This window comes from Thalia democratica, chromosome 4 (assembly GCF_965202585.1).
Source record: "Thalia democratica chromosome 4, ktThaDemo2.hap1.1, whole genome shotgun sequence".
NCBI classification, from domain to species: Eukaryota; Metazoa; Chordata; class Thaliacea; order Salpida; family Salpidae; genus Thalia; species Thalia democratica.
The window spans coordinates 17,368,959-17,424,677 of NC_139168.1; the positions used below are offsets into that span (position 1 = coordinate 17,368,959).

General features: G+C 26.4%; 2 protein-coding genes across 2 annotated transcripts; one reads left to right on the forward strand and one right to left on the reverse strand.

Annotated features, from left to right (window-relative positions):
• Nucleotides 1-6,033: 6,033 nt before the first annotated feature.
• On the forward strand, nucleotides 6,034-16,675 carry LOC145834967 (integrin beta-1-binding protein 1-like). Its single transcript, XM_082942498.1, has 8 exons — nucleotides 6,034-6,140; nucleotides 6,206-6,300; nucleotides 8,725-8,833; nucleotides 11,092-11,225; nucleotides 12,526-12,618; nucleotides 13,160-13,333; nucleotides 14,982-15,092; nucleotides 16,414-16,675. Exons 2-7 carry the CDS (start codon nucleotides 6,247-6,249, stop codon nucleotides 15,078-15,080), a joined length of 663 nt encoding a protein of 220 aa, XP_082798624.1. The 5' UTR covers nucleotides 6,034-6,140; nucleotides 6,206-6,246; the 3' UTR covers nucleotides 15,081-15,092; nucleotides 16,414-16,675.
• A 12,511-nt stretch (nucleotides 16,676-29,186) lies between these two features.
• On the reverse strand, nucleotides 29,187-32,433 carry LOC145834369 (immediate early response 3-interacting protein 1-like). The gene is made up of 2 exons (XM_082941783.1): nucleotides 32,329-32,433; nucleotides 29,187-29,894 (listed from the first exon to the last, which is right to left on the reverse strand). The coding sequence occupies exons 1-2, from the start codon at nucleotides 32,431-32,433 to the stop codon at nucleotides 29,757-29,759; spliced, it is 243 nt and encodes an 80-aa protein (XP_082797909.1). The 3' UTR covers nucleotides 29,187-29,756.
• Between the last annotated feature and the right edge of the window lie 23,286 nt (nucleotides 32,434-55,719).

Genomic DNA, 55,719 nt, shown 5'->3' on the forward strand with positions numbered 1-55,719 from the left:
CTATTGCAAGGTATTAAATTTTTCGAGAAAAAAGGTCTGAACTTTATAAAAATATCATAGTTACGAAAGTTTCTTACTTCAAAAATGACACATTTTACTTAAGTTTATACAATATAAGTTTTTTACAAAAATATTTATAATGATTTTACGTCTCAAATATTTTCCTTTTTTAAGTGTACAACTTTTTTTATTTAAAATTGTTATATAGTGTATACACTTTTTGTTGTACTGAAACACTTATTTACATGTCATAAATATATTTTTCTACTTTTAACAAAAGCTAGTTACTAATTTTTATTAGTACTTTGTTTCCAATTACTTATATGTAGAAGTTTTTCATAAACATTCTTGCTTCACAATGCAAGACAAAATTTTCACATTGTCAATACTAACAGGACATAGGTCTATACTTTAATTAATTAAATATAAATCAAAGTGTTAGAATCTGGACTACTTAATAAGATTTTGCGTTCTTTTTTACTAGTATTTTCGAATTGTTAAAAGTTCCAACCTTATTATTTAGAAATAATGTCCTAGACAGATATGAAATTTTCTGAAAAGTATAATGAAAAGCCATTATAGAAAATACTTTATTTATTGAACTTAAAAATTATGCTACCCTACAGAAAAAATTCTAGACACGCCCCTGATATATAATATTATACTTGTAATTGCGAATGCTTGTAAAAATAATTGTAAAACAAAAGAAATTTGTTATAAATTAAAAGTTTTTAAAGAATAGTTTTAAAGTTTAAAATATAGTTTCATCTACAACTTACTGTACATTAATTACAATCACATAAAAGTACGTTGAGTCTACAGTAAAATGTTTTTTATGCTTTTTACTTCTAACCAATGTTTCACTTAATGATAATATTTTTTCTTAATGTAGTTTAAAGCTTGCAATTAACAAACAAATAAGCCATATTATCAACCAGTTAGTAATATCGATACATGTTGTTCGTATCACTTTATTTAATTTCATAATAATTATGCTTTAAAGTTTATTTTACATTTTATTTAACCTGATTATAATTTTTTCATCTAATCTTATTCAATGTTCAGAGATTTTGGGTAAGGTGTATTTTTATTGAAAATTTTTAATAGTTAAAAAAAAAATTTTAATGAAAATTTTTTAAACTAAATTTAGTTATTAGTATAAAACATCTTTATAAGATTAACATTAAATCTAGACGTAACTTTTAGTTTGATTATATATATTCTTTTTGTTTGCACCCTTCCAAATTCATAGATTTCCGAATTTATTTGTTTTCTTTAAAATTTTTTTCCTTCAGCTTTATCTTTAAGATAGAATTTTTAAAGATTTATATAATAATGGTTTACATTTTAATTAAATTTTTGTTATAAAAAGTTATTGACTATAATCTAAAATTTAAATGAACAATGTTTAAACAAAATTCAATTCTGACATCTTAATTTTGATTAAGTAGATTATATTTTCTGGTAGTATTTATAAATTTAAACATATTATACACAGATGGAGTCCGTTGCTGACTCTTGTTCTAAAATTTTTGTTTTGAATGCTGATTTTTATTTTGCTGCATCCAGTCAAATAATAATTTAAAGTGCTTTTATGATTCAAAAATCTTTAAATTATTGAGAAATAACTTACTAACTTGAAAAAAGCTTTTTGCTTTTTAATTAAGTAAATTAATAATAGCTTAAATGTTTGATACAAACTTATTAACCAGGACAAGACATTAAACTGTATCCATGGTGTATTAATTGATAACTGAAATGTTTTTTCCTACACCAGGTCCTTTGAATAAACAATTTGAATGCTTATTTTTGTTGTTATATAAACATGATATTATGATATTTAGGTAAGTTCAAACAATAAATGATATTTAAAAACTTGAACCTTTCAAAACCTAGTGCTCAATACATCTACAGAAAAAATACCACAATTTTAATTAAATTAGCAAACTTAATAACCCTGTTTTAAATTACAGTATGTTTTAAAATTAAAACTAGAACCCCATATAAACACAAAAATCAAAATATTAAGATAAAATTCCGTATTAAAAAGTACAATTCAGATTGGAATAAAACTTGATATTGATTGATCAGCATATTTTAATAGTTTTAAAAGTAACTGGTATTTGTGGTACAGGAGTCTTAACAAACGCCTTAAAAACTCAGTTAAATGGTGCAAGTTTAAAATCCATTGGTTAAGCCATATACATTTAATATTGTATTGTTGGTTTTTCTTTAATTTTTTACACACTTTTTCTTAATTTTGATTTTGTAATCTTAATAAGTTTGCATAATCACATGCCACCAGGTATTTCTAATTTTTTAGAATATGTTTTGTTTAAGGGCATGTGTTGGGTCCAACATTTTTTTCAAAAGATATAGGTTGGCTCTTAATGAAAACTTTAAGTATAAACTACAAGTAAGTTTTTATAATTTTTGAGATATTGATGTTTTTGTAGAAAGTTTCCAACACAATTGTATGGACCACAGTTTTTTCCTAGTCAATTTTCATAGAAAATTAAAATTTCACTAAAAATCTATCTTGTCCTTCATTTTTCAAGCTAGAGACCTCAAATTTTCAGAAAACATGGGTTTTTAGTAAAAAAGACTTTTAATGTTGCAACTTTAAAAATGTTTAAAAGTATAAGTTTTAAATAAAAAAACAAAAAAGAAAAGCGTTTTTTGTGAGAAAATTTTTATTTTTAAAATAAAAAAATATCCTTCATTCTATAGCTACAAATATAAGTTATGGACTTACTGTAAAAATTTGAATAAGATTGATTAAAAAATGAAGGAGAAGATAGATTTTTAGTGATATAGTCTTTTTAGTTTGTGCCTTCTCTTAGGAACCTATTGAAGTCACCAACTTAGATAACTTATGTTTTAAAAGTTACGTTGAATTTGGTAAAAAGTGTCTGATAGCTCAGATTAAACTCTACAAAATAACATCACCTGTTGTAAAAATCAAGGTGGACTTCCCTATGCCTGTAATATAATTTTCTATAAGAAAAATATGATTTTTGAAACAAAAACATAACTCATCTGTTGTAGCAGTTATAAAACATCAGAAAGTTGTTGTAGTAGTTACAAAAGTAAGACTGAAATTTCACAACAAAATCAAATTAATTTAGTAGTTCACTAGGAATAAACTTTCAATTTGTAAGTACTTCTGTGGTTATTAGGATGCATCTGTTGCCCTGACCTTAAATTTTGTTAGTAAAATTTTATGACGTTGGGAAATCACTTAAATAGACAGCACAAAAAAAAAAGCTTCTAGCTTTAAGCCTGCTGAAGCAAATTACTTTTAGAAATTTTGCTTTAAATCAGTATATTTATAAGGGGAAAAAAGACTATTTCACTAAAAACTTGTTTTCTCCTAAGTTTTTTGAGATAATTACGTAAAACAGTTAGGAAATGTTCCTTGCCATATTTAGAAAATTCTGTATAAACAAAAAAAAAAATAAATTATACAAAAATAACAAAATAACTCAGTTTAATTTTTATTTTTTTAATAATTTTTTTAGACTCTGTTGTTTGTAATATTTAAAATTACATTTCCTGAAAATTTGGAACAAATTGCTTTAAAAATGAAAAAGAAGATAGAATTTAAGTGATTTTTTTTTTAATTTCAAGGAAGTTGCCCTTGAAAATTTTCAATTCCATGTGGTTGTATCGGAATTTTTTTACAAGACCTGTTAAATCTCAAAAGTTACCCTTAAAATTTTTGTTCTGTAGAAACTTTCTTATAGTATATACACTGAGCTTTTAAATGAAAGCCAATGTTATTTAAAAAAAATGTTGGATACCCCTATGTCCTTAATCATGTTTTTAGTGATTAACTGGTAATGATATTTATAAATGAACTATAAAAAACTGGTAATATTTTATAGTTTATTTTTTTTCCCTACTTATATTGCCTTAGTTTTCTAAGGTGATCTACTATTCTATATTAAGTTGTTTTTTAACTTATTACCTAAAATTAAGTTTTATAAGAATAAACTGTAATTTTTCAAAGAGTTAAGAACCTTAAATAATTTCTAAACAAAAAATTGAGACAGATTCATTCAAAAACATTTTTACTGAGCAAACAAGTAAAATATATTTCAGCTTACCCTTATCAACTACTTTTGTTAGCAACTAACTTTAAAATAAATGCTGAGTAAGTAAACAGTTATAAGTTTCATTTGAAATACTTAATTAACAAAAATTAAGCTAAATTAATTACAGATTTGCTTAAATTGTTTAATATCTGTTTTACTAAACGGTTATTTAATTATTTTTTTTTAGATAATTAAAAATTTCATTGGTAATCTGAACTATATTTCAACATATTTTAATTTAAAATGGAAGCCTATGTCATTTTAACCTGTTTTGTTTGTTTTATCTGTGTAAAAATAGTTGTAGTGCAAAATAATGTAATTTTTTTGTTTAAATAGTCTATTTTAAAATAAATTATACTTTACAGTTTACTGTGTTTTTACAAACTCAGTTTTTGTTAACTGTTTACAGTTTTAATAGTTTGCTATCCCTAAGCTAGCTTCCAACCTTTGCAATTTTATGTTTGATTAAAGTTTGTACTAACTTATTGTTTTAAACAGCACCTTATTTTAAGCAACACAAAATGACCACCAAAACTTACCATGACTTTAAGTTCACAGTGAACCAGGTTAAGCTGATGTCCCAGCTGTATGAAAGCGGCCTGACCGCCGATGAAGTTGTTGCTGGCTTCAAGCAGATCCAGGACGTTGGAGGCAAGTCTGGCCTTGCCAGTTCTCCACAAAGATCCACAAATGAAAACAGCCAAAATGGCTTTAGTTCTCCCCAGCCAAACAACACAAGCCAAAACAGTAACCATAGTTTTAATTCCCCTCAGAGTGGCTTCAACTCCCAGCAGGACTTCTCCTACCTCTTCAAGACCCCCACTAGCGTCAACTCAAGCAGCACCCCCTCAATGGTCTTCTCTCCCCCAAGCTACACACAACCCCAAGGAGTAACTGCCCAAGGTGAAGTCAAGAGCAGCAAGGCCAGAGGCAGGCCAAAGAAACCCATTAGCAACTTTGTGGTCAATGAAGAGGATCGTGTCACCTTTTCTCCTCAAGTTGTGGCGCTGATGGAAGAAGATACAGTTGAAGTGTGGGGCAAGATCACCTTGCTGATGAAAAGAAAGGGTTTGAAGATCAAGAAGATTGTTGAGCATAGCAATGGGGCGTTGAGCTACTCATACTTGGCCAACTGGCTCAAGAGGCCTCACATCAATGACAAGAAGAAAGTGGCGCTGGTGTACAAGTGGTACGTTGATGAGGTGGGAAAAGGGGAGGAGAATGTGCTTCTGGCAATTGAGAACGGTCACGATCAGGTGGAAGCTCCTCAGATTGTTATGAAGGATGAATGACTTATTGTTGGCAATTGTGAACAATGAAGACCATTTCCTGACTTTTTTAGCCAAATTTTTGTGCTGTTCTGAATTTTCAAGTTGTTTTGCTTTGTTTTGTTAATATCTTTGACATGTATTTAAGGATTGAGGTTATGGTTTATGATTCATTTTCATAAAAGTTTTTATTAAATAAAATTGAATTATATCTTTCTTTTTATTTTTTGAGGTTTAGAACTGGCAACATGATTTTTAACTCAAAAAACAAACTGTATATTTAAAATTTTAATTAATTTTCTAAAAATATATTGACTATTGTGTAATTAGTAATATGTGTTAATTTATAAAATTTCATCTAAAAGTTATAAACTAGTTTGTTCATTATATTGTTTTAATGTTGTATTAAAACAAAAAATTTAAGAATAAAGGATTATCAGATTCTCCAGTTAAAGCATAGTAACTAAAGTTTTTTATTTATTTTGACTATCTCTTGTTGTATCTTCTTGTAAAAATAGCATCAATCTTTTATATATGTAAACATTCCGCTTAAAACTATATTAATAGATGATTAAGAATAGTTAAATTAAAAAAAACAACTTTATAGGTAATCTTATTTCCTTTATTCATCAAAACTTCTTTATTTCGTTTAAAATCGTGTTCCTTTTAGAAGTTGAATTGATTTTACTTGTAGCTGCACACAAAGTCATGTTAAGAAAATTTTAGCATAACTATCATGTTTTTAAAAATAAGATTTGAAATTGAATGTTAAGAGGTAAATGCATTGTATAAAACTAAATTTACTATAAAAAAGTTTATAAGATCAACTTTTTTCTTTAGTTAAAATACTGTTAACATAGTCATTCTGCCACCCATAAGAAATGTACCATAGAATAAACAAAAGAACCTCGTCCTTCCAAAGTTTGCAAAGTAAAGTCAGTTTATTTTTGTGTATTTATTAAAGCAGTTGGTTAATAAAAAATTTTGTTTTATATCTATAAACAAGTCTTTATCAAACATATATAAGTTAAGATAATTAATTTAATTGTTATAAACAATGTAAGCATTTTGTTGGGTAAGTTTTTAAATTAATATTTTCACCTAAACATAATTCGTATTAAGTACTATTTAGTTAACAAGCTATGGCTACAAGGTTTTATTAATGAATATGTTTGCCATTTCTTGTTACTAATTAAATCTATTTAAAGGGTTTTATAAAAACCCAAGTAAATTTGAAAAGAATAAAAGAAATTTTTTTGTTAAAAACTCAGAATAGCAAAACGTTTTTTTTAAGTTAGATCTAGTCTTAAATAATAAATATTGATATATAAAAGATTTTTTGATGATAAAACTTCTTAATAGTGATATGAGTTTCTATGACTTATAGATACTTTATATATAATAATAAAAAAATAAAGTTTGTTACTTAATTTAACTTTTTCAAAGGGTTTTGATTAGAATATAGCTTAAGAAATTAAGCTCAAAAAATTTTTTTTTGCACTATTTTTATAATTTTTAAAGATAGTCTTTCTTCATTTCAAGTTCATTTTCTTCAATAAGCATTTGTATATACAACTGTGTTTTTACAAACCTAAAATTTAAGAACAAAAAAAGAAAACCTTGAAAAACCTGAAATTTAACGATTTTTACTTGTAAACAAATGAAATTTAAAATAGATACAAATAATCTATCATATAGAAAAGAAACCATAAAAAAAGGTTTTATTAAAAAACACATTTCCCCAGTATCTTTTGAATGTTGTTATACTTTTGAGAACAGTCATTCACCTTAGAGTTAATTTTATACTTAAAATAAACCAGAAAACTCATTTTTTAAAAAATTTACAAAATCTTAAAAAAAATATCAAAAAAAATTCGCAACAATGATACACACATGCGTAACTTATGTTTAAATTTTAATTAATAAGACTACTAAATTTATTAAATAATGCGGAAAAAAAATACAACATATTTTTTCATCAATCATACACAAATTGTATTATTGTAAAACAATAGAAATTTATGCAGGTTTTACGTAATAATTAGAAGTTTTAATTTGTGTCTATAAACCTTTGCTTATTTATTGAATACAAAACAAGTTTTAGTTTTTTTTTTGCATGTGACTTTTTCTAATTTAGAATTTTTCCTGTTTTCTTCATTATACAAAATAATATAACTATTTTTTCTTTATCACTATAAAACATTTTTTGTCCCAAGTTGTAACCTTGTAAAGAATGCTACAAATTTATTTAATTACTAAAGTAGGAGAATTTTTTTTTGTTTTCTAAGGATTGAGTTTTTCTAAAAATTCTTTGGAACTTTTTGTTGTTGTAAACGCTTATTGTACCTAGTGCGAGTTTTTTAAAATTATTACTGTTCAAGGTCTCTGAAATTTTGTAATTTTTGGTCATAAACTTTTGAGTAGTGATCTACCGGATCCAAGATCCGGACCTGCTGGATCTTAAATTAAAAAAAAAAACTGGAACCGGTCAGATCTTAGATAGTTGATCAGGTAGATCACTGCTTTTGAGTTGACAACTTTAACGAAAAAGAAAGTTAATTAAGTTGCACAATTTTTATTTAAATAATTTGCTTCTCTATATTGTTTAAAGTTTGTTTTAGAGATTATTTAAAAGAAATAAGTTTAAACTTTTGAAAATATCTAATAAAAATTGATTTTTACTCACACAAAATCTAATGTAATATGCAAACTTCCAGTTCTATGTAAAATATTTTTGTTTTTAAGTCAAACTGCTTTAGAAACTGAGAAACTTTGAAAATTTTTGTATAAGCACCAAATAAAATTTCTGCACAGATGTAGTTTTAATTTTAGCATGCACAAAGGTTGTATTAGTTTAATTATTAAATGTTGAATACTTAAATAGAGAAAATTAATTTAGGAAATAAGATAAGGGGATTTACATTTTTGCCAAAAATTTTGACTCACTATGTGCTTTTGGCTAAAAAAAATCTAATTCAGAAGAATTTATTTATAATTATAATTTACAAAAGTGCTTTTAACTGCTAGTAAGTAAATTCTGCTACCTTTTTACCTTTATTTCATTACACATTTTACCTCAAGTATATATATTTTTTAAGTTGATGTTTTCAAAAATACTGTGGCCACAATATTTTTTTTCAATAGATCTGGTCTGTTACTCATAACAACTGTTGCCAACCTTTGACTTAATCATTGCTCTAAGAAAGCTTTTATGTTTTTGCTATAGGTTTTGTCACCTAGTTTTTTTTTTTTTACCAATATTCTATTTGTATATACAAAGATCTCTTATATGTTAATGCAGTTGTGTATTTTTCATTCCAACCAAATATCATACAAATAAAACTCATTTGTATTTACAGTCGTTTGGATCCAGCGAGGAATTATCTAGCACGGGCACCTACTGCTACTCAACAACCGATAACAACACCACTTGCAAGTACAACAGCAGCTTCTCTTCTAAAAGTTCAGGTAACATAACGATTAGGCACAGTGCATCCTCTGTGATACGGTCATGTTGGGCAAGCTTTTATTAGATTATGGGCTGAATTATAAACAAAACACTTTTTTATTTTAATAGTCTACCCTTTATATAATGCTCATAATTATACAATGCATATAATTAAACACACACTAAAATTTTGTTAGTTTCATTTTTTTTTCAACGAACCAAACTGTTATAAAATAAAAACAATTAAACAGAACAAAAGTTCGATGAAGTTAAAATCAATTTAACAAAACAAATTACACCTTAAACAGTTTTATTTATATCAGTTTTGTTTTTTAGTTAAAAAATTTGGTTTAGCTGAATTAACTGAATCTACATCTAGATTGTAACAGGCTGGTTAATCAGGATGCACTGTAAAATTAAAATGACTAGGAGTTATAATAGGTGCATATATCATAATATTTCATAATATAAATAAAAATGAAAAGGTATATAATTAAATGTCACTTAACTTCTATCTCCAAATTCTAATAGAAAATTATTATTTTCAAAAAAATAAAAAAATTATCATCAAAAACAACTTTTTTTTGGTTAAAAAAATATGGCTTCAAAATTTGTAAATTCCTTACAACATATTTCTCTAATTGTTGCAAGGAACATTTCATGAAAATTTTAGGTATTTATCTCATAAAACGTTGGAAGAAAAATGTTATAAGTTATTTTTGTATATTCAGCATTTTAGTTTGCACCTCTCATAAGGAACTTAGTACTCTCCAACTGTAAGCTGGTATATCTCAAAACTTAGTTTGAATATTAAAAATCTTTAAAAGCAACCTATAGCTTAGTTGAAACTCTACAAGTTATGATTGATTTAAAAAACATTAATCACCCTGTATGTTATTACTTATATAAATAGGTAGTCAATTTAACAAAAACCTACTAATAGTTTTAACTAGTATGTATTAGTTTTTAACTTTAAGGGTTATTCATTTAGCTTTGATTATCAAGGTAATTAATAAAGCTGAAATAACAAGTGTTATCACTAATTAGCAAAACAAAACAGAGTATTACAAGTTTGTTAATTGTTTGGAATTAATACTAGTTTTTATAAAGTACTTCAAATCAACTAAGAATTATAATATATTGAATATTTCTTGCTCAGTTGGCTGGCAAGCGGTAATAGACAACTTTTGTCACTAGAAAATTAAATCTAGTTTTATACATTGTGAAATAAAACTAGGTTTCTTCTTTTTTAAACTTCTTTTAGTTTCTTTTTTCTTAAAGTATTTCAGAAGTTATGCAAGTTTAGATGATGCCTATTTTGTTAAATTTGTTTCAAAAGCTGTGTTTTATGTTTTATGCATTGAATGATTAAAATTTGTAACAATTACAAATCACCAGAAAAGCTTATAATAATCTATTTTATCTTGTTTTAAATGATTTAGTTCCCATCAAAATTAACATAAATTATTCGCAAACTCAAAATATTTAAACATATTTATAAAGTTTCTAAAAGTTATATATTTTACAAAAACGCATAGGTGTTTTTAGGGCAACTTTAGGGAATATTAAGGGTGATATGAATAAAAAAACAACTAGTAAATATCAGTTGATTTATTCCTCAGGCTAGAGCATATACAATAGAAAAGCTACAAAAAACAAGTTCTTAAGTTTTTGTTTTTTAAACAGGTTATCTTACTTTTAAATATAAGTTATATTAAATTTAAGAAAATGATAAAAATGGTTTAAATAATAATAAGTATTTCGGGCATTTTTCTCTTGTTTTTTGCAAGCCAATTTTGACTAAAATATTGGAGAATTGCGACTAGTTTTTAATATTTAATTTGATGGATTTAAATTTACATAATTTCTGAAAATAACTTGAAAAAAAAACTAGGTTGAAAACAAGAAACTAAGTTTCATCCAACTGTGCGTATAACACTTCTTTTGAATTTCTGTTCGCCAAACTTTTTTTTTAATAGTTATTTACTGCTCGAACCCCCTTTTCAACCTTTTCATTGTATATTTTTTTGTCCTGCAAAACTCCTTAGCTCTTCAACCCTATAATCTCAATAGAGTAGTCTATTTATCTTAATCTAGCTCAAGTAACACTCAATTATCAAAATATTTTCTCAAAGAACAATCTGCAAACTACAAATTCAAAATTTTTTTTTTTCAAAAATAAAATCGATTTCATTAAATAAGTTTCACAAATAACGTTATTAAAGAGTAACCTTAAAAGCTTGTTCAACGAATTCCAAGTTCAACGCAAATTTCACAGGCGAATCGGGCAACAAGTCGAAGAACTTGAAGTTCGAAGTTTCCTGCAAGCTGATTGGTCGAATCGATCACGTGGTCAGGGATGGCCATCAGGAGGGATCGCTGGACCTCATCAACGTCATCGACATCGCGCAAGTAAGTTTTATTAAAATAAACTTCGCAAAAGTGCTAAATGCTACTCGGGCTAGTTTAAAGCTTTACAGGTAGTTTGAGGAACCCAGGTTGGCTTTTTTGCTTAAATGACAGGTAATTCTGTTGTTATCCGTATAGTGCGAGTAATTTGATTGTGTTGTTTTTATATTTTACAAAGTCGTTTTGTTTCTGTCAGGTACTTTTTAATATTGTTTGAGTTAGTAAGACACTAAATAGAATTAATAAATGTACAAGTGGTTGTTGTATTCATCAACGTCATCGCGCAAGTAAACAGCCTTGTTTAATTTCGTTTATTATTTATACCTTATCAATGCGCAAGTCAGTAAAAAATTTTCATTTTAACTGCTTATTTATTATTTTGAATTTAATGATTATATCTCGTTAAAGTCATCGATGTTGCGCAAGTAAGTGCTCAAAATATTGAATGAAGTTTGTAAATGCGTCGGATGTATTGTTGAGTTGCGTGATAAATTGCGCAAATAAATGAATAGATTTCTACCAGGGCTGCCACACAATCAGTCCAACTCAGGCCAGTTTAAGGTTTTTGAAAAACTCGGCTTAATTCAGTTTTTTTTTTTTGCTTTAAAGGGTGGCAACCTTGTTATGTATTGGTGCTGTAAACAAGTTTAGATACATAAAATGTTTTGTTTAAAAGCTTGAAAATAATTTTGTTTCAGTAAGCTTTTAGTAAATGTGAGATATTTTATGTTGTTGATAATTTACTACAATTTTATGCAAGTTGCTCTGTTACACTATGGGTACGTCAAAGCAGAAATATCCGGCTTGAGTTTTTACCTTGCATAAAACGAAGCAAACAAAATTGAGAACTTTTGTTACCAATGTTTTTATTTTGCAATAAATTAGATTTTCAGTAGATACTTGTAATTATTAACCGCTTTTTTACAATTCTAATAATTTTTCTTTACTTTTAAACTAGAATTTTTTAAACTGTTTTTTTAAAGTTCAGTTTTTATTAAAATTTAACCTCTGCTATCATAATAACTTTTTACAGAAGTTTAATAAAGTTGTTTTGATTGTAGAAAAAATTGCATTTTTTCCTAAAGCAACCAACTATGGTTTTTTTTATAAAATTAAAATAATTTTAATAAATTGCTAAAAAAAATGTAATTATTTTATTATTATTGATAAGTTTAGTTTTTTGGTACACAAATGTATTAGGTAAGTTGATTTAACTGTAACTTTTTTTTGACTCTACTGTTATTAAATCTCAAACACATTCATCTATTTTAATTAATAATTTACACTCATTATGACGTAACAGTGCGAGGAGCGCTTACCACTGTCACCCGGTGGCGAAGAACTGAAACTTTTGATCGACAAAAATGGCGTCCGTCTGTTTGGCAACAGCAAGCAGGTACTATGTTGTTTACTAATATTTAGTATTTTGACTTCTAAAGTGATGTTTAAAATATGCATTTTTTTGTTTGCTTCAAGTTTTTTCTTGTAATCAAAGTTTTATAGTTTTTGCAACTGCGGCAACATTTGTTTCGTTTTAATTTAAACATTAATTTATCCTAGGTTTGAAAACAAAAATTTTTAATACAATTTTTAACATTTAACATTTTTGTTTAGAGTGCGTATACAATAGTCTATTTACAATAAATTTTCTGAAAATCAAAACCATGATTAATTCTTATAGATTAGTGGTCAATTTCAGCCAAGTTAATCCCCACTCATCTATGAGTTTTTATCAGTTGCACACAAGTCAACTATCAGATTACTTTTTTAATCGGCGAAGATGGTTTTTATTAAAAGAAGAAGCAAAAAGTGCTCTACTAAGAATTTCATTTTTTTAAAACACAAAATAAATACCGAAATATATTCAGAACTCCAAAAATAACAAACTAAAAAAACAAATATATAATAAATTTAAGTTTTATGTTAAATATTTCCAGGACCCATTATTGAGAGTTCCGTTGTACAAGATCGAGAGAATTGTCACTTATGATGACGTAATCATTAATGATGTCATAATAGCGCTGAAGGTGGTGCACGGTTGCCATGGCAATGATGACAACCTACCTGACTACAGCCATTATGACGTTCACGTCTTTGCTTCTGAAGACCACGTTAGTTTAAATTTAATTAATTTGTAATTTTATTAAAATAATCTAATTTTGTTATATATTTTTATTGTAGGCAATAATGTATAGTATGTTTGTTGTTATGTATAGTATAATTTTAATTATTAAACAGAACTACTTTTATACGTTAACATGTATTTTTCCTATTAATATATTGAATAAGATTTGCCCAAATTTTTTTACTTTAAGGACCTGGATACACAAAAAGACCTCTTGGTCATCGAGTTGCATACCCGACTTAACCCAAATTATAAGGAGCTAAAAAGGAAAAGAAAAAAAAATACAGTCAAATTTTAAACTCAAAAACGAAAAACTCTATGAAAAATGAGACTAATAAACTCTACAACATTAAATATTTTCCTAAAAATATATCCAAACAATTAAATGATTTTTTATATAATAGTATCTAACATTATACACATAAAATATATATTGAACTCTATGTTAAAAGGTAAAATTTCAAGTCAAGTAAATTAAAAGTGTTGTCACGTATAAAAAATTAATGTTATATTGTAACAGAGTCGCCAAAAAACCTTGAAACCTGGAATTTGAGGAATTAAAAATAAAAAAAACCTGGAAAAACCTGAAATTTTAACAATTATAGTTAAGTAGTAAAGTTTCGATGTGACAGAATAAATCTATCATATAATTAAAAATATTTTGTCAACATCAATTTTTTTTAAAACATTTCAAGAAGCTGTAAGATATCTATTCAATTTCTTTATACTATTTAACACAGTTTTTACCTTAAACTAAATTTTAAACTAAAACTAAATACTAAAACGTGTAATTTTAAAAACCTGGAAGAAGTTTTCAATACCTAAAGAAAATTTGCCAAAAACACTTGGCAACCCTATTCAATGTTTGGATTTTTTGATTAAAATGGTGTTTTATGAGTTTGTTGCACAAAATCTGGTTTTTCAGCTGTTTTGCAAGTAATAATTCTTTTATGAAAGTACAACTTTGTATTATTTTAAAAAATTATGGTATAAATAGTTAGCTGTAAAAGAGCAAGATTTTTAGATACACAAAAACTTGGGAACGAAGGGTCAATTTTGCACGAAGACAAAATTGCACGAGGGGACAAAATTGCACTAGAGTAAAAAATGTATATAAAAAAACACAAAAAGTTGAAGATAAATTAATAAAAAACCAAAAAGAAAAAGAAAAGTTATTGACCGAGGGCAAGGGGTAACAGTGATAGTAAAAATAAAATTTATACCATCAAAAATTATTATTGAAAAAATAAGAAAAACGTTTTAATAAAAATAAATTAACTAAAAAGAAAAAAAAGCTACCGACCGAGGGTAAAAGTTAACAGTGGTAGTAAGATAAATAAAAAACAAAATGAATACAAAAAGTTAAAATTAACAATAGAATAAAAAAAAAAATCTATTTTTGCAAAAGTATCTTCGTGCAATTTTCTCCGCTCGTGCAAATTTGACACCTACCCCAAAAACTTTTTCTTGAAAGACTGGCAATCTAGATCTTAAATTGTAAAAGCTTAAATCTTTTCTGTCTAACTATTATCTTTTTTATTTTAATTTTTAATTTGAAAACAGTACATCTATCGTTCTCCAAAGTTAATTGTTTTATTGTTATATCAAATAATGACATTGATAATTTTTCACAGGAAGGTTGCCAGAAAATAGGTCACAAGTTCACGAGGATAATCGACTCTGTGGTGTCTTCTAGCGGTAAAAATTCCCAATCGTCCATCAACACATCTTGAACTTTTTACGTGGTTTGTTTTTATTATTAAATCGTTTATAAAAACTAATTCATCTTTGCTTTGAAATAAGATCATTGAAAAACTTGTAAAAAAATAAATTTCTAATCATCTAAACCTCCCAAACCCTTATCTGGTTTGTTACAGGTTTTTACAAGTTTTTCATTGATATTTTTTCTATAAAAAGATTAATTATTTTTAAATATTAAAGTAGTCTTAAAATATGTTAGAACATATCTAATTAAATTTTTTTTGGCACTGAATGAAATAATTCTAAATTTGTTAATAATACCTCTTAAATTGTCTTTTAAGGTTTGCCATAGTTTTTTACAAGTTTTCCGTTGATTTATAATTTTTTGCAAAGAAATGTTATTTTACATATTGAAGATAGCGTTATTAGCTGATTTAAAAAAATAAAAATTGCTTTACTATTTGTAAGTTACTTTTAAATAAAAATTTTAGTAATTAAAGATAAGTTTAATCGCTATGATGTCATCAATTGATAAAAATAAACTTAAAATGTTCCAAGTGTGTCAAGACAATGGGGTCTAAGCATTCTTACTGTAGTTGACATTAGAAATAGGATGTTATATAAAACCTTAAAATATAAACTTTTGTATAGACTTTAAAAATGCAATTTATATTTTGAGTTAGTTTAAAACTTACAAAAGTTTTTTTTCATACAAAAAATTTTTTGTGTTAAAGTTTCACAAAAGTTAAAAAAAAACACTATATAGCTATATTCTCTTACTTTTTTAAAGCTTACGAAAGTTTAGAAACCTATCAAAATTTAACACACAAAATCTTTATTGATAAAATAAGAAAAATAGTTTTGTGACTAACCGACAACATTCCTCCTCAAAAAGTTAGAATAAGTAGATAGATAAATTAAGTTATAATTTATATGTTTTTTTAGTAAATATTTTGTGTACCTTAAAATTTGTTTTATATGTTATAGTTTTATATAAATTAGATAAATTAGAAAGTTTTCTAATTGTATAACGTTTGTTATTCTCCCACTTTTTTTTTTGAAAACCTGTTAGGCATTGACTACAAAAAAGAGATACAATATTTAAAAAAAATGTATATGAGAAATAACAATATATAATAAAATTAACGATATAAATACTTAAAATAGACAAAAATAATTTACTTTTATAATTTTATATAGATTTATAACTCATAACAATCATTTTTACATTAATTTTTCTAAATAAAATATATAAATTTTTATTTAGTTTACTGAATAAAAAAATGTAACATGCAGACATTTGATACCAAATTAGAATTTGTATTACGAGACGCAAAACTTAATAACTAAGAATTATCGCAACAGAGAATGGAGATTCGGTGTTTTAAGAGGAGAAAAATTGAAGACAAGTGCAATAGAACGATCCTGTAACTCGCTTACGATCAAATAATGTAGTGATGCAATTAATTTTTCAAACTTTTATATCGGAAAATAATGTTTTACTTTGTTTGTGGTATTTATGGATTATTTTTTGCATCAATTTTTTGCACTATTTAACAATGTGCCATAAATACCAATTTTTTAAGCTTGTTGTTTGTATTGTATTTTTTGTGCTTTGGGGTTTTAATTGAAATTATTATTAGGGTAAAGATAGATCATAAATCAAACAGTTTTCAGTTCAATATTCATAATTAATTAGTTATAAGCAGTAATTTACGAAAGTGTCAATAACTTGCTTAATAAAACAAATTCATTTCAATTTTTTGAGCACTTTTGACCTAAAATGAAAAACTACTTTTTTATTGATGAGAGCTGACTAATAATTGAAAACTTTTAAGCAAATTTGTACTTTTTAAGTAAAATGGTTGTAAATTTAAATGAGTTGCTATTGAGACAATTAAGTCGTATTATGACTTTATATAGATACATAAGTTTAATTAATACATGGAAAAGTTGAAGCCTTTATAATGCTTTACAAATCTCCCAAAAACTTCTAACAACATAAAGTCTAGTATAATTTAGAAAAATAAACATGTCTAGTTATTTTATATTGTTGAAATATTTGTGACATACATAGGAAATTATCTTTATTACACGCTAGATTAAATATTTTGCAAGAATAAATAACAATCCCAATAACGAAATAAAAAGGAAACTTAAATAGTAAAAATTTATTAGAGCAACAAGCTATAATAGCTTTTAATTTGTTATACGGAGATTGCGGTTATAAAATGCTTTCTTAAAGCATTTTGAATTCAACGTGTATTTTTTGTTTGAAAAATTTATAGGAGTGTTGTACCTAACATTTTAGTATTGATAAAAACGTTATGTTGTAATAAATTCCACTTCACTAAAATTTAATATCGTACCATAAAATATAAATCAATCAGCTCATGCTTTGATGACAAAAAAAAAATTCTGAATTGTTAAAATCACCCACTTTTAAAAACCTTGATCTTGAGCGATTAAAATTAAAACGAGAAACTCTAGTTACAAGTGAAGTTGAACAAAAAATAGATTGTATCATTAAGGTCAATAGTTTAATTCAAGCTTATTGATATTTCAAAACTAGAAATGTTTTAAATGCAATTGTTCATACCCAACTAACACTGAAAAGATTTACATTTTATCTAAAATAAATCTTTGTTGGACTTTTTTAGAGGTTGGCTAAAGCATACAAGTTTAGTTGTTTTTTTGTAATGATTTATTGTCGTGAATTTTATATTACAAACAGTTCTACCAACTTTTAATTTCATTAATCTACATTTTAAATTTTTCTGTTTTACAACCATAATTTTTTTGTTAAGTTTAATCTAGAACTCTAGTGTATTGAAATTTTAATTAGTTTAAGTTGATTGTGCTATATATTTTGTGTTCCTTTCTAAACTATGATTTTATAAAGTTATTCAAGAAAATTTACAGGATGTTTTGTTTATAAAGCTTCTACTACGTTTGCGAGTGAATTTTACACTTTAGATTTAAAATGGGAACTTTTCTAGTCATTGATTTAACAAAAAGAGTCTGTCGCACTTGTTAAAAAAAGTTAACGGGCAGCAATATTTTGAAAAATGATTTTAATGGTAAAATTTAAGAGCATAGTTTTTTGATACAATTGAGTGTGGAGTAAAATTCAAGGTTGAATACTTTTCAAGTATTAGTTATTAAAAGCTAAGTTTTTTGCTTTACACAAGAATTTCTTTAATCCGCAAAATACTTTGTGGGAAAAAAAAAACATTCTTTTGGTCGGACAAATGCAATTACAAAAATTGATTGTTTGTATAATTGGAATAGATGTCGTAAAATAAAGTATGAGGTTATTGTCTTTTTAATGAAATCTTTCTTTCCAAACTACTTAATTTGTTTCATACACAATTTGCACTTGTATTTGTTGTTTATAAGTGAATATAAGGATTTAAAAAGTTTAGTTTGATATACAAACTTTTTCTGCTTACATAAACTGGGCCTTAAACTGTGAATGCATAAGGCTTCTAGAATATGTAGCTGAAAAGAGTTTTACGCTATCATTAAAACTAAAAAGTTCACTTCTTAATAATTTTTCGCACACTCATTATTGTCTAACAAGTTTCGTCCAATCAAAATGAAATATTTTTGCAGGTTTCCCGAAAGACCATCAAACCAACTTTTTAATATTTAAGAAACATGCTGATCTATTCTTACCTGAAACTTTTGATATTTTCCTACCACGTAATCACTACCATAGTGACAACTAATTTTATGGATGATGTTACTTTTTTCCTAGGTGGGAGAAGCATATTTTGTTTGTAGTGTAGTGGAAAGCTTTTATAAGTAAAACTTGTAGAAAATATCTATATGAAATTAAGAATACAAAAAACATATTTTAGCACATAGGTAAAAAGTGAAGAAACTACACTTAAATTGTGTACTTATACCTACTGCATTTTCATTGATGTACATTATTTTCTAACATGAGAAGACAATTATTATCGTCTATTTAAATTTTTCTACTAAATCTTAGAAAAAAACTTTTTAACATAATTTTCCTTGTTAATTTATGATTTCAGAAAACTATGGTTACAAGCTCAAGTTTACAAGGTTTGATCATACCAATTCGATTATCAGACCACAAGCTTTCGGTAGACTGAGACCGGTTTTGTCCTAATTAGGACTCATCAGTCAGTCACAACCGAAAAACTTGCTCAGCCAGTCATAACTGTTGTGACTGACTGGATGAGTTCCAATAAGGACGAAACCAGTCTCATTCTACCGAAAGCTTGTGATCTGATCATCGAACTGGCATGACCAACTCTTTGTTAAACTTGAGCTTATCTCACGGCATATGAAAGTCCAGGTTTCGGTTCTGTAGACTTTAGCCAATGTTTTTGTTGACTTTGTTTACAATTTGCAGAATAATAGAGGTGTAGTATTGTTTATAACTTTTACGTTTCCATCTCAATTCGTTTTTTAATTAGTAGTTACTTTTTAAATAATTTAAATTTATTACAAAAGTTAAAAGCTTATACTAATTAAGAAATAACTAGAACTACTAACCAAGATGTTTTAAAAGATTATAAAAGATAAAGTCTAAAATGAATGCGAGTTAGACTTAGATATATAACAATTAAATTATTGGCTCTCAAAATAAGCTTCGTAAAACGGTTTGAAAGTTTAACTCTACGTACATTTAAGTGTAAGACAAGCAGGATTTTGTAATGAAACTATGTTGAATAACTTGAGATAAAAAAAAAGAAAAAAAAAGGTTTGAAGCATAGCTTTTTAGTTTGAGTATTTATTAAGTTAAACGAATAATTTTCGTACTACTTAAAATGTTAAGTATAAATGTTTTACTTTAGCAAAATCCATTTGGATATTTTAGAGGTACAAGGTAAATTTGTGTTAGTATCTGTCTGCTTCTCAATTGATCATTTAGTAAGTAACTTTTCTGCTATACCAAAAAAAATCTCGTTTCTATTAAAAAGTTTCTTTTTTAAATATTAGTTTTAAGTAAAAGTTTGTAAAAAAAAAATTAAAACGTTTAACTCAGGATATGTTTAAAGTCAAATTTAGTCGCATAAAGAAGTTAACGAGCAGCAAAACAATTTTTTAACAACACTTTATTAGATTTTTTAACTAGTTTCTGTAAGTTTAATTTAATTTTTTTCTACTTTTAATTGCAAGTTTTTAAACTTGAATGTTTTCCTTTTTAAATAATCATGATTTATTTTACAACACATTTAAAAAAATAAAAGCTACTATAGTTTTAAATACGAAACACATTGTAAGGGTGTATTAAATGAAGCATTTGTGACATACAACTTAAACAAGGCAAAACACTTATATAAGAAGAAAGCATACTATCGGTTTAAAATAATTAAGTTTATCCAAATATTCAAAAAGTAATTTGATAAAGGTTATACCAGTCAGATAGGAATAGACCAGAAAAAACCAATTTGTTTTTAGTAACTAGTTCAAGACACTCAATACAAATCTTAAAATCCAATGTGATTTTTTACAGACTTTTGTTTTACTTTTAATCCTATTTTAGCCCTGTTTAACAACTGTTATGTAAAACAAAAGTAAATAAGTCGTGTTTGTTGAAAAAATTGTCCAAAAATTGTTGAGGTAAAAAACTAATTATGTTTGTTAGTATACAGTTTACCTTGACTAAAAATTTGTTTTTGCTAGATAATTTCAACATAGTGTACAAAACACATTTTTTTGTGTTGATAGCTGTCAAACTAATGTTAATAAAAAAAACCACCTTATACTTATACAGGAGTTAGACTTTTTATTTTTCATGCCTTTTTTTATTCTAAACTTTTATGTTTTAGTTTTTTACGAGAGTAGTATTTAACTATTTAGAAAATAAAAAAATATACTACTTGTATTTTGAAATAGTTATACTAATCAAATAAAAAAATTAAAACTGGACACACATATGAACTTTTAAAAAGTAAAATTTACTATTTATTTATCATCAACCATTATAAATAAAAAAATCTAAACAGCTGGATTAAAAAAAGATATTTTTACCATTGTAAACTCGTGAAAATTATTCAATGTTTTACAATTTCTCATTAATCTTTAATATAGTTCTAGAACAAAATTTCACGTTATAAAATAAGTTTCGGAATTTTTAAGTACACTTTCATCTAACATTATATTTTTATAATTTTTTTGAGTTAAAAGTTCTCCAAAAATACAGAATTTATCTTTTACTGGACAATTTGTAAAAAATATTACTAACAACTATAGCATTTCGATCCTATCTATAAAAAAAGCATCAAAACCTAAAAAATAAAAAAAAATTTAACAAATTCTGTTTTCTTTAAGTATTTTGTACATAAAGTATTATTTTTTATAAAATAATGTTTTATTTCTAAAACAGTTGCTTAAAGTTTAAATAAAAAGTTTAGAGCGTCAAAATATTTAAAAAAATCAATTTATGTAGGATAATTAGACTATAGCTCATTTTAGTGTTTATGTTTATACTTGTTTTCTTTTCAGATTTTACATTGTTAATAAATTATTAAACTAATTTGACGAGGAGTTATTCTTCATGTAAAATCTTATTCAAATAGAATCTGAGAAAAGTAAAATGGTCATAGTAAAGTGCCCAATTCGTGGATGCGAGTTCCAGACGCCAGATCTATCCGGTGATGTTGTGAGTAGCCTTCTCAACCTCCACAAAGTGGAGCATCAGCAAAATTCTGAGTTATCCAATAATGGAGTAATGCCAAATGCACCTCAATTGATTAAACCAAGGGTTGACCGGGGGATCAGCCAAGAGACATGGCTTGCTTTCATTCGGAGGTGGGAGGCATTCAAGATTGGTTCGAATATAAGCAACCAAAACGCAAGCATACAGCTTTTTCAGTGTGCGCAGGACAAGCTTGGCGATCTTATGTTAGCAAGTGATCCTCGACTGATGGCCAAATCAGAAAGTTACGTTGCTAAACTGATGAAGTCGATTGCAGTCATAAAAGTTGCTATTGGTGTAAAGAGAGCAGAACTTATGAACCTACATCAGGACCATGATGAACCGTTTAGAACGTTTGCCACACGTGTACGAAGCAAAGCAGAAACCTGCAATTTCACTACAGTCAGTGAGTGTGACTGTGGGAAAAGCAATGTGACGAGCTACACAGAAGAAGCAATAAAAGACGTGATGCTCGCTGGCGTTGGGGATGATGACATAAGAAGAGAAGTTCTCAGTACTGAAGATATCTTATCCAGGTCATCATTTGATATAATTTCCTTTATTGAAAGTAAAGAAATGGGACGCCATGCAACTGAGAATTCGCGGACCATATCTGCAGTCTCTTCCTTTCAACGTCAGAAGAAGGGACGTGTCAATATAGGAGATAAGTCCCAACATGTTCCGTGCCAGAACTGTAAAAGACTTTTCTATCCTTTCAACGAAAAAGGTAACCAAAATAAAAAACCTTTCAGATATTGTCTATCTTGTTGGCGTAGTCGTTCAAAAAGGGTTAATGCTGTTCAAATCCAAGCTGATCATCCTGATTTTATGCAACAAGATACCCAAATAATGTCACTACACGCAAGTAAAAGAATCATGTTGAATAACACCATATTCAGCAAGAAGTCCTTGCGTAAAGCCAAGGCAACGACTGATCATCCTCGTGCATCAGTCAAGATTGCTAGACATGGCACAAACAAGTTTGCATGGGTAAGTGCTTTAGCTGATACTGGAGCACAGTCGAACCTTTGGGGGTGGAAAAACTTTCAGGAGGCTGGTTTTTGTAAAAAGGATTTAATGCCTGTATCCATCACAATTCGGGCTGCCAATAAAATTCCTATTAACATTCTAGGGGCTTTTAAAGCGACTTTCAGCGGAATGTCTCCAAAGAAGGAGGTTATCAGATGTGATGGAACTGTTTATGTAAGCGATTCAGTGACCGGATTCTTTCTCTCCTATGAAACCATGGTTGACCTCCTGATTATTAATAAGGATTTTCCCACCATTGGATCTCAACTGCCTCATCAGCATTCTGAAGTTGCTGTAAGTTCAAATGAAAATAATCCGAATAGACTGGACTCGCATAAAGATGTGACCTGTGATTGCCCGCCAAGGAGTAGAGTGCCAGACCGACCAAACAAACTTCCGTTTGAGGCAACAAATACAAACGTGAGCAAAATGCGTGATTGGCTCTTACAAAGGTACACAGCTTCAACGTTTAATGTATGTCCACATAAATTACTCCAGCAAATGAGTGGGCCTCCACTTGAGATACATTTGGAGAATGATGCTAAACCACGTGCTTGTCATACACCAACTCACGTGCCAATTCATTGGCAGAAACAGGTTGAAGCAGATCTCATTCGAGATGTGAGGTTGGGTGTCTTAGAACGTGTCCCATTTGGTGAGCCTGTAAGCTGGTGTCACCGCATGGTGGTCACCAGGAAACAGGATGGGTCACCTAGAAGGACAGTAGATCTCTCACCACTTAACAAGTATTGCAAGCGGGAGACGTGCGCTACAGATACTCCGTTTAAACTAGCGCGCAGAATTCCGAAGGGAACGTTCAAGACTGTAACAGATGCATGGAACGGGAGTCATGGAGTTCCGCTGAGAGAAAGTGATAAACACCTCACTACATTTATCACTCCGTTTGGCAGGTTCCGATATACTAGAGCACCTCAAGGCTTTGTATCATCTGGTGATGGTTACAATCGACGATTTGCAGCTATTTTATCTGATTTTGAAAGAAAGGAGAGGTGTGTTGATGACACCATATTTTTTGATTCAGAATTAGAGTGTCACTGGTGGCGAACAATAGATTTTCTGTCAAAAGTTGGCAATGCAGGCATCATTCTAAATCCAAAGAAGTTCCAGTTTTGTCAAAAGTCCGTTGATTTTGCTGGATTTAGAATTTCTGATGAACGTATAGAACCTCTGCCCAAATATCTGGATTCCATTCGCAATTTCCCAACCCCAAAGTCTGCCACAGATATACGTAGCTGGTTTGGTCTGATAAATCAAGTCGCAAATTATGCCAAACTTCGTAAAGTCATGGCACCGTTTAGAGATTTTCTCAGTCCAAAATGTAAGTTTATGTGGACAGAAAAAATAAACCAATCATTTAATGAATCAAAAGAGATAATCATTGACGCAATAAAGAGCGGTGTTCAAATTTTTGATCTTGGGAAACTGACTTGTCTTAGACCAGACTGGTCAAAGCAAGGATTGGGCTACTTCCTTATGCAGAAACACTGCAAATGCAATAGCCGGTTACCAGATTGCTGCACCACCGGCTGGAAAGTGACGCTTGCAGGTTCAAGGTTTCTGAATGGGGCAGAAAAGAATTATGCTGCCATAGAAGGGGAGTCGCTTGCTATTGCTTGGTCATTAGAACAGACAAAGTATTTCACTAAGGGCTGCAAAGATCTTGTGGTTGTTACGGATCATAAACCACTGGTAAAGATTTTTGGTGATCGCACCTTAAACGAAATTCACAACACGCGCATTTTTAGGCTCAAACAACGTACTTTGCCATGGCTTTTTCAAGTGCATTACATGCCAGGTAAAACTAATCTAGCGGCAGATGCTACATCGCGTTATCCAAGCTCGGTTAATGAAGTTAATTCACATGATAATGATTTGACTAACGAATCACTTCTAATTTCTTCATTGAGTAATGAAGTATGCCATTCAATGGCAATCACTTGGGAGGAAATTGTAGAAGATACACTAAATGACAAAGTTCTTTCAAGAGTATCCAGGTGTATTGAGGAAGGTCGAAGCTTGAAACATGATGAATCTTTGTCAGCGTATTTTAGATACGATGATGCATTGTATTTAAGTGATGGGGCTATACTTTACAAGGACAGAGTAGTAATCCCCGTCAGTTTACGATATCTGGTCCTCAACACATTACACTCGGCGCACCAAGGAGTCACATCAATGCATAGTCGTGCCCAACAGATTGTCTTCTGGCCTGGTATTACACAAGACATTGAAGCAATTCGGGCCAATTGTCAAAGCTGCAACCGCAATTCACCTTCTCAACCATCATTGCCACAAGAAGCGTCTGATCCTCCTACAAACCCTTTTGAAAAAATATTCGCAGATTTTTTCCAGTTTGCCGGAAACAATTTTTTAGTAGTCGGTGACAGGTTGTCGGGTTGGTCGGAAATATTTTCCACACCCAGCGGAACCTCTCAGGCAGGTTCGCGTGGGTTGATTAAGTGCCTCCGAGTTTTGTTTTCCAGGTTTGGAGTACCCGAGGAAATATCGAGTGATGGTGGACCGGAATTTACGTCCAGTGCAACAAAGGAATTCCTTAAAACCTGGGATGTCACGCATAGAATATCTTCAGCTTACTATCCAAGATCAAACGGCAGAGAGGAGGTAGCCGTCAAACAGGTAAAAAGGTTGCTAAGATCAAATGTTTACGCTTCAGGAAGTCTGGACAATGACAAGTTTTTAAGTGCGTTGCTCCATCTGAGAAATACTCCTGATAGCAATTGTCAAGTGTCTCCAGCCGGGATCATATATGGACGTCAGCTGCGAGATAGTTTCTCATTCTTGAACAAACTTGACAAATTCTCCAATCCTAATGTGCGACCCATGTGGAGAAAAGCATGGAAGCTTAAAGAAGAGGCGCTCCGTACAAGATTTGTTAAGAATTCTGAAGTACTTAACCAAAGAGCCAGGGATTTGCGGCCTCTCTATGTTGGCAGTAGGTGTTTACTACAGAACCAGAGTGGCACTCATCCACGTAAATGGGACAGAAGCGGAGTGATAATGGAGGTGCTTCCACATGATCAGTATGTAGTCAGAGTTGATGGTTCACGGAGACTTACTCGGAGGAACAGAAAATTTTTAAGGATGTACAACCCAGCCTCAACAAGCATTGAAGCAAAAACTTCCCATGGTTGGAGCAGTAATCTACCAAGCTCACATGAGTGCAATGTTGGTCCTCAACGTCCTGATTCTTCTGTAAAGATTAAAGAGGATTCCAACAGTGCCAATAAAGGTAAAACCAGTGAGGTTGAAGCGAATCATGAAGAGATTGAGGAAGAGTACATTCCTGCTCCTATAGTTCACAAAAAAAATAAGGTGCCGCTTGCTTTGCGTAGGTTGAAAGACTTCAATGCGCCAGGGAGGCTTGAAAGTGGAGTACTCCAAAGTAGAAATCACCGTAAGTGAAGTCTGTTTGTTCCTGTTTATACAAAAGTTTGTGCTGAGTGTTCAATTGATGCTGATAGTGATGATTGCTGAGCCAGGAAGGATTCAGCGTTGAATAGCATGAATTTGTATTGTTTTGGATTTATTTAGTGCGTTTTATTGCAGTTTTGATTTTCTTCAAATAAATCCCTTGTTTAAAGATTTTTTATTTAAGTCAATTGAGTTTTTTTTTTTATTGCATAAAATTTAGTTTCATCTTAGTAAAATATTTTTGTTACTTGTTTAAATCCCCTCTTGACGAGCTATGTCATTGCCTTAAACTTGTTATTATATTTAATGAGCTGGAGGGGATGTAGGATAATTAGACTATAGCTCATTTTAGTGTTTATGTTTATACTTGTTTTCTTTTCAGATTTTACATTGTTAATAAATTATTAAACTAAATTGACGAGGAGTTATTCTTCAATTTATATGTTTTTCTTTCGGATTAAACAAGTGGATTGATCACATAAAATGTGAACTAATTTCTTAAATATCTTTGAAACAGTATCTACTAACTAAAATTCATTTAGTACTCAAAGTATAAATAATACTTCTATTGAAACTTTATTTAAAAATGTCTTATTTAACAAAATGTTCTGCCCACCCTCGGCTATTCAGCTAAGAACTAAACCCTACATTAAGAAAATTTGTCTAAGTAACTTGAGATCTGTTTTTACTTAATTGAGGCAGCCTAAAAGTATAACGTTAGCACTTTACTCAAAATTCAATTAGTGAAATCAAGGAAAGATGTCTGAAGAACTTAGCAGTTGTGCTTTTCATTCGAGCAACAAACTTCAATATATGAAAAGTATTTGAATAAAATACTGCTGTTTTGCAACGACGGCGGGTATTCGACATTTTTCCAGAAGAAATACAACTATACTAACATAAAAGTTACACATTAAATTGTTTAACTTTTTCAATTTGATATTTTTTAGTGGAACTTTGAATTCAAAAAAAAAAAAATAGTTCATTATAATTAAATTTATAAACAAAATTGTCTTGGTAAAGTTATAAATTCTTGTAGGAAGGTTTATCTATGAAGGAGTGTTGATAATATCAAGCTTTGTATATATGGACCTCTGGAAATTCTAAAGAAAATAATCATGATTTAATAAAAAATATATAAAACACTTTAAAAAATACTTACTAAAATTTTGATAGTAAAAATGAAATGATAACTTACAATAACAATAAAATATAGGTTTTAAAATTTTAAACTTATTCTTAGCATGGTACACTTTTAGATATTCCAATTACAACATTTCTCTAGAGACATTATAAAATTACAGACTAGACAAAAAACTAAATTTACTAGTATTACTCAAATAGTATAACTTTTTTGTATTACGGGATACTACTAACACTCTTGGATACTTATGTTTAAATTATTTAGGAAAAATAGGAATACAGTAACACATTTATATAGAATTTAAACAAGTTTTCTTTCAAACATTCAACGTTTGATATTATAAGTTAATTTTTACTAAACTAATTAAAATCTATCGTAATGCGTAAAGTTTAAATCAAATACTGAACTATATTACATAATGAAATCAAACATTGACAAACAAATTATCTTTTAAGAACTGCATTCTAATTACAGTAACCTCTCGCTTATTATCGCATATTTTGTTCACAGAAAAACTGCGTAAAGATACGAGAGGTACCAAATATACTTACTATAATGGGTGTTTTTTGGTATTGCTTCTAATTAAAAGCAGACTGGGAACTTTCCCAATTTGTTTACTTCATTTATAAATATTAAAACAAAACATAAAACTATACATATATTAAAAAAAGGATTTAAATAAAAAAATAATACTTGTAAAAAAGTTTATGGTATGTTTACTAAAAATCAATTGAGATTTGTGTTAAGACTCAGCTCTATATTTATCAAGTATCACTGCTAGTTTTTGCTAGGAAGTTTCATTAGATTTCTTTTTTAGATGTTTATTTATATATAAGACAAGAGTGCTGTATTATTTATTTGTGTTTTAAACTCTCATTATTTACACAGTCATATTTTTTCAAGAATATTAATCTAATCTTTTATTATTAACAAAATTACTGATATAATGAGGTATAAGTATGTAAATGTTCAACAGTTAGTCAAGGAACATTAGTTTACAAAGTCTATAGATATAGACAGGTGAGTTAGCATTTAATAAAATATTTTAAATTAAAAATGTACAATAAACATAATTTGTGAAATATTGGAAAAAATAAATTTGAACTTTAAGAATTCTAAAATGCGTAACTAAGTGTGCGTAACGTCACGTGTGCGTAAAGATGAGAGAGGTTACTGTAGTGTTAAAATTTGGAAAATAAGGAACAATTGGTTTGGTACCAAAAAAAAAACTGCTATGTTAAACAACTTACATTATTATTTAGTTTGGTGGTATTCATGAGTTAAAAATCTTACTCATTTAAGCATTAAATTAACTTAATTTGAAATATATTTAAGCTGTATTTTGAATAAAATATTTTAAAAATTTCATCATTCTTTTTTAAACGTACAAAACTTTATAAAGAAAAACTTTATTATCATATCATCATTAAGCTTTGATGACGTGTTCAAAATTTTCATACTTTATGTAGTTTTTCATAAACTAAATTATTCTAAATGCGTAAGCTAAACAAAGATGCTATTTTTTTATGTACAATCTATAACTTATTTTATTTCAGAAAAATACATACTAATAAAATACAGTTTAACAACAGTATTTAATTGATATTAAAAAAATTAGAGAATTGAAAAATTTAATTGATACTAAAAAAGCTTGAAACTTAGTTTTAATTTACTCAGTCAAAACTATTTAGGAAGTTTAAAACATCTACAAAAGCATAACTATAATTTAAACTTAATATGTTGTTAAAAAATAATCTAATTAAATTAAACAAACTTGTAAATCATTAAATTACTCTATTTTATTTAAATACGGAGAATAGTTACAACAAATTTAATTTGAAAAGTTAAACTGATGAAAACGATCATTTAAAAAAACATAGTTCAACCTTAGCAAGTTAAAGGCAAAGAAACTTTTAAAGAGAAAATAAAGTATATTTATAACTTAAACTTTTAGATAGTACAATGAAACTTTATAAAAAAGTTAAAGTTGTATGGTAAATAATCAATAAACAAGTTGAAATTTAAACTGAATATAATCTAGGTTTTAAACAAATTTACATATAAAAAATATTTTTACAGCTTGAAAAAAAGAGATTTATATAATTTAAAAAATCCTTTATAGGATTGTAATGAATAGTTAATTTAACTTAGATTCAACAAATCTTAGTTTTAAACACCACAGCTTGACAATTAAAAAAAATAAAATTAATACTCTCAAATAGACACATGTCAAAAACATTTTAAGTAGTAAAATACTGGTAACTACTGGACAACAGTTGAAAATACTAAATTGAAATTTTTTGATATCTTTCAAGTTATTCACCAAAAAAAATAAAACTTATTTTTACCAGATAGAAAATACTAAATTGGATTCAAAAAGTAAAACTGATTACTTGACAACCATCATCCGAACAACACGAGACAGATAACAACAAAAATGTTGACGAATATCAACGGAACTCTCATCAGGGTCCTCACAGACTTGATCAGGTTTATCGTTTGCTGTTTCATCCCAGGTGCTTCCCCGAATCCCCCCATGCCCTGTTAAAAATAAATTCATTAGGCCTTTTTGAACGTTGAAAAATTTTATGACATGTCCTGTGTTACGATGAAATGTTATAACTTTGAACGACTTGAAATGTCTTAAATTAAAATTTTATTATTCAAAATCACTGATACTGAATGTAATATTTTAAAAGTTAGACACTACGTTTGTTTGGTTGATTTCAAATTGTTCATGAATTGGCATAAACTCAGAGCTTGATCTAAAACTTTTATTGACTCTAAGTACAAGTGTTCATTGTGGTTATGTCTTTGAAGCATTGTGTTTTGTTCAGGAAAGATTTAGTAAAAATGCATAAAAAAAATGTTGTAAGTACAAAAACATACAAGAGAAGTTTCTTTTGAGAAAAAGAGTTTGTAAACCACTTAAACAAAATAAATCCCAAGTTGGTGTCTAGTCTTAAGTTGAAATTCAAAAAGAATTATCCCAGAAAATTGTACCTTTATAATATGTATATATCAATTTAACCAGCTTAAAGCTTATACCTACTGTTGGTTTGGACATAAGCTTATGTTTTTATTTAAACACTATCAAACTTTAAAGAAAAATTTGGATAAGCCGTTTTTAATGTATGAAAGTTTTTAGTATATAAACAAAAGCTTTTGACTATTTGTTTTGTCTAATGTCCCATCCAACAGTAGTTTTAAGAATTCATTTTATTGAATTTGAAGACTTAAACTGATTTTTTATACCAGTAACAAACTAAGAATTCCAAAAAAATATTTTTTAAATAAAAGTCAAACATTTTATAGTTTTTACAAACTAAAATTTTAGTAAGTTTTCATAGAACTATTTTTCTAAATTAAGAAATCTTTAGGGCTTTTTGTTAGAAAACTAAACATTAAGATATATTAGTTTTTATTATTTGGGTAATAGTCCTGAAAACTTAAGATCCAGAGAAAGAAAATTTAAAAAGAAAACATTTTTCCGAAAATTATAAATAGTTGAGAAAATTGGCAGTTTAGAAAAAGAAATTTTTGCAAAACTTACTTGACTTTTAAACTGAATATACGTTGAATACTATTTAATTTAAATGATTTTATAAGAAGTAACTATGAGTTTTTATTTCAGCTGCTAATGCTATTTTTTAATGTGAAAGTTTACTTTATAAATCTTATGCTGAAACAAGAAACTATTTTAATTAGCACGAGTATAAATATTAAGAATGAACAAACAAATAAAAATAAATCTTATAAACAATTAGCATAAGCAACAATTAATTCATGATATTTAAAAAATTATGATTCATTAGTAGCATTTGGATTTTCCAATTCTTGTTTTGAAAAGCATTATTCAATCAACTTAATTTGTTTCAATAGAATATTTATATACTACTTACATGAATTATAATTCATATAATGACAGCTTTACTCTTTGTTTTAAAATGAATAAAATGAATTTACATAATTAGATAACTTTACTATAAAAAACATTACTTTTAAGCACTATAAACTTTGATATGAAACATATAATATCATATTAAAAATTAATAAATCAAATTTCAAAATAAATAAAAGAATAAACTTGTTAAACAATAAATATGTTTAAGTAAACAACAACACATTTTTATACTTACTACTATCATATAACTGTAGCTAATTATTTATAAATAGAAAATATAATAATTTTAGTGGCAACTGACTGGTAAGGGTTTTAAAAGTACAAGTTTTCTTGTTCTTTTTAGTTGAAAGTCTAACTTAAGTTAAAAATTGTATTCAGTAATGTAAAGTTATTAATAAGATATTATGATGCTTCTTATAAATGTGTTATATAATTTTAAAAAACGTTACATAACAGTTCATAACAGTTATTTCTTATCTAATCAAAATTACATTTACATGTCAAGACTGCTTAAGCTTCCAGATTTAAAAAGTTTTTGCTCAAATTCCTGGTATTTTCAAGTTTTAATGTAAGTATATTATGTAAGTTTATGTTTTTCTAAAATAAAGGAATTGTTTATTGATGGTTTTAGTTGCTTCAACAACTTTTTGAGCTTTAAGAACAACAAGAGAAGAAAAACTAAACACCATTTTTTTTTGATACATTTGAGCCACAACTTCATAAAACTATCCTGAGGTAATAGCAACCTTATTAAATAATTAAATTAAGCAAAATAAATGTACACACAAATTATTACAAATGTAGAATCACTTTCACAAGAGAATTACTTGCATTTAAAAACAAAGAAAACTCAAAGTTTAAATGTGCTTATTGATACAACTAAAAAACTTTAAAAGTACAAAAACTATATTAAACGAAATTGAAATTTATATAAAATTAAAAACTACAACCTGATCTGATGCCTAAAAAAAGTCAAAGCTTTAATACTAGTATAACTTGAACATTAGTATAAGTTTTCAAATGCAAAAATAATACAAAAACAAATTTTGGATGAAAGTAAAAATTATCGACCTGGTCTGCTCCCCATCCCCACTTTTGCAGGAACCTTTCCTCATGGAGTATTGCGAGTGAGTTTGTGAACAAAATGACGGCTTCAATCAGTCCATAGAGTCCCATGTTTAACTTTATTGCTATATGTTGTTTTTATGTGATTTAAAAAAATATTGTTGAGTTGGTTTTGATTAAGCTTTTTGTAGTTTTTGTATTAATTAACAGCATCAATTCAAAACTATGAAATATTCTTATATACTAGTATATTGAAACTTTTAGTAAACATATTTACAATAATAACTCATTGCATGACTAAATATAAATAGTTGTTAAAAGTTTTGTATTTTAATCATAGCTTTTTTTTGTTAAAATAAGTGTAAAAACTTAAAATAATTACAATAATTAAAACTTTTCTAGTCATTAGTCATTGCTAAAAACTTTTTAAAATTTTCTGTGTTAAGATATATTAGCCCTGTTTACAATAAATTACTAATAAATTATTGTAAGAGAAAGCACAAAATTTAAAACTCGAAAATGGACATTGATTTAAATTGTTGAAAAAAAAAAACTTAATAGGTAATAATGAATGCATTTAAAGCAAAGAAACTTATAATTGAATTGTGTTTTAATTATATTGCTTGATTCCAGTTTAAATACTTAGTTAGCTTTTGAACTTAAGTTAAATAATCACAAATTAACTTTCTGCCCTGTTTAACTTTTTGTGAATGTCGGCAACAGTTTTAAACTCACATTAGCCTTCGAGACTAATCAACATAACAAGTGCAATATTTACTTCCAAAAGTAATAAGTATAATGTTAAGTTAAATTTTGAAATAAGTAATGTTTGGAACAAGACAGTACAATATTATACTTTAAAATACATTAAAACAAAATTTTCAATAGATATATTCTTCAAAAATATGAAATTGAATTAAATTTTAAAACTATTGGGTAATAAGTGCAAATAAGATAAAAATAATCATTTTTAAAAATTAGTTACTAAAAACAGTATGTCCCTCACTTTCTGTCAGCTTAGACTGACAATGAATCAATTTACTTATTTAAGAGCATAGAAGAAGTCTGACATTTTTTTTACAAAAATTAATATTGGCTCTTATACAAAAGCTTTGAGTACAAACTACAAATCAGTTTTTATAGAATATAAAAACTTCGATTAGTTTTAGAGATATAGACGTTTTTGTAAAAAGTTACCAATACATATGTATGAACTTCAAATTTTGCAGGGTCAATTTTCTCAGAAGTTTAAAAACTTACTAAAAATCTATCTCCTCTTTTATTTTTTAGCTAGAGACCTCAAATTTTCAGAAAAACTCCCTTTTATAGTTTAAAAGACTTTTCACGGTGGGTTTTTATAAATATTGATTGAAAAGTGAAACTTTTGATAAAAGAAAATAGTTGTTTTTTTTAATAACTATTTTTTTTAATTAAAAAAAATTCTGCATAAAATCAATTTAAATATTAGTAATGGACTTACCGTAATTAATCTGAAGAAGATTGTTTAGAAAATGAGGCAGGAGATAGATTTTTAGTAAAGAGCATTTTTTTTGAATTTTTAGTTTTTGCCTTCCATTAGAAAATTACTGAGGTCATTAACTTTGATCGCTTATATCTCTAAAGTTATTTTGAATTGTGTTTAGCAGTCAAAGTGTATGAAAGCTCATATTAAACTCTAAAAAAAAAAGATCAACTTGTAAAAATCAAAGTGGACCCTTCCATACCCTTTATTTGATGTAATTATAACAGATCTTATTTAAACAAAGTTAAAGATTAGTCAAGGCTATAGAGGGGTCAAACATTTTTTTTACAAAAATTAACATTAGCTTATTCAAAAGGGCTTTTTTTTATTAAAAATGCATATATTATTTATTTTTCATATGTATTTTAAGATAAAATTTCTACTTTTAAGCAAGAAATAAAGTAAACTCTTATGTTTTAATATGGTTTTATGAAAAATAACTTGTTCAAGTGTTTTTTAAGAACTTTGCATGAAATACATATATTTATATAAAAATTTGAAAACTTTCCCAGGATATATTTCAGCTCGTATTTCTCTGTTCAGACAATTTTTTTATTACTAGGAAGTTTAGTAAGACTAATATATGGTTCTTATTTGATGAGTTGCATCTTCACAGCTCAATTATAAAATTATTTAGAAGACAACTTTATTAATGAAGAGTTGTAATAAGTGCTTTTATTTTGCTGTTGAGCCAGAAAAAAGGTTTTTGTAAGCCTATGAACATTTTCATACAAATATACAAATCAAGCAGACTTTTTTGAATAGAAGAAAAATATTTCACCTCTGTTATTCAGTTATTTATCTCAAGTTTTAATTCTTATAAGTTGGTTAATTTTTTAAGAGATTATTTACTACAGTAAATAATTTTTTTTTTCAGTTGATTCATATTTCAGAACAGTAAGTTTTTACAATTTTATTAGATAAAAAAATAATAGACCTAGTACTAAGTTTGTACATACTTTATTTAACTATTTAGTACTTACTGTATATGACTCAACAGAGAATTTTGATCTCATAACATTCAAGTATTACAGATGTCATACATTAGGAGCCTTACACTACTGTGTCAGATTTTAGTGCAAAATGATATAAGTAAACTTCACATGATGCTAATTTAATCACAACATATATTATTTGTTTTGTTTGAATAAACAAATCAATCAATATACAGATTTATTAATGACATGACTAACATATCAAAATAAATTTTTGTCGTAAATCTAAGAGCTAACAACAGTTTTTGTTTATTTTTATTTGAGCTTTTGTAAAAACTATAAAAAAAAATGTTCTATGATTATTAACTTCTTCTACATATTTGGGAAAGGTCAGTGAAACTTATTGCGATCTGTTTGGGCTAAGATTTCTAGGCTAAGATTATGAAAAATCGAGCATTTAACGTTCCGCATGAGTAATTTCACTACTAAAATAGGCTAATATTTTGCAAATTATATCATGGTATACGCCTGTGTCATTTTCATACTTTTCCATATTAAACTTTCTTTAAAACTAATAAAACACATATCAATACGTTCCCTAGGCTTCGTAGTTATTGAATAACTTGTTTATTTTTAATAAAAATACTTTTAATATATATTTTTAAGACCTCAAAGTTCGACTTGTTTTGTTCAAAAAATTTTTCTTTTTTCAAGTACACGCACGTGTCATTTTCATACTTTTCCATATTAAACTTTCTTTAAAACTAATAAAACACATATCAATACGTTCCCTAGGCTTCGTAGTTATTGAATAACTTGTTTATTTTTAATAAAAATACTTTTAGTATACATTTTTAAGACCTCAAAGTTCGACTTGTTTTGTTCAAAAAATTTTTCTTTTTTCAAGTACACGCACGTGTCATTTTCATACTTTTCCATATTAAACTTTCTTTAAAACTAATAAAACACATATCAATACGTTCCCTAGGCTTCGTAGTTATTGAATAACTTGTTTATTTTTAATAAAAATACTTTTAGTATACATTTTTAAGACCTCAAAGTTCGACTTGTTTTGTTCAAAAAATTTTTCTTTTTTCAAGTACACGCACGTGTCATTTTCATACTTTTCCATATTAAACTTTCTTTAAAACTAATAAAACACATATCAATACGTTCCCTAGGCTTCGTAGTTATTGAATAACTTGTTTATTTTTAATAAAAATACTTTTAGTATACATTTTTAAGACCTCAAAGTTCGACTTGTTTTGTTCAAAAAATTTTTCTTTTTTCAAGTACACGCACGTGTCATTTTCATACTTTTCCATATTAAACTTTCTTTAAAACTAATAAAACACATATCAATACGTTCCCTAGGCTTCGTAGTTATTGCATAACTTGTTTATTTTTAGCAAAAACCTTTTAATATAGATTTTTAAGACCTCAAAGTTTGGTTATTTAAAGTTCACCTTATATAATACATTTCTGTTCTTGAAACTTCTGTTTAAAATAAAAATTTAGTAACACTACAACTTTTCGCGCGGTTTTATCTAGACTTAAGATAAAGTTTAGTATCTACTGAAACTTCTAGTGAACTATTGAAAATTTCATGATGGTAAAACGAAAAAGTAATGCATGTCTTTTTGAAGACACAAAAAAGCTTGTAAATATTATGCATAGTAAAAATTTCAAATTTTTCTTTGCAACTAAACAGAGGGAAGCCTGTAAGGAGGTAGTCATGAGTTACAAAAACTGTAAGGCAGCAAGTGTAAAGTTTAAAGATATACAGTTGATTAGATCAGCCTGGTTAAATAACAAACATGGCATTCAAGATATGTATGAGACGGTTTTAAAAGGTTTTTTAATTGTTTACTTATTTTTTAAATGGTTTACCTTAAGTTGTATTGTACAGTTTATGTTCTAAATAGTATTAGTTAAGTAAAAATATTTTTAACTACATTTTTATGTCGTTTTATTATACATTTATTTAAGTTTTGTTGTAATGTTTAAAGATAAGTTTATTATGCTCTTTTTATAGTTGTAGTTGTTAGAGGTTTTAAATGTTTAAAAGAGCTAAAATACCATCTAGCTCAGCCTCTCATATTGTAAATAGTAAAGATGAAAGTAATGTTAGTAGTAAAAGAAAATTGGTTGATGATAAAGCTATGTGTTCAAAAGTTAAAAGGCCTAATTTAGATAGCTCTGATGATGAGTTTGTGAAAAGCCGAAAAAAAGTGTTAAATGGTTCTGCCCAATGTGCCTAGTTTAATAATACATTTATGTTCTATTTTTGTGTTTACATTGAATGTATGTGAATTATGTTTTGACTTATTCAATAAAAATTGCTCTTAACAATGTACGTCATACAAGCTTTTTATTACAAGCTTACTTTAAATTTTATTTATTAATATTTACTAATATTATTTAATATTTACAAGCTTTTTTGTGTCTTCAAAAAGACATGCATTACTTTTTCGTTTTACCATCATGAAATTTTCAATAGTTCACTAGAAATTTCAGTAGATACTAAACTTTATCTTAAGTCTAGATAAAACCGCGCGAAAAGTTGTAGTGTTACTAAATTTTTATTTTAAACAGAAGTTTCAAGAACAGAAATGTATTATATAAGGTGAACTTTAAATAACCAAACTTTGAGGTCTTAAAAATCTATATTAAAAGGTTTTTGCTAAAAATAAACAAGTTATGCAATAACTACGAAGCCTAGGGAACGTATTGATATGTGTTTTATTAGTTTTAAAGAAAGTTTAATATGGAAAAGTATGAAAATGACACGTGCGTGTACTTGAAAAAAGAAAAATTTTTTGAACAAAACAAGTCGAACTTTGAGGTCTTAAAAATGTATACTAAAAGTATTTTTATTAAAAATAAACAAGTTATTCAATAACTACGAAGCCTAGGGAACGTATTGATATGTGTTTTATTAGTTTTAAAGAAAGTTTAATATGGAAAAGTATGAAAATGACACGTGCGTGTACTTGAAAAAAGAAAAATTTTTTGAACAAAACAAGTCGAACTTTGAGGTCTTAAAAATATATATTAAAAGTGTTTTTATTAAAAATAAACAAGTTATTCAATAACTACGAAGCCTAAGAAACGTATTGATATGTGTTTTATTAATTTTAAAGAAAGTTTAATATGGAAAAGTATGAAAATGACACGTGCGTGTACTTGAAAAAAGAAAAATTTTTTGAACAAAACAAGTCGAACTTTGAGGTCTTAAAAATGTATACTAAAAGTGTTTTTATTAAAAATAAACAAGTTATTCAATAACTACGAAGCCTAGGGAACGTATTGATATGTGTTTTATTAATTTTAAATAAAGTTTAATATGGAAAAGTATGAAAATGACACATGCGTGTACTTGAAAAAAGAAAAATTTTTTAAACAAAACAAGTCGAACTTTGAGGTCTTAAAAATGTATACTAAAAGTATTTTTATTAAAAATAAACAAGTTATTCAATAACTACAAAGCCTAGGAAACGTATTGATATGTGTTTTATTAGTTTTAAATAAAGTTTAATATGGAAAAGTATGAAAATGACACATGCGTGTACTTTAAAAAAGAAAAATTTATGAAAAAATTAAGTCAAACTTCGAGGTCTTTTAAATATATATTAAAAGAGTTTTATTAAAAATAAACAAGTTATTCAATAACTACGAAGCCTAAAAAACGTATTGATATGTGTTTTATTAATTTTAAAGAAAGTTTAATATGGAAAAGTATGAAAATGACACATGCGTGTACTTGAAAAAAGAAAGATTTATGAAAAAATTAAGTCAAACTTTGAGGTCTTAAAAATATATATTAAAAGTATTTTTATTAAAAATAAACAAGTTATTCAATAACTACGAAGCCTAAGAAACGTATTGATATGTGTTTTATTAATTTTAAAGAAAGTTTAATATGGAAAAGTATGAAAATGACACGTGCGTGTACTTGAAAAAAGAAAAATTTTTTGAACAAAACAAGTCGAACTTTGAGGTCTTAAAAATGTATACTAAAAGTGTTTTTATTAAAAATAAACAAGTTATTCAATAACTACGAAGCCTAGGGAACGTATTGATATGTGTTTTATTAGTTTTAAAGAAAGTTTAATATGGAAAAGTATGAAAATGACACATGCGTGTACTTGAAAAAAAAAAGATTTATGAAAAAATTAAGTCAAACTTTGAGGTCTTAAAAATATATATTAAAAGTATTTTTATTAAAAATAAACAAGTTATTCAATAACTACGAAGCCTAAGAAACGTATTGATATGTGTTTTTTATGGAAAAGTATGAAAATGACACAGGCGTATACCATGATATAATTTGCAAAATATTAGCCTATTTTAGTAGTGAAATTACTCATGCGGAACGTTAAATGCTCGATTTTTCATAATCTTAGCCTAGAAATCTTAGCCCAAACAGATCGCAATAGTGAAACTTGGGCTTAATAATTGAGGTTGCTTAATTTTTACATTTCTAGCTGGTATTTTCTAAAGTTCAGTTAGTTAAAAAACTCAGTTTTTTACTTTTTTAGATAACAAGTTACTTTTAAAACTGATAATCTAACTCCAAATTTTAAAACTGTATAAACTAAAAAAGGTAATTTTAATTTATAATGGAAATGTAAAACTACTAGCATAGTAAAAACTTACACATAGAAGGTTGTTTCCCTAAGTTTAAAACAACTAATCAGTAAAGCAAAGTCTTCTTTTAGCAGAGTGAGAATACAAAATACTTTGTTAGCTCGTAACGTTTAGTAATAAATTGCGGTTTTTCAATTTATTAGAAAGCATTTTTATCACTGCTTTTTGATAATTTAAAAAAAAAGTTCAGAACTACGTTAAAATATTAATTTCATAAACTTAAAAAACAATTTAAAAAACAATACTTTTGGTGCAACTAAGTTATTAGTTATTACACAATGAAGTTAGTTTGTGTATATTTTTTCACAAATTTTATATCATTAGATTACGTTACGCTTTTATAATTTGAAAATTGTTTAAACAATTTCAATATAATTAAAATTTGTTCAAAATTTTTATTACTTAAATTTATACTCTGTCTCATAACTTAACTAAAACAATGACGTTTAGCAACTGTTCTATCTCAATAGTTTTGTTTTTAACAATATTTTTTGAGAATATTATGTTTTTACTGAAATATTATTGATAAAAAAGTAACAAGAAGGTCTAAAACCTTTTGTTAACAAATTTTATAAGTGCAATAAAATAATTTATGAAACTGTTAACTTGTATCTTAATGCTGTCACAAAAAAGTGTTTTTTAAGTAAAACAAAAATGTTTAAAGATTTTCTACTGGAACCTACTGGAATAAGGATCCGGCATGATCCGTATTCAGGTATATTTATTGATTTAAGATCCGGCCGGATTCGGATACAAAAATTTAAAGCTTTGTTTAGTTTTAATAGAATACATAACTTATAAAAATTAAAGTTAAAACTAATATATTATGATACTACGGATTTCATAAACTGGACCAAGTGGCCTTGAGGACTTGGGGGCCATGAGCAGTAAACAGGCCACAGGGGTCCATGAGCTCATAACTTGATGCTTACACCAGATGTTTTAAAGTTGATGATCAAGAGCAAAAAAGTGGTCTTAGGCTGTTTTAATATTAGTTTTTTGAGAATTTATGTTGAAGGGGGCCATAGCTTTTCAATTTCTTTAAATAGGACCTTTCAAAAAAAACTTTTGAGAAACCCTGATCCACAGTTACCATAAGTAGCTATAAAGCTATAAATCTAAGTAAAAAAATTGCTTTTTTGGAAGATGGTAATAAATTAGCTTTTAGCCCTTAAATAATTGCGATAAGTGATTTTACACTATAAGCTTATGGAAAAAAATATTGCCGTTTTAATAAAAAAATTGCCTTTTGAATAAATAAAACCCCCTTTTTTAAAAGCTTTAAAATTTTTAGTTTCTGATGACTCTAACATTTAGCTCATCTAGTATTAGCATTTTGCTCTAAAGTAACCTTTTATAAAGAGTAAAACAGCATAAATAATTAGTAAACTGAAATTAATGTATGATAATGAATTTTTTACTTAAAATGAGTTTTAAATTAACTTAAATTTTAGCTTTAAATTTGTTTACAAACTCTTGTTGAATGATAAAAGTAAAATTATTACAATCAGTTTTTTCCTTAAAAAATTTTTTAGAAATCTAGTTGAAACTGTCATTAAAAAGGTTAAGTTAATAATAATCTTTTTTGTTAGCTTAAGATAATTAAAATAATTTCATTGTTTGAATAAAATAAGGAGTAGAGTTTGAGACTGATGTTTATTCACCATATAGAAAAAATCAAACAGCTCAATTCATAGTATATTAGTTAAAAAAATGTCTATTCCTTTTGATAGAAAGTATTTTATCATTTCATTTAATACATATTATGTCTTAAAAATTAACTTAATAAACTTCAAACTAAAATTTCTTGAATATTGGTCTATAAGTAAACATAAGCAATGTGAAAAAGCAAATTTTTTAACTATTATTTGCACTTTGACATTTTTTTACATTTTGCATTTAATTTACTTAAATTAAAACAAACTTTATGCTGGTTGGACATGTTAATTGTTTTATTCAAAACAAGTTTACAAATCAATAAAACAGTTAAGCAAATATTTAAAATTTTTACCTACATACGTATACAAAACTTTTCTAGACAATATTTAAAATACATGGTGCTCTTAAGTATTATGATTATAATAAATATTTTATTGTAGTGAATTTACCAATTCTTTCCTTTTATTTATTTTTGAGTTATTTATTGCATTTTTTGGTTGCTCTTGTAGAAAGGGAAAAGTAAAATTTAATTGATTTAAAAAATCAAAATCTAGGGTAGGAGACAGTGTGGGTGGAGCCCATGGTAGACTATAGCTTCCATGGTCAATATTGGCAGTAATGGGTTAAAAAAAGTGCTTACCATCGTTTTTATTGTATGTATAAATAGTTGTTAAGTTTTCTGTTTATTTTTTACTTATTATTGTTTTTAAATTTAGCTCAAAGTATTAGTCACAAGCAAATGGTGCGCAGCCCATGACTGAAAGGTCCTTCTGCACACCAATCCATTGACGTTAGTTGTGAGCCTCACATGTTTTCTTTTTCTTTTTTTAATAAATTTTAAGTTATAAATTGAAAATTTGCTTTTTCTCTGGTTGCTAATGGACTTATATTTAAGACAAAATTTGTATGAAGTTTGTGAAGTATAATTTTAGGTAGATATATTAGTTTAAAATTATAAAATATTTACTGTTTCAAAAGGATAGTCTTTTAAGGATATTTTTATAAAAAAATATAGAAAGGATCTGTTTTAGTACAGAAGTGGTAAGTTTGTTTTTTAAATTCTACCTGTAGATGCAATATTGCACATTTTAGTTTTTATAATCAAAGTTAAATGTGTTTAGTGTATACAAGGTTCTCTCTGGCTCAGATTTTAAAAATAACTAATCTCAAAAAACATAGGAGAAGATAAATTTTTAGTGTAATAGTCTGTTTTTGCAGTTTTAGTCTGCAACTCCTGTAAGGAACCTATTTTTACCTCTTACTTTGACTGGCTATATCTCAAAATTTATTTTGAATTTTTAAAAGCTGTAAAAAGAATTTTGTAGCTTAGTAAAAATATATAAAATAAGATCAAATTGTGAAAAAAAAGTGTTTTATGATTATATGCCCTATGCCCTTTAATTATTTTCAAAAAAAATACAAAAATCACTTCTTGATTTTAAATTTCATTTTGAAACATTTGGAACTGTTTTGTTTGGTTTGTTGTTTTATATGATGATTGGAAAATATTGATTGAAACAATAGATTTAATTATTTTGCATAGTGTTGGACTAGTTGTTATATTTATATATATACAATTTACTTTGATGATTTTTTAAATAGTTCCAGACTAAAAATAAGTTTGATCTCTTTTAGCAGGCTACTAACACTTTGTCATACTATATTGATTTCTATATTTGTGCTCCTGCACTTAATTTTACACTGTTTTTTAAAATACTTTTCAATTTGATTATAAAGGTACAACACACTTTATTAAATTTTCTTAAATATTTTCAGAAGAAAACTTATTTAGTTCCCCATTTTACCTTGAATTTTAAACTAAAAGTTTAAACAAGTTCTTTATAAAATGAACTATTATATACTGATAATATATTTAAATATTTTTCATACTTTTGTTTAATAAAAAGCCCATTTATATTAAGTAGCTGTATAGTATCTTTTCATTATTTTTTACCTTTAGTTTAATTTTATACTAAAAAAACAACTAAACTTGTACTTAAAAACTAAAATGTAGAACGAAATCAGATAACCAGGAAGAAATTTTTTAAAATCACTGTTTAATATAAATATTTTAACAAGTGGTATGGAATGTACAACATACCCAACTAATGAATTATTATAGAAATTATGTAAAACATAAAGATAAACTTTTGACAGAGTGGTAAAAAAAGCTAGAATCCTGGAAAAACCTTGAATATTTAAAACAAATTACTAGAAAACCTGTAATTGTTAACAATTTTTACATATTAAGTAGTAAAATTTTGGTTTGACATGAAGAATCTCTCATAATTTTTTTTTTAACACATTTGAAGTAGCTTAACAGTATCTGTTTAATGTTGTTATACTACTTAACACAGTTTTTAACCTTAACTTTAGTCTAAAAATAGACTGTGTACTTTCAATATCTGGAAGAAATTTCTCAAAAGCTAGTGATCCACCCATTTGTAGAATTAAATATTTAATACTTTAAAACACATAATAATCATGATTAAATTAAATATAAATTTAAAGTGTTTTGTACTAACTACAGCGTTATTTTTTTTAGCTCATTTTAGTTGTAAAATGATAACTGTACAAATAAGTGATCCTAGCTGGATTAAAAAGCAAAAATTTTCCAATAAATGGAAAAGTAATCCAAAGTTTAAAAATAATTTTAATTATTGACTCTATTAAAATTTTATATACATATTCTACTTATTTTCATCCTAGGTTGGATTATACCGGATTCCACAATCAATTATTTGTAGTGGAGGCTTAAAAACAAATCTACACCAGGCTCCTTCATCATTCACAATAGCTGTCATAAATGTTACAACTCGAGCTAAGATGCTTGAGGTAATACTGGGCATAAACCGCTGCTAGCTTAAATGTTTGATGATAAAGTACGAGTTGCTCGTTTGAGGCGTACCGAGTGCACAGCTGTAATAAAACATGACCTTTGGCCCATGTGCAAGGATTACTCAAAAAGAAAATTGGAGATGACTTATAATTCCCTTTTTGTTGACAATTCTACTGTTAAGGCTGGCGAAATCAGCTATTTTGGTAAGCATCCAAAAGTTGTAACTATTTTTTATATACCAAATTTATTAACATTATGTAATATTGGTTCTGCTTGAAAAGAGTTATTTTTTAGATTTTAGTTAAGTTCTTCTAGTTATTTAGTAGAAAGGTTTTAATTTCTTATTTAATTTTTCAGTTTTTAATTTCTAAATTTGTAATAATATTATATATAATTATTATTTATTTGTAATCATTTTGAAAATTATTTTAAGAGTCTTATGTAATATGAATGGGTTTAACCAAGTAACAGTTTTTTTTACAAAAAAAGCTTGTTATTATAAATTGTAAATTTACCCTAAATTAAAAAGCAGTAAAATTTGTTTAAAGCAGATTAAGTAAAACAAGCTACAAAAATTATACATATAAATTGTAATGCTTTTCTTATGAAATAGTTTTAGAAAATAGTCAATTCTAGTTCTGTTGATCATCTCGAACATTTAAACACTATTATCAAAATCTCTTTAATCACAAATTCAAAAATTATATGAATAAATTGTATATAGCTTGACTTTTATTTTTGACTTTAGTTGGTCTACTTGAATGCCCTTGTTCATGCACTTTTCATAACCAGTATATATTTTAAGGGGAGCATAATTACTTTTTATATTCTGTAGGTTGATATGAAAAATACTACCAATGAAAGTGGTTGGATAGAAACCTCAAATTAGCTTCTTTGTCCGAAATAAAAAGGTTCAATTCAAAAAACAGCAGACCCACATTAGATGCTTCAACTACCCAATAATATAATTCAAAAGGTTTGAAACTTGTTTTTTTAGAATATGTTTCAATGCTAAAAGCATTTTTAAATGGTTAAGCTAAAATTTTAAACTCTGTAAAAAAGTTTAAATTACCTTTATACATGTCTTGTAATTAAAGATAACAGTATGTATTATTATAAACAAGTTGTTGTGTTTTCTAGAGGTTTTGCAACCTTTATTAAGATTTAAGTGTAAAATCACAAACTTCAGAGCTAGGTATACTTGATATATTGAAATAGTTTGTTCTTAATGTTTTATTTCATCTGAGTTTTTAGGAAATGAAAACTTTTTAGAGATATTTTTTATTAGTTAGTTTAGTACATATTTGTAGTTTTATCACTCACAGTTTTTTTTCTAAAAAGTTAAACTTAATTTATTCTTAAACAAAGAACATGTTCCTCTATTGTTTTATCATTTTATTGGATTTATAGTTTTATCATCACTGATTTGTGTAAAAATCTTAACAATTAGACAAAGTATTGTTTTTTAACTTAAAATGTGCTTAAAATCTCATGTTTTATTCTATTTTTTGTTGTATTAAACTATAAGAGTGTGTTAATCTACTTTAAATTGAACAAAAAAATATATTTTTGCTGTTTTTGTTTTCTACATGTTAATAACAAATCAAACATATAACATTTTAACGAGTTCTATGTTGAAAAGGTAAAATTTTCAAAAGAAAGTTCCTTCTTGTGTGAATTTTCTTTTAACTTTGATGCTACTTTAAGCTTTTTTAAAGAAGTAGGTGACTCTAAAAAAAAGTAACTGTTTAAAGCAATTTAGTTTTTGATTGCATTAAAAGTTTCTTTACTTTTTAAGTCAACTTTAATATCGACAAAAAGGTTATTATTTAGTGTTTTTTTATACTTATTTTAATTAAACTACATTTAACTAAGTTTATGTTTAACAATTGATTTCAAAATGCTTTGTTTTAATTGATTTTCATATTTATGTAGAACAAACAAAATTACTCAAGCTTGCAATATAAAATACTTTTTAAAGTTTAGTTATTTAAAGCTTATTTGAAAGTTGTATTGTATTTAGTTATTTGAAACATGTAGTTTAATTTTTTTAATCTCAGAAAAAAAAAAACTTTTAAGACAGAATTCATATATACTATAGGATCAAAAATGATGTGTAGTAAATTTTAAATTAATTAAATTCAAGGAACATACCTTATAGTTAATTATTGTATATAAGTAAGCTCATGTAATGTTTTAAATTTGTTTTTTGTTTTTAATCTCTGTTTTTTTTGTTACATCATTGGTAATATATGAGTGCTTTAAATTAATTACTCTTTTTACCTTGTACATTGGAGGTTAAGCGTGTAATCTTTCAATTAATGTTGTAGTTTTTGATATTCAATTTTATATGAGTGTAAAAAGTATTTTAAGCTATATCTTCCCATCGATTTTTTTTTTAAGTATGGATAAAAGTTAGTTTTTTTTTATTACACACAGACACTGAAAGTTTTTAATTGAATTTTTAAAACTATAATTTTAAGCTCTACATTTTGATTAAAATTTAACTATTATGAATACCAGTGTAGATACTATTCTTAATCAACTTTTTTACATTTCAAAGTATATTTATTAGTGTTGTAAGATCTTTTTTCATTTTCACTTAGTTAATGACATAAAACTATTAGAACAAGAATGTAAATAACATGTATTTTTTTTAATAATTTTAATAAATACCAATGTAAGTAATTTTTAAAATAGCTTTAATCCATATGTTTTCTCATTTTTATGATGAACATAAAGGATTATAAGACCAGCTTCAAATTAAAAATAAAGCTTTTATGTATCTTTCTTTGTTTAATAGATTTTACTGTTTTTAGGTAGTATTCACACTTTTAGTTTGGCTAAGTTACAAATAATAAACTGTTTCTCAACTTTTTCAGTTTAGATATTGACATTTACTTTTCTTTGATTTTTATTTGTAAAAAAGCTTTAGTTTTTATTAATCTTTTTTAAAGCGTTTTTTGTAGATTAACTTATACCATTTGAACTTTTTTTCAAATCTAAAAAAAAATCAATAAAAAATAACCGTTAATCGGAAATTCTATTTTCTATGATTCAGTTTTAATAAGTACCAATAAAAGTATCTATTTTCAATAGCTTTAATCCTTATATTTTTCATAGTTATGATGAACAAAAAATATTTTAGTACGAGCTTAAATTTAAATAAAAATTTTTCTATGTATACTGTTTTTGTTAAATATATTTTACTGTCATTAGGGTTAATTTACAATTTTTTTTTTAAAGTTTACTATTTAAAACTTTTACATGACTTTCACATGTTATAAAAATGTTAACTATGAAAAAGCCTTATTTTTTTTTACTGAAAGCTTATAAGTGTTAAAGGTAATATAAAATAGTTTAGGTATTGATAAAAATGTAAACATTGAATGCAATATTTTTTACATATAAGGTAAGTTTTTAATAAAGAAACAAAAGTAATTAGGGAATTTTTTGTTTTTAAAAGCATAAGTATTGATTACTTATATAAATTTAGTTTTAAAATATCGCTAAAACTGCAAACTAGTGAATGGTTTTTGTTGATTAGACCATATAATGTTAATGTAATTTTTGCATTGTATCATAATATTTTTTAATATATTTCGTTTAAGTATATTAAATAGAAGTTAATGAATTAGAAATAACTACATTTGAAAAAAGTTTTCAAGTTTAAATTACTTAGCAAAAAAAAGAAAAAATACTATTAACACAATTTCTTAATATGCAAACTTAAGCAGCAGTGCAAACTCATAACTTGCACATTTAACCGAATGTGCGAACTGCGAACTCACAAAATTCTCCATTTAAGAATAATTATTAGTTTTATAAGCAAAAAATTATAATTTTTGAAAGTAGCTTTTCAATCGCCTAAAAAACAGTATAGGAATTTGCTCTGATGCAAAGGCTTTAGTTTAAGCATTTAGTAATGAAAAAGTTTACTTTCATAAACTTTAAATTTGTGAGAAAAGCACTATACTATAACTTTTTAATAGTAAGCTAAGCATTCATTGATATTCAAAGTAAGTCAAACTTAGCTCTTGGGAGATACCAAACGGTTAAAATATTTTGTATATCAAGTTTTCATTAAAAATTATATAAGGGCAAAAATAGCTATAAAATTCTGGCAACTGTGCCCTGATCTATAACAATCTCAGTTTAAATTTTTACAAATAATTTCAAGCTACTTGTACAATTAAACTTAAATTTTGTACTTTTTATGATGTAAAGAAAAATATAAATTAAATATTAAAATGCTTAAAAATGATAAGCTTTTATGACTTATTTTGTGATTAACTTTAAATAAATTTTTATATACCAAAGGTTGAAATTTACAGATATAGAATAATATCCTTAGCCAGGGGTCGGCAGGGAGTTGGTGGTCGCGGGCCAAATTTCAAGTTTACAAAGTCTTCGCGGGCCGCAGTTTTAGTTTTAGTGACATTTAAATAATCTTTTAGTTTTAGTTTTAGTCACACTAGAGAAAAGTTTTACTTTTATTCACCTTATCATTTTAAATAACTTTTAGCTTTTAACTTTTTTATAAATACATAGAATTAATTTAAATTAAATTAAATTAGAATAAAATTTACCTTGAATAATATACTTAAGTGTTAATAAACTATGTACTTTCATAAGCACTTACTAAGTTAAATTTAATACTTTTGTAATTTTACATACAATTTAACTCTCTATAAAAACCAAACTTGAAAGACAATTTATTAGTTACTTTTATATATTTGTTATATTATCAACCCCTTTTTTCATATTTCTAAGAATATTAACTTCAAAAAAAAGTTTTTGCGTGTTAAATAGTTTACGTTCATTGAAAAATTTATTAATTAGTTAATTTAATAAAATAAATACCTGTTTGTATTATAGAAAGCTAGAACAAATTCTTTAACATAATTAGTTCTCGAATACTTAAATAAAATATCTTATTAGTAACTAGTCTTTTACATGGTTGTCACTTAAAAAGCAAAAATGTCTGAGTTGTATTAAACCAGCCTAAGTTCATTAAAAGTTTAAAAAGCTAGTAAATCGTTGTAAATCAAGCTCAAGTACCTAGTAAAAATATCATCATCATTAAAAAGTACACAAAGTGTAAAAAAACAAGAAAAAACTACAATTAGTAAACTAACTACAGTCATAAAAACTGTTCTGGGAATTCTAAGATTTATTTAAAGTGTTCGAAATAAAAGTTTCACACACATCTGAGTTTTCAAGCTTTTAAAATAGCCTGTTTGTGTAGCAACCCAGTTAAAACAAAGTTCACAACATAAAGAAATAACTAAACTTATTAACAGTAAACAAATTACATGCCAAAAAAGTATAAGTCAGCTGGAATGGACAATTAACTTTCTTAAACATTTTTAACAAAAGTATAAAACTTAATTTAGTCATTAGCGAAGAGAAAAACCTCTTTTTTATTAAGCATTACAGCAATTATTTATCTGCAATAAGAATTTAAAAATATTAGTTGTAAAATAAAAGACGAGCAACAATAAAAAAACGTTAGTTAAAAGTTATTGCAAGAAACGATAAAAAAACAAATCACCAAAGTCAGTTCCAACAAAGCACATGATTATCTTCAGTAACTACAGAATTATTAGAAAAAAGTTGTTAAGGCAATTTATAAAGTAGCAAAATTTATTATTAATAATGAGATACCGTTTATATTTGAAAACTTTTTTAAAGAATTTTTGTTGGCAGTAATAAAAACTTTTGTTTATTTCTTCAATGACAACAAAAAGTCCTATTTAGGAAATGCATTAAGGTTATAAAGTCACATAAATCAAAATTATGACTTTAATCATTATGTTAAGATGAGAGCAATGATAGAAAAACTATTGTTCATCTGAGAATTTTTATTAAAGATGTTTTTTTAACTTTGACACTTTAGTATAATTTCTTGGTTTAGTTCAAACACGAAGCACAACAATCGGTGAAATTTTACAAGTTAAGGTGCAATGCACCATAAGTTTTTAGAAGTACAATTCCTTCTTTTATCTTTAGTATAAAGTTTAATTAAAGTTTAAAAAGTGTCTTATAAAGTATATCAATATTAAAAAACACTGTTAAGCTACTTTAGTATATTTTTTAATAAAGAAATGTTTAATTGCTAAATTTTTTGTGTCAAATCGAAAATTCACTACTTTACATGTAAAAATTGTTTGAAACTCAAGGCTTTTTCAAAAATTCTCAAATTCAAGTTTTTTTCCAAAATTTTCAAGCATAAATTTTCAAGTTCAAAGCTTGAGCTTAATATATTATAACATATATTATAACTGAAACTAACACTTTGGGTTGAGCAAAACTTACATCATAAGTTTAATTTGCCACTCTTTTAAGTAAAAAAGCCAGCCTGAATTAACAAAAACATTCCTGATATTTTTGCATACAAAAAAAAATTCTAGCCAAAAACTTATAAAATGACTTAGTTAGCCTGAGATTTGAAGTCTTCAAATAGTTATAGTCTGAGTGTGTGTCAATGTTTATAAACTATCCCTAAGTCTAGTTTATATTAAATAGGTAGCTCCAAAAAACAGCAAACGTGTGTATTGATATGCAAAGCATAAAAGTTAACTTAGTTTGACAAAATCAATGTTTGAAAAATGAAAATGTATACCTAACAAAACTATATTAGTTTATGTCATATATATTGTTTTAAATGTGTCTGTACAAATTTAGATATTACATGTAGAAAAAACAAACTTAGAAAATTATGCATAAACTAAACTTAAACTAATTTAAGTATTAAATAAAAATTTGTTTAAAATATGAGCATCTTTTTAAGTTGGTGTGCATATAAATTAATTTAAGTGCAAAGAAAACTTCTAAAAAATTAAAATATGTCAAAACAAAACTTAAATAAACCTTTTTTTCTTATTACTATGTTATTTTAAATGTTTTTACAATAGAAGATAACATTTATAAATAAAAAATATATAAAAGAAACTTAGGTATAAAAAATATTGGAAAGAATATCTAAGCTATAAAGAGATGACACTTTAGTTAATTACTGTGCATTACTTTTGTACAAAATGGAAAACTTTTGCATTTAGTTTATTTGATAAATAGGTATAATATAACTAACTTATTAAATTTAAGCTCTCTTTTTTCAGATAATTACTTGCTGTTGTAAAATAGAAGTTATTATGAAACTCAGAAAAATATCCTGTTAGAATACTAATCTGTCTTTTTCACATTTTTAAATTAAAGTAGCAACTTCTTCTAATTATTTTTAAATGTTATATAGAGACTTAAAACCAAACTAAACAAATTTAATCGAATTACCGAAAAAAATTTTACCCTCAGCGGGCCACTTTTACATGCTCGCGGGCCACAAAATTTTCTTTCGCGGGCCGCATTCCATTCAAAAAAATAACGTGCTCGCGGGCCGCAGATTTACCCTTCGCGGGCCGCAGTTTGCCGACCCCTGTCCTTAGCCAATGTTTAGATATACAAAAGTAACTAATTTAATAAATAACATTTACTGTTATCCACGCTACCAAAAATATTCTAGTTTTTTAAAATGTGATGAAGATATCAACGTTTTTCGCCGGTCTTTGGAAACAATCAATTTTGTTTTTGCTCGTACGAGTTACCAGCTTCTGAAGCAAACCTTTCAGAAAAAATAAAATATGGAGTTGTCGAGAAATACTTTTTTGCAAACCTAGCGAGATGTGGGCACATTTTATTGTTTTACTTCAACCAAGTCAAAACTTCAGCTTCTTTAATTTGTTGAAGTAAATTTTCGTCACTAAAAAATACCTTAACTTATGTCTAAGTCTTTGATCAACTATATCTTACTTCTCGCTACTTGTTTCTGTTTCAAACGTGTAGAAGAACGATAAAAAAATAATTTGTAGCTAGTTTAGTTTTAGGGCTGTTTGGCGGTACTAGAGGAAAGTGACTGCTTTGACCAGTCTCACGATAACTATGCTTTTTTACTTCTAAATTTAACAATATTTTAAGTTCTTTTCTGAGAAAAGGAGGGAAAAAGTAAATTATATACCGTAAATCAACAACTGTTGTGACTAAAAACAAGCTATTATCATATAAAATTATAAGTTAGTTAATATTTTTAGTGTACAACCTTAAACCGGAAGCTTGTTTTATGTTTTCTGCCAACGTTGCTAAGGTTCAAGAATTATCTTGAACAACTAGCTTAAAAACTAAAAAAAAAAATCTCCATGCGGAAATAAACTTGACAGCAAAGCGTCGTTTCTACTAATATGCTGCTTTTGTAAAAAGTTTAAGTAGTTCGATTATGTGGCTAAAAAATTGTCATTCTTCTGATGTGACAATATATCAAATGTTATCAAATTTGTTGTAAACCATGTAGTACTGGAAATTTTCTTCTAGTTTTTCTAGTCTTTTCAAAGCCGTAGATTTTAAGCTAAATTCAGTTTTAAATTAAATACTTAGATATTTAAAACATTTGTTTTTGTTTTATTTTTAATAAAACCAGAAACTAGAAGCTTTTACAAAATTTTACTGTTCTTAACATTATTAACATTTTTGATATTATACGTCCTTTTTTTTACACAAATCTTTAGAATTAATTTTATTTCATAGATGAAATCTTCTTTAAAATAAATGCTTATAAATTACTAATTATTGATCGCGTAAAGCAAAGTTTTTACAGCAAATCGGATCCAAGCAAAAAACGGCCAGATCTGGCCGGATCTGGATCTTAATCGGTAGATAACTAAATTAAAACAGGTTGATTGATTGTTGTTGTTTTTTTATTTTTAAAATACGACTACAAAGTAAAATTATTTTTTTCTATGTGATAATCTTATTTAACCAAATTCTGTGAGTATGAAAAAAAGCTAGAAACTGTAGAACATACAGTATAAGCTTGCCTGAATAAAAATTTTTGACTTTTTTTCTTACTGTTTTTCATAGCATTGTTGTTATAAAACAAATTCCATTAAATATAGTTTTTTTTTAAACTTTAACTTTCTAACCTTAACCCATTAAGACTATACGGTTGAAGATAAAAATTTTAAAAACAAAAACTTACCGTATACTTATTTAGATTTGTTTGCATTAAAATCACATAACATTTAACTAAACAATGTATAATTTTAGTTTTTGTTTATTTTTTAAAGAAGAGTAGTCGTAAAAATTTATTTTATATGCTATAAAATAAATTATGTTTTAGTGAGTAAAGTACTTTCACTGCACACATTTAAAACAAAAAAAACACATTTAACTACTTTTAAGTTTTTTTTTCGTAACCATAGGCTAAACTTGTAGTTTAATATGTTACAGGAATATGACTTACTACAAATTGCTCTAGAAAAATGCCTTAGTTTAAATCAAAGTAGTAAAAATTCTCAATATTTTTCTTAACACAGGCATTAGGTAAACAGTTTAATTACAAAACACTAGCTTCATAACTAATTAATGAATAATAAACTTGTTATAGACCTTAATAAACTTGAAAAGTATTTTAGTTTAGCATACATTAAGGTTTAAAAATTAGTGAAAGACTTTTATTAAGCACAAGCGATCAAAAGTTAAAATTTTGTATAGTAAAAACCATCACCACTGTTTAGTTTTAAATGAAACCTTAACCTTATGTACAAAAGTAGTTTTTCTCTACAAAAATATAAGAAAAGTACGTGATTTAAAATATTTATCATCAACTTTTTTCAATAAGTATTTAAAAGTGAGTAATTTCAGAAATTTAAAAATACCAGAAGTGTGTCAAATGATTTAGTTTCAACATTTGTTTCTCCAGTTCACATCTTGTTGTAGCAAATAATTCTGCACAACCTACAATGGTGGCTTTTCTTATTGTCAGCTGAAAAATTATGTAATTGTAAGTGATACAATAATATTTTATTACTTTAGAATTTGTTATGAATTTAGTTAAGATAAGGCACAATGGTATTATAGGAGCTTAATGTTAAAAACATTGGCAAACTAGACTAACCTGTTTTCAATTTAATTTAATAAAAATTGAAAAATTGTTCGTAAAATTACTTTACAAACAAAATCAAACAAAACTTACTTGCTATTTATGTTTTTTTATGAAATTTTGAAAACGTTTTTTTGTTAAAATCATTACTTTAACATGTTTTAATTTAGGTTAGCTAACAGTAAAATAATGATCTACGTATTCATAATTTAAAACTTACTTGTTGATCTCTTTCTACGATGGTTTAGTATCTCAGCATGACAATATGACCCAATGTAGTTGCAAGCGTGATAAATTAATCCCTCACACTTAATATTCTGTATGTCTTTAATCGTCACTTCATTCAAATTTACTCTGAAGTATTTGTTTTATTTTAGTTAACTTTATTTATCATCATCGAATATAAAAGTTTGTTATTTGATAAGAGGTCTCTAAGTGGTAAAAAAATACATTGTTTGTTATATTTTTTACAATTTTAGAAACTTAACATTAAATTTCTGTTTACTAAGAACACATTATTAAGCAATTGAAGGTTTACGAGGCATATCGATATGTTATTTACATAATTACAAAGTTTATCATTAAAAAGTTACACAATATTCTATAATATCAAAATTAGCAGTTTTATAATGCATGTTTTTATATAAGTAACTTAAACAAACCCTCCAGCTTCGACTTTGGTGTTTCTTGAAACCATTAGAATTACCATAATCGAACCAATAAAAAACAAAGCAGACACTTTTCTGGATTTAAGCGCCATAGTAATAAATATAAATATATTATCAATAACTGCTAATAATTTTTGATAAAGAACAAAATATTGATATAAACTATTTTGATATGTTTCTAGAGTTAGAGCTTTTATTTAGTATTAACTTATAAAAACAAAACTTACTGTAAGTTTTGATATATTTATAACAAAGCATGTTTTTATTAACTAAATCCATCAAAAAAACTTTATTAAATTTTTTTTTGTAGCTTACAGTTTCATATAATTAGCAATTTTTTTTTAATATATTTACAATAATTATAAGTTAACATATACATATATATATACGTATATATCCTTTTAAAATAAATTTTCAATGTATGAAAATTGATGTACATTTATTAAATTTTACGATGCTTTATATATACTTTTAACAAGGAAATATGTATACAAATTTTTTTTTTGTATATCAATCACAACTAATAAAATGCTTGTTCCATTACAAAAACAAGAAAACAAATTATTTTGTTTATCTTTATGTTATAGAACAAAATAATTTAAACAAGAACTATGTAGTAGCAATATAGTTTAGTGATAAATGTTGATTATTTGCTTTATTTTTATAAACTCAATTTCTAACATTTGAACTTGCACTTAATTTTTGTTTTCAACTATCTTTAATACTTATTAGAATAAAATTAATTATCTTTAAACGTTTTAATTTAATAAATATTGCAAATTGATATAAACCAAAAAATAGAGCAGGTTTTCAATCAAGTATTAGCTTAATGAATAAAATAATGCATATATGCTTAATAAATCCAAAAATCAAAACCTATAATAATAAAAAAAAAGAGACAAATTTTAGAATCAATGTTAAACAGCTGATCAGTTAATTAGCTGACCAGTTGATTTTATAGAAAATTTTAACGGTATTAGTAACAACCTTTTAGTTTCAGCCAACTTTTTTTTTGTTGTGCTTAAAATGTGCTTCGCATTAAACAATTAGGTGAGTTTTTAGTGTAAATGTTAGATATAGAAACTTAATAGTTTCAAATTACATGTCAAAGCCAATTTTATTTTGTAATTACTTAAACAAGGTTAACTAATTAATTATGGTTAATATCAGTTATTGTCATTTATATATTTTAC

Coding starts and splice junctions, on each gene's coding strand:
- LOC145834967 (XM_082942498.1), top strand. CDS start 6,247: ATGTACCATAGAATAAACAAAAGAACCTCGTCCTTCCAAAGTTTGCAA. Junction 11,226..12,525: donor ACGTCATCGACATCGCGCAA/GTAAGTTTTATT, acceptor ATGACGTAACAG/TGCGAGGAGCGCTTACCACT. Junction 12,619..13,159: donor TGTTTGGCAACAGCAAGCAG/GTACTATGTTGT, acceptor AAATATTTCCAG/GACCCATTATTGAGAGTTCC.
- LOC145834369 (XM_082941783.1), bottom strand. CDS start 32,433: ATGGGACTCTATGGACTGATTGAAGCCGTCATTTTGTTCACAAACTCA. Junction 29,895..32,328: donor GGGGATGGGGAGCAGACCAG/GTCGATAATTTT, acceptor TATTTTTAACAG/GGCATGGGGGGATTCGGGGA.